Source organism: Lampetra planeri, chromosome 5 (assembly GCF_965212315.1).
Source record: "Lampetra planeri chromosome 5, kcLamPlan1.2.h2, whole genome shotgun sequence".
Lineage (NCBI taxonomy): Eukaryota > Metazoa > Chordata > Hyperoartia > Petromyzontiformes > Petromyzontidae > Lampetra > Lampetra planeri.
The window spans coordinates 17,456,528-17,520,053 of NC_136111.1; the positions used below are offsets into that span (position 1 = coordinate 17,456,528).

General features: G+C 49.5%; 2 protein-coding genes across 8 annotated transcripts; one reads left to right on the forward strand and one right to left on the reverse strand.

Annotated features, from left to right (window-relative positions):
• Positions 1-203: 203 nt before the first annotated feature.
• Positions 204-8,799, forward strand: C5H22orf23 (chromosome 5 C22orf23 homolog). Its single transcript, XM_078594816.1, has 6 exons — positions 204-461; positions 2,329-2,391; positions 5,445-5,621; positions 6,105-6,242; positions 6,639-6,739; positions 6,995-8,799. Exons 1-6 carry the CDS (start codon positions 380-382, stop codon positions 7,109-7,111), a joined length of 678 nt encoding a protein of 225 aa, XP_078450942.1. The 5' UTR covers positions 204-379; the 3' UTR covers positions 7,112-8,799.
• Positions 8,800-9,214: 415 nt separating this feature from the next.
• Positions 9,215-58,397, reverse strand: MICALL1 (MICAL like 1). 7 transcript variants are annotated; one of them, XM_078594810.1, is made up of 17 exons: positions 58,257-58,381; positions 55,591-55,713; positions 51,872-52,679; positions 33,235-33,283; positions 31,642-31,783; positions 30,654-30,757; positions 29,745-29,974; positions 23,104-24,212; positions 22,164-22,443; positions 20,377-20,486; positions 16,632-16,732; positions 15,918-16,047; positions 14,734-14,824; positions 13,972-14,045; positions 13,441-13,546; positions 11,798-11,844; positions 9,215-10,566 (listed from the first exon to the last, which is right to left on the reverse strand). In XM_078594810.1, exons 3-17 carry the CDS (start codon positions 52,021-52,023, stop codon positions 10,190-10,192), a joined length of 3,102 nt encoding a protein of 1,033 aa, XP_078450936.1. In that variant the 5' UTR covers positions 52,024-52,679; positions 55,591-55,713; positions 58,257-58,381; the 3' UTR covers positions 9,215-10,189. The 7 variants fall into 7 exon arrangements, with proteins under 7 accessions (XP_078450936.1, XP_078450937.1, XP_078450934.1 ...); XM_078594811.1 differs by lacking the exon at positions 58,257-58,381 and adding an exon at positions 58,148-58,242; XM_078594808.1 differs by lacking the exon at positions 55,591-55,713 and having other exon boundaries at positions 58,257-58,397.
• Between the last annotated feature and the right edge of the window lie 5,129 nt (positions 58,398-63,526).

Genomic DNA, 63,526 nt, shown 5'->3' on the forward strand with positions numbered 1-63,526 from the left:
AGCGGGAATCGAACCCGGGCATGCCAGGTTCGTATTGTATGGCGCTAACCGCTGCACCACCGCTCCCCGTCAGCTGCACGACCCACCCACGTGGGCAGGCAGGTGTCGTGTGAATAATAATTAATTATTATGCCTCGCATCAGCCAATCACAAGCGGCGACTCGTCGTCCCGAAAATAACAGCGAACGCGATTGGTCCACGTTGTCCGTAACTCGCCGTCGTCACGGCAACGCGGTTGCTAGGAGACGAGAAGCTCAGGCCTAGTGCTCGATTGGAGCCTAAGGCCTGTGCGCCTCACTCTTTAGATGTTTTAAGAGCCATTTGTGCAAAGTAAGAAACACATTTAAAGTTAAAATTTGAAGATAATAAAGGCAGGGACATGGCCGGGAGGGGCGCCGAAGGCGGTTTATGGGCGCCGGCCGGCACGGCCTTCAGTCCGGCTACTCGAGACCTACTGAGAGGTGAGAACTTCACGTCAAAAATTTCAAATTAATTATATTAAGAACATTGTATTGCCGTAATTGGAATTAAGTATTGCGCAAGCTGCGAGGTGAAATGTTTGCACGAGACGACGCAGGAGACGTGGACCGGTTTGGTGCAATTGGCGTGTCACATCAGCAAAGTCTTTGGACATTTACGCGACTCGCCAAGCTGTGCCACCCATACGGATTAACCCCGTAATCTTTTAGAGGGAAATAGAGTTTTCAAGTCCATACGGCGTAAAGACGTTTCAATGCGGGAATATTTGTTTGTTTGTGTTTCTCCCTTGTGATGGGACTTTGTAGGATGAACGTTGATATGTATGACGGCACGGGGTGACCAATTGGGTCTGAATTGGTCTGTAATAAGATAGGGCACTGATAAGGGGTTGAGAGGTATGAGTACAAAACAACTATTAGGTAATTTTAAAAAAACTAGATTATTTTTTTGTCTATTTGTTTGTGTTTCTCCCTTGTGGTGGAACTTTGTAGGATGAACGTTGAGATTTATAAGGGCACGGGGTGACCAATAGGGTCCGAATTGGTCTGTAATAAGGTAGGGCACTAATAAGGGGTTGACAGGTATGAGTACACAAAAACTACTAGGTAATAAAAAAAACTAGATAATTTTTTTGTCTATTTGTTTGTGTTACTCCCCCGTGGTGGGACTTTGTAGAATGAACGTTGAGATTTTTAAGGGCACGGGATGACCAATAAGGTCTGAATTGGTTTGTAATAAGGGGTTGACAGGTATGCCACTGACAAACTTCGACGAAGTGATGATGGCAATGAAAATGAAGCCGGCTTTTAATTCTAGATTTGAAGTTTTCGTGACTGCAAGGATTCATACTGTTAGGTTTTTTCGGTAAAGTCACGTAGGTAAAAAAAAAGAAATCAATTAAATCAAAATAACTGTAGTTATTTGTCTGTGCCTTTTTACACCTGATGAAGGAAGCTTGTGTTGCCTCCGAAACGTCGTGATTTAATTGATTTATTTTCATTTATTATTATTATTATTTTATTTTTACCTACGTGACTTTTACCGAAAAAACCTAAGCCGCCTTTTGGCTGCTAAACCATCGAAACAAAGACGGCGGGGGTCACCGCATCGCGCGCTTTCTGCGGCCGTCTGGAACGCACCTTCCTTCCGATATTAGGGACGCCACCGGAGCTATGCACTTTCAAATCAGCTAGATTGAAAAACTAATGTCTTTAGAACTGCTCTTTTGTGTTTAGTTTGTTGTGCCCCCCCCCCCGCACCTCCGATTAGCGCGGTTGGCTACGTACGGTGCGAAAAAAATGCAACGTACATACGATTGAATCTAGATTGTACATACGATTGTGATGCCTTTAGCCAAGGTTGTGGGAGAGTTTGGTTTTCCTTACATGTGCATTTTTTACGGTGTTTAAATGGTTAAACATATGTAACTGGATTTATTAATGCAGTGGTTCAATTCGTTTCGCCCATTAAACCGAGGTTTAAACCGAGTTTGCTCGAAACCCGTTGCTGATGTGAAAGCGGCGCTTTTAACTTCAAAATTACTGTCAGAGAGCGCCTCACCGCGGCTGGAAATGGTTCTGTTTTACCGTTTTTTTTGTCAGTTTTAATATTGGATATCACCGTGATTTTGCCTAACAGTTTAATGAGGTTACTTAAACACAAACGTATTAGTACACTTGTTTAATGAAGTTATAAAAATGATTCTTATTTTGCCTCTCATTTTTTCCACTTGCTAATTGTGCCTCTTTTGTTGTTGCAAATCCGCATCTCCTTTCATAATAACTCCAGCATTTGTGATGAATATTTTTTCTCTCTCCAAATGTGCTGCTGATCCCTTTCTCTTCCCAGTGATGATGAAAGAGGCTCGCCTGACGAACCTCCAGCAGAGACACCTCACCGCCAAGATCGCGAGTAAAAGCGCACCCCATCTCTCTTCGAGCACCCTTCCTTCCCCCTTTGCCGAGTTATTGCAGTTCGATAATCGATTATCCGGCTTCCAACATTATCCAGTGGTCCGGGGCCGATCCGGTGAAACTGGCAAAACAACTGTTCCAAAGGCCAGTCCGGCGATCGGCACCATGTGCGTGACAGATAAAAAGGAGCTCTGTTATATACAGTGCATTGTACACTACATACAACTTTAACAATGAAAATACCGAACGTATATACATCACTTCATGCACAGTCTGCGAGATTGGAGCGGTAAGTACGTTACAGTAAATACAATTTTTTAAAAGTAGGATGTTTATTTTTGTCCATTTTTATGTTTAGTTATGCCAATTTCACACAGTAAACACATTTAAAACACTGAAAAAACATACAATACATAAAACACGTCATACAAGAATGTGCAAAAATAAGCTATTTTAAATGATGTGATTATCCAGCATTTTTGAAAATCCGGCACCCCCTCCCACCCCCAAAGCACGCCGGATAATCGACAAACGACTATCTCATCATTTCAGTATCTCATTCGGGTTGACTTCCCACAACCACCACGAGCGTCGCCCGGAAGGTTCCTGGAGCCTCTGGTCACAATGCCACGTGGGGCCCCTCTTGTTAAAAAAATGACAAAACAGAATACCAGCCAAGTTGTGGCACATCCTCTTTTTAAATCCTTTATATTAAGTTCGCTTGCTTGCTTACGACCGTGCAAATCTTTCGGTCGTTTTTTAACCCACTTCCCGTGATCCAATCGAGCTGACATTTTCCACACAGGCTCGTTGTGCGTGACAATTAATGTTAGTGAAATTTTTTTTCCAAAATTTTACACTTTTTAGGAAAAAAATATTATATTTCATTACCAATTGCTTAATGGTGCAATGCAATCATCTGACCCATAGGTGGCAGCCATCTCAAGCCAGAGGACGAGAGGACTCTAGCCGCCACGCATATAAAGGATTTATAGTGAAAAACTTTGTTTTTACGGGTTATACTTGTTGTGTGTCAGCTCCTCGGAAAATGTAACCTATTGACCCCCCCCCCCCCTCTGGGCTGCCCTGCGCACCACCTACAGAGTAATGTCGTCTCAAGCACAGATTATAGATTTTTCAGCATTGATTCTCATTAATTGTTTACTCTATGTGGTAAATGCCACATTTGTTTGAACGTCCCATTTGGTCTGCAGTCACCTCCTTACCGAGTAATTATCTCAAAAAACAATTTGTTCTGACGCCAAGCGATGTACTGCATGGGTGGTAAATGGCGATTATAAATATATCAGAGCTGTTCCCATTGTTTTTGGATGAACTGCCCATCCAATTCCGAATTGCCCCTATATCGAAGAAGAATGGGACCAAAGTGAAAGCGAACCAGACGATAATACGATAACTACAATACACTATACTTGTTGCTGCACCACCATGTCAGACCCTAAGGCACTCTTAGGGGTCATTATGGTCCACTGCTTATTCCCACAGCTCAGGGACCAAGACGAATGCACCCTGAGAAGTATTACAGTTCAGTGGTCATGCCTGAAGCTCGCAGAGGCATACACCTTCAGGATTACAGTATTAAGGTTTAGTGACATTTCTATAGGCTCGCAGAGCCATCTTTAGGATTACGGTTTATTGTTCCTGCCCAAGGCTTAGTGGCAGACGGAAGCACTCTTTCGACTACTATATTTGGATTTAGTGGCAATGCCAGTGCTCTTATTCATTTTCCCTCAGCTTGAACACCTGCTCTTTATTGGTTTGTCAAAAAATATAGCTATTCAATTGATCAATTGTAGAAAAACTATAGGAAAAATAAGAGGTTAATCAGTAAGTAATATTTATATTCATAATGGACACTTCTTTGTCAGCCCACTGTTGATGGCCTCTCCACTGCGTATCAGTCACGGGAGTTGATTGATCATACATAACCAATCTGGCCAGTGTGAGCTGCTGAGTGTGGGTTGAGATATCACTCACATCAACTTTTATTAATTGCTGGGAAGCGAACTTACACCGCTGAGTTAAAAGCGCAATGCGCTAGGCACGACACCACCACTGCACCCGTTTAACAATTAAATTACAATGAAAGAACATCTTAAGACAATGCACATGAGATGGGAACCCAAAGCTGTGGGGAGAAGGCGGATGAAAGGATGGATAAGAGGTATTGTACAAAGATTATGAGAGGATCTGGTGCAGTTAATGGCAGAGGAGTTAAAGCTGAGAGGCAGTCATGGATAAATGAGAAGAGGAAGGTCTAGAACAAGTACATGAAGCAACATCGCTCTGCTTAAAAAAGTTTGATTGTTCGTGTCTCCAATCACATTTCTTTATCAAATGTTGGTCCACTGATTTTAATGCATTTTGATGAGTAATTGCAAGTCGAATATGATCTGTGCCTTCGTTTATTGTGACTTGTGTTTACATAATGTTTTTTCCTCCTTTGACAGAACAGTATATTTATTGCTAATGAGCAGCCTGATCGTCTCACCTAACATATTTTAACTCTGTGTACTTAGATCTAAATTGCACTTGTTGACCTGGCTCACCTTGCAAAAGTAAAATGTCAAATCAACCCATATGGAATCATTGGAGCTCATCGTTGAATGATATTCAATCACATACTATCAAGGGAAGCACACAGTGTTTTATGGATCCCCGTTCATTTAGCTTATTGACCCGTACCCAGTTACAGATTTCATGGGGAGGCCACAGAGCTGCGTGGGTCCTCATCATCATTCGAGCTCATCAGTCAGCCATGTCAAGCTGCAGACTGCCAAGGAGAGTTCATTGTGTTATATGTATCTTTCTTTTCATCAGGTCTCATAAGTGAATCATGCCATGTATTGGGGGCCCGTGGTGGCATTTCGGATTCACCGTGGCATTGGGGGGCCATATACCGCTATGTGCATTGGGGGGCCCATTGTGTTATATGTGAGGGGGCTACAGCTTAGCCCTGGTGCCAATGTTAAGTGGCATACAGAAATATCACGGGAATACATTTAAATTGAATGCACGGGACTTGTGCAGATGGCGAGAGCCTGCCGCTGAGCAGCCATGTGCCCGCCAGCGCCAGGCGGAACAGGAAGCCACCGCCACAGGCTCGCTCCACCGCGGCCTCCAGGGGAAGGCCCCACCTACGACCGGCGAGTGACTGCATGGCCGGCGACGCCTACGAGAGGGAGCAGTACCGCCCAAAGCCCGGCAGTGAGTCCCCTTTCCTTTTCAGCACAAACCCCCACCCCGTGCTGTCAGTGACCACTCCTCATGGGCTTCAGGTTGAGGAGGCTCCAAACTCAGTAATGAGTGGAACGCAATGGCAGGGAGTGACGATGATGAGGAACTAGTTGCTGGGCTCCAGATGAGTTCTGTGATGATGTATGGACTGCATTCTCCCCTTGCAAGAAACTTTTGAATGGGTTCTCATCTTGCTTTATTTTTTTTCTGATTGCATAGGCATGCATTTGAGCGTCTGGTGCAGAAATAGCCAGTGATGAAACCACTGCCAGCGCATTTCAGTTACTCACTGAGTACCCACACACGTTGTTCTGAATCCATCTGAGATATGTTGAACCTGGGGTGGAGTTTGTATCGCCTCCTGGACCCAGAGCCGCGAGCCAACACCACACGTCATGGTTGTGGTTGCGCGGGTTTGAGCCAGCACTGTGGCGGTCATGTGCTCCGTGGCAGAGAACACCGAGGCCGAGAAGCAGCGGCTGCAGAACTTGATGGCGACGGGGCAAGCTGACGAGCAGGGCGGGACCCATCGACCCCGGCAGCCCAGGACCCCTCCGCCACCGGAGCCAGAGCTTGACAGATTCACGGAGTGTGGGTGACACCGTCACTACCAACCGCTACTGCCAACACCAACACTGCCGCCGCTGCTACTGCCAACAATATCACTGCTATCACTGCCACCACCGCCACCGCTACACCCAATACCACCTTTATCACCACTAATAGTGCCACCAATGTCACCATTCTTACTGCTGCGATTACCATCATTGCTACAAGCTACTGTTATGACCGTCATCATTGCTACCACCATGACTGCCACCATCACCATTACCACTGCAATCACCACTTACAGTCATAACTGTGATAATCACTACTCACCAATGCCTTGACTACAACCACCACCATCTGGCATTACAATATCTGCAACCATTGCCTCCACGGTCTCCTCTCATCCTTGTTCACATTCTCCTCGGTGTGTCTTGGCAGTGATGGAGGAAATTGAGGAGCGTCGAGTATTCCTGCAGGAGATGGAGGTGTTAGGTCGGAGCAAGCAGTACGCGCCTCTCATCCACTCGCAGATCTCCCAGGTGGTTCCAAGTGCAGCATGATGCACCCATCCAACTTACCCACCCAGTGGTAGTAGTGATAAAAGTGTGATAAGCAGGCAAAATGGCTTCCGGTGAGTGCCTATTAAATAAATATTTTTACGACTTGTTTTTTGGCAGCATTAGACATTTTGGAAGTTAGGTTGTTTGAACCAATTTGCTGTACTGCCTTCTACAGACATTTTGCACGTGGTGCCACCTGACCAGATATCGAATCTCTTTGTCTGTCACCAACAGAAAATCCGCGAGATGGAGGATATCGACCGCAAAAGGACGAAGGAGCTCACAGCTTTGGTGGAAAAAGATGAGGAGCGGAACTCAAATCATGTTGGCAGAGTCACAGTTGCCGAGTGACCTCGCAGTCCCTGCAGTGGCCACGGAGATGGGTCGATGTATAAACAAGAGGTTTCACTCCCAGTGAAGCCACCCAGGGAATTATCAGAGTTGTGACACGTGCTGCAGAGCAGACCTCACAGGTCCTGTAACATTGGGTGAAACTAGGCCCAGGGCTTTTTGCAGCTGGGTCTACCTCTCACTACGGCTGTGGCTACTACCAGTCACGTGCCACTTGCCAGCCTAACAGTCGAAAAATATTGAGTGAGAAAATTAAACCCCAGGTAGGGCATTGTATTCTGTTGTATCAGCCCGAATACCAAGTTGTTAAAATATAAATAAATTTGACTGTGTAACAACTGAATCTTAAATTCACACTGCGATTTCACTTACATACGTAACAGATATGGAATTATGCACCACACTCAGCAGCCAGTGATTTCCCCTTCATGCATAAGAAGGGTCCTTAGCGATTATGATAGTTACATCAGGTGGATGTTTCCGTGAGTGGGGTTTCCCATAATGTCCTGTGCCTCTCACATCTTATATCTTCACCTGTGAATTTTTATTTCGCTGACAGGAATTATCATTGGTTGAAGAGAGTGTGAGCTTAGTATGACGAGATAGAATATTATTTTACAACCTTGTCAATGCACTACTGGATGAAGGCCACTCCACATAGTGTTGTTCGTCGGGAGTTGTTTGACCATACTTCACTACACTGGTCAGTGCAGGTTGGTGAAGGAAGCACCCAAGGACCAGTTCAGACATCACTCACCAAAGGTATGAGCTGTGGCCAGGAATCAAAACTCCGGTCACCAGGTTCATAGCGCAGGGTGCTAACCACTGCACCACCGGTCGATTGACAAAGGCCTCTGAATTATGACTCGATATGTACATAAACTAATCCTCACACTCTAGTGTGAGTACCTCCCCGCTTAAATGCGCAACAGGGTGGTGCTAATCTCCACTCGCAACCCTAAGCCATCTGTCAAAATTCCACATTCGAATAGGGCCCTAGCCAGTCCCTACACAGACGACCACTGTTGACCTGTTGACTTCCGACAAAGTGGCAGCAGCTATCTGATGCACCCCACCCAACAAGTGAAATGGAGGCTGCCTCACACACACTTGAGCAGGTGAACACTTTTACTCAAACTACGAAACCAACTGATGAGTTTTGATTTAAAGCTTTCGTGACTGCAGGGATTCATATTCTTGGTTATTTCGGTAAAGTCACGTAAAAGGGAAACAATAAAATAATAAAAATATAAAACAATACAATTATCACGACGTTTCGACTGAAACACAAGCAATCATCATCAGGTGTGAAAAAGACAGTAAGAAAAACATTTTTGCTGTGTTTTTCACCACGCCCGGCCGCCTTTGTCTCCCCAGTGGCGATGTTCACACAGCACACCAGTTGCTCGTATGAGTCGACCTAGGGGAGGCCCAGGACCGGTTCAAATAATCGTCACCTATGGTGGCCGTGAGTGGGAATCGAACCCGGCCTTCATAGGTGTTCGCTAACAGCACTTGCCCCTACAGTCTGTTAAGGCTTTACGGGGGATCTTTGTCTTTGTTAGTCGATATGTGTGCGTGTGAGTTTATGTATGTATGTGTGTAGTGTGTAGTTCCATGTGTGTGTGAGAGAATCCATGTATGTGTGTGTAAGTTAAAATAAAAACATAATTGCGCGTGTAATTAGATGTGAGAGTCGATGTATGTGTCTGTGTGAGAGTCGCTGTGTGTAAGTCGATTGTGTGTGTGGGTCTTTGTATTTTTGTAGGCCCATGTATGTGTGTAAGTCAATGTGTGTGTGTACGACGCTGAGTAGTGTGTGAGTCTATGTGCGAGTCGCTGTGTGTGTATACGTCGATACGTCTGCGTGTAAGTGGATGTGTGTGTGGCTCTATGTGCGTGTGTGAGTCGATGTGTGTGTGTGTGTAAGTCCATGTGTGTTAGTCAATATGTGTGTGTAAGTGCATATGTGTGTGCGTGTAGGTTGGTGTGTGTGTGTGTGTGGGTGGATGTCTGTGTGTGTAAGTCGATGTGTGTGTGTCTTTTTTGTCCGGGCAACGCCGGGTACTTCCCGCTAGTTTATATAAAAACAGAAAATCACCATTTTTAACAAAGACTGCACAACTTTATTTCGGAAGCAACAATAGTGTTCTAGCTTAAGGCTGCAGAGCGTTGCCAAGTCCCGAAAGCAATTAATATCGCAGTGTATACATTTTACAAAAGGCAGAGAACATGTTAGAAACGGGAAATATACTGTAAAGTGTAATTGAAGCTTGCCCATGCGCTTGCCGGCCGCTGTGCAAATAGCCCAGACGGTCAGACAACTACTGCAGTCTAAAAACCCTAAAGTGCAACCACAAAATGAAACAAAAACGCAACTAAAATCAAAACGGCCGGGGTTCAAAAATGAAAACACAGCGGAGCCCCGCCGTCGGAGTCGTGGCGCCACCCCCCTTGGCGCCCAGGTGGCGAGATGTTAAGTACCTCGCCTGGTATACAGGGGTCGTGGGTTCCATCCTGACCCTAATGCCTGTATATTTGGCGTTTGCATGTTATTCCCGTGGGGATTTTCTCCGGGTCCTCTGGGTTTTTCTCTCCACATTTAGAAACATGCACTTAAGAGTATTTGGCTGCTATAAATTTCCACATAAGCCGCTTATTTGAGCTATAATTTGTTGACAGGTCGCTGCTGAAAAGAGCTGCGTAGCTCAGTGGGCCTTACCTGGTAAAGTACAAAGTTTTAGTTTAGTTTAAACCACGTCTAAGCGCCACCCTCGACCCGACGGCCCCCCAAACTCGTACTCTGGAAGAAGTGGCGGTCGCGGGATTAATTTCCGCCGGGTCCGAGCCGGAAAATATTCGCTATGGTTGTGGCTACTAGTCACGTGCCACCTCCAGTGTATCAGCGGTTCGGAAAACACTCGGTGAGAAATGAAGCTGTGAGTGGCGCTGACTGGGAAGGCATGGACGGCGATGGTGGAGGGGGGTGGGTTGCAATGGCGCCGTGACCTCACCCCCCACCGCCGTTATCGTCTTAAGTCTCGCTTGCCGATGATGCAGCCACCTTCACCACGGCGGTCACGCTTCGATCTTTCCGTTTTCCGTCTCGCTGGTGAGGGTGTCACTTTTGTTCTTTTTATTCTCAGCTTTTTCCTTGTTTTTCTTTGACTTCTCCTGCTTCTCCTTCTGCTTCTCCTTCTGCTGCTTCTCCTTCTCCTGCTTCTCCTTCTGCTGCCTCTCCTTCTCCTGCTTCTCCTTTTCCTTCTGTTCCTTCTCGGCTCGTTGCCTCTCCTGCTTTTCCTGATCCCGCCGCTCCTTTTCTGCCCTGATCTTCTCCTTCTTCTCAAGGTCCTTCTTCTCCTGCTCGGCCCTCTTCCTCTCTTTCTTCTCCTTGGGCGTCTCCTTTCCAGTGTCCTTGGGCGTCTCCTGGCCCGCCTCCTGGCTCTTGAAGATATCTGAAAGTAAGAGGAAACCGAGTTTGACGCCCGAGAAAAGACAATTCACGCAGCCTTCGATGCGAGAGTGATTGTTACGCGGCTAGCTTTGCCCCAAGTGTCGCCCATTGAAGCCAGCAATTCATTTTGATCATCCCCTGAAACTTTTCAGCGAAAGTAGGCAAGCATCGGGCATCGACAGAGCTGTTACATCACTTCCTGCGATGTCACTTCTTGCAATGCTACAGTATTCCCTCATTATTTACAAGGAATGTTCAGGAGATGCTCGTGAAGAGAACATTTTGCGGATATTGATATTGGCCTATGATAATTATCGTACGCGCAACGCCTGCATATGCTTCTAAAGCGTCGCTAAGTTTTCTTATCACTTCACTTTCTCGCATCACATTCTCTCTCATTACTTTATCTCATCACTTTCTTTCGATCTCTCTCGTTGCAGTCGTGCAGAATTCCAGATGCGATTCGCGGATAGCAAGTTCGTGAATAACGAGGGAATACTGTACGTTCTCATCGACAGGCCACGGGTTGTGGATTTGCTCTCCAATACATTTACTCGTAACGAATTGGCATGTTCTGTTTACGTGATAAACCTTACTAATTGGCTGTGTCGGATGGTGGCGGGTTTAACGACACATTTATATTTACACGATCTAACTAAAAAAACTTACATTATGGATCCTATTGGTTTGTCGACAAGACCACACCTCTTGACGCTACACTGTTTTTGCTCAAGACAGTCGATGTTAGACGCATAACGCCAGTGTCCTTCACGAATTTTCAGAGGGGGGCCTCTTTCGCCGATAAGACATCAGTGTGGGGGCCGCCACACATTTGAAATCATTGTGGTTTGGACAGCTCGATGGGGTGTTTTCACGTTTTGTGTATTTTTGGGGGCTGCACATCAGGGTCTGCACTAAAGGCCACCATGGGCTTGCCAGTGGCCCGCGGTGCAGTGTATATTTATATTTATCAGATAAACATCAATTAACCCGAGTATGTCACCTTCACATTATTTTACTCATTTTAAACTTTATACACTTGTTGCTCTGATGTTATTTGTAAGTCAACGTTGACTATGTAATTTTAGTGCCGTAATTTCCGCGGTTGCCTCCGCAGGAACGTGATGAATATGAACATCGAATTGCAGTGATTGTGAATGTCCATCTCTGCTGCATTAATCTTTGTGCTGAGGTTTTATGTAACATGAGCCAAAGTAACAGCAAATAAATACCTTTTGTAGACAGCATGTCCTCCAATGCCTTGTCTTCTTCTAATTCTCTGTTGAGAAGGAATAACAACAAAAAATAGTTCAATTAACTACAACAGGCTGGCTGTAAATACTTATTTACATGTGCTTATTTCTCCGTGTACCTTCTCGACTAACTGCATACTTGTGTAGTGACACAGCGCCGACCGCTGTCCAGCAGCAGCAACTGCGGTGGACACTTAGCGCATACGCCGTTGAGCATGTACACGGTGTGTGTGTGCCGGCAGGGCGGAGGAACTGGGGCAAGGTTCATGTAGATCTCGTGGGAAAGCCCCTGGAACCCTCTGGAGGGTTCGAGAAGGGAGGCGCGGCTAGGGCGGAGCCAAGCCGCGCCGAGAGGAATAAAAGCAGCGGAGAGCGAGAGCTCCTGGCTGCGGGTTCTGGGATTGGACTCGTCTCGTCGTCACTGTCGTCGTCACTGTCGTCGTCGTCGCCCTCGTCACTGCCGCCTTCGCCCGATCATTGCGCGGCCGGACAGCAGTTGGCTGTCTCGGTCAACACCGTCGGTGCAATGTGGACAGGGTATTGTCTGGGACGGGCTGTACGTCAGCGTGGTCGTGAGAGAGGAGGCCGGAGGTGGTGGTGTGAACAAGATAATAAAGAGAGATGGTGCCTCCTGCAACTAGTGTGTGCGCCACACACCACACGCACGCACACACCGGGAGGAAGGAGGACACTACACTTGTATGCCTTACTCCCTGCATACTTATCTGCGTACTTGTCTCTGTAACAGCCTGTGCACATGCTTGTGTAACTGCCCGTGTACCTCTCGAGTCCATCTATCCACCCACTTGCCTCTGTTTTCCCATCCGCAGGGCACCAGATCACACCGTTTCTGTACCTCTGCATCCCCCATTTAGCTGTACATACATACCTGTCTTTGCAACTGTCAGTCTACCTGTCGATGGTAACTCCCTCGCCTTGTATACGGGGAGTTGTGGGTTTCATTCTGACCCTGAGACCTGCTGTATATTTGGAGTTTGTATGTTCTCCCCGTGGTCGCGTGGATTTTTCTTTGGGTCTTCTGGTTTTTCCCTCCACATTTAGAAACGTGAGTTTAGAGTATTTGGCTGCTTTAAATTTCCACGCGATAAGCCACTTCATTGAGCTATCATTTGTACATGAGGTCGCTTCTAAAAAAGAGCTATATGGCTCAGTGGGCCTTACCTGGTAAAATAAAAACAACAGTTCTTAGTTTACCTGTCCTCTGTGTACTTCTGTTTACCAATCCAATCGCCTGTCTCCCTATCTAGGGGGTGCAGTGGTGGTGCAGTGATTTGCGTAATCCGCGACGAACCCATGCAACTCGAGTTCAAACCTCGCCACGGCTAACGTTCATGGCGAGGGATATCTGAACCGGTCCTGCACCCAGCCCTCCCTTTAGCATTCTACACTCACCAGTTTTCTGATGTATGGTCAAACAACTTCTAAATCCCATGTGGCATGCATGGGCAGTCTTTCATTCCTCAGTGAAATGACAGAGAGCTGTACACCTCCCCCTGTTTGTCAGTATCTGTGTCTACCTGTGTACCAGACTTTATACCAGTCTATCAGTCTGTATGCCAATATGCCAGTCTGCAAGCCTGTGTTCCCACAAGCCCTCTCACCGCAGACGGTCCCTGTCGAGGTTCTCCACGATGAGGTTACGATCGTGCACGATCTTCATCAGCTCCTTCAGCAGCTCCTGCTCGTGTGCTGGATCCTTCTCCGCCTCTACTCACACACACGAATACACACACAAAGACAAAGATCCCCCTGTATGGCCTTAACAGACTGTAGGAGCAAGTTCTGTTAGCGAGCACCTATGAAGACGGGAACGGCACACGAGGAGGTGGGTGGCCAGTAACCATGCCCGGCCGCCTTTGTCTCCATAGTGGCGATGTTTACACACTGCACCAGGAACTCATTTGAGGCTGAGTCGACCTAGGGGAGGCCCAGGACCGGTGCAGATAATCGTCACTGGTGTTGGCCACGAGCGGGAATCGAACCCGGGTCGCTGGGTAAGTAGCGCAGCGTGCTAACCGCTACACGACCGCTCCCCGAGTGCACACGACCACACATACACAAGCACACGCACGCCCGCGCATGCACACATTCCACGTGCACTGCACGTGCTGCGTGAACCGTGCGCATCTCACCGGGCCGCCCCATAATCCGCCGGATCTGGTCCTCCACCTCGGCATGGCGCTCCTCCAGGATCTGCTGCTTGGAGCTGCACACGAGACATCATCACCATCGGCATTCACCAATATTGTCGGCATAAATGAGATCATCAGTATCAGTATCTTCACTATCGGCATTGGTGCCATCATTAATGTCAACATCTCCATCCTTTCCAACAACTTGGCCACCAACGTCATTATCATCGTCGGTACTATCACAGTCATCGTTGCCACCATCATTGTCATTATCACTATAAACTGCTTTTTGTGTTTTTTTTTTGTCCTTTCCCCGCACCTCCGATTAGCACGGTTGGCTACATACAGTGCTAAAGAAGGTCAACATACGTACATACAATCGCACTCTAATTTTGATTATCTTCACTGTTTTATCACCCCCATCATTGTGATCACCATAATAATTGTCATTGGCAACATCAATGTATCTCCTTTTTATCTTTCACCAATGCCTATTTATCATCATCATCATCATCACCAACTGTGGAACCATCATCGTTTCTACGTCATCATCATCTGTCCCAGTAACCAACCGGAAGTAAAACATTTCAAATCCGGCACACCACATCCATGACTGTGACTCCTGCCAGTCACGTGCCACTAAATCCAGTCTACCAGCGACCTGGAAATCATTATTTTAGAAATCAAGCCTCTAATTTCAATCATCAATCATCATCGTCGTTGTCATCGTTGTCACCACCACCGTGCTGGAGGGAGCCTTACATGTATGCCAGCTCAGATTCTTTTCGCACAAGCAGGTTCTTTTCTTGGATGAGTCGGAACCAATTGACGAGCAGCTCATCTTCGCCATCTCCTGCACGCGAGCACGCAGCGCCCATCAGCACACGTACACACATCTGTGTGTGTGCATGTAGTGTGTGGATGTGATGTGTGTGTGTGTGCAGAGCGGTAGTGCAGTGGCTAGCGCAGTGTGCTAAGAACCCAGCGACGCGAGTGAGAATCCCGCTCACGGCCAACACCAGTGACGGTCATCTGAGCCTCCTCTAAGTCGACTCAGCCTCAAATGAGTACCCAGTGCAGTGAGTAAACATCGCCACTGGGGGAGACAAAGGGGGTCGCGCGTGGTGCTGCCCACCCACCCCCTCGTATGCCGTGTTGGTCTCCATAGGTGTTCGCTTATAGCGCTTGCCTCAACAGTCTGTGAAAGGCTATAGGGGGATCTTTGTCTTTATCTTCGTGTAAATAAGAGGCTGGAGCAGTGATGCAGTGGTTAGCACCCAGTGCTACAAACCCAGCGACCTGAGTTTGATTCCAGTCCATGACTATCATCACAGGACAGTGATATCTGAACATGTTCCTGGGCATCTCCTCGGCCTACTCAGCCCCAAGTGAGCATTTGGTTTAGAGTGTTAACACCAGCACTGGGGAGACAAAGGTGGTTGGAAATGGTGCTGGCCACGCAACCATCTCGTTCACCATGCCGGCTGTAGTAAGTGCTTCGCTGCGAACAGGCCCCAACAGCCTGTGTAGGCTTCGTCTCGTGTGCATACGCACGTGCATCTGTATGCATGTGTATGTATGTGTGTATGTGTGTGGGGAGCGGTAGTGTAGCGGTTAGCGCGCTGCGCTATGAACCCGGCGACCCGAGTTCGATTCCCGCTCACGGCTAACACCAGTGACGATTATCTGAACCGGTCCCGGGCCTCCCCTAGGTCGACTCAGCCTCAAATGAGTACCTGGTGTGGTGTGTAAACATCGCCACTAGGGAGACAAAGGCGGTCGGGCGTGGTGCTGGCCACCCACTCCCTCGTGTACCGTTGCGGCCTTCATAGGTGCTCGCTAACAGCACTTGCCTCTACAGTCTGTTAAGGCTATATGGGGGATCTTTGATCTTTGATGCACGTGTATGCGTGTGCGTGCGTGTACGTGTGCACGTGCGTTCGCACCTCCCTCGCAGCTCCTCAGCTCTGCCTCCAGCAGCACTCCCCTCTGCTGCATCTCATCCAGGCTCAAGCAAATGGAGTTCAACTCCGCCTGGATTTGCTCCGGGGGCATGTACGTGTCCGGCTTGCGTCGCTGATGTCACCAAGGGAATGTAGAGGGTGGGGGGTGGGGGTTAGTGTGGGGGGGTGGGGGTTAGTGTGGGGGGGGGGGGCATGTGTTTGCATATAGAAGCACGTTTACCCCTGCTGCTGCAAACGTCAAGTCGTTTCTTGAGAACCAAGCTTATTCGAGACCCTGGCTTCATTTGCAGCACACAGCACAGACGAGATATTGGTTGCTCATTGTCACGTGACCATGTTTATTCTACGTTCAATTGAATATTGAATTTAAGTCAGATTCTATTTTAGTAACGGATCTTCCTTGATTAGCTGTCTCTGCAGTGTGTGTCTACAGCTGTCTGATCTGTCTGCTGTTTGGACAGCTGTCTGATCTATCTGCTGTGTGAACAGCTATCTGATCTGTCTGCTGTGTGGACAGCTCTCTGGTCCGTGTGCTGTGTGTCCAGCTGCCTGGTTCGTCTGTTGAGTGTACAGCTGCTATAGCCACATGTCCTGCTTATTGCAGGTTTCTGCAGAAAATGTGTTTCCATTCACTATCGCAACCTGGGACACTGTAGTACCGTGTGTTGGGTGGGTGGGGGCATGGGGATAGTTTACCGGAGTGCGATTTGGGGGGTATCCATATCCCGGAGCCGGATTCTTCTTCCAGAACGTTTTTTTGGGGGTCTCGGCGGTCTTGGAGGGAGAGCCGCCACGACCTGAGTGGAGCGGAGGTTGGGGTCAGAAACGGGGTCGTTGGCAGTGGACGCATCGGCATGCACTCATCTCGTGTCTTGATACAACTACATGTCAAGACGCTGTATAGAAACAGTGTGACATGCACACACGTGTAGATGATATGTTCTAGAGAAGAGATATGGTCATGGGTAGAAGATAAGCAGATGGTCTCGAGCCTCCACGTAAATAGGGGCAGGGACTCTTCTCTCGTGAAACTCCCAAAGCTGCTGGGGTCCACGGTGGCCATGAGATGGCAGTACAGCAAGTTGATTCGTGATTTGTCCGTGGCAGATTCTTCAATGAGCAAAACACTCATTGAAGAATTGGCCCGACTTCCCAAAGTAGGACTGTGCTGCAGTTGACACTGTTGAGACATGGGAGACAAGTCTGCTCGTCAGGTGACATTGTGAGACAGTAGCAGCTGTGGTTTCCACCAATCGTGGCACACCACATCGCCACGGAAAGCATTACACGTCAGAGAAATATTTAGGACGGATAATAAATTGCGTCTCACTTCCTCTCGTCTCTCCCCGGGCAGCGATGGGAGTGTTTGCCGGACGGTTTTAGTGGGGGTGCGGGCAGAGTCCCTGAATCAGTGCACGCATTCCTTGTGTCACAGGCATGATCGGGCTTGTCTGTCCGTCCATTCGAATCGTCTGTTTATCCACATGTGCCTCTGTCCATCGGGGCTCTGTCTGTGGTTCTGTCGGCAAGATCTGCTTGTATGTCGGTCCATTCATCCGCCCATCATTTTGTTTGTTTGTCCATCTGCCTGTATGTGCATATATCTGTTCGTCCGAGCATGTCTTCATCTGCATGTCCATCTACTTGTCAGGTACAGCCTGTCTTGCTTTCCTTCGATTCATCTGTGTTTCTGTCTATTTGTTCGCATGCCCTGTCCTCTGCCCGTCGATCTGTTCGTTCGTCTGTTCCTCTATCCATCTGTCAGTCCGTTGTCTGTCCCTCTGTCATGCCTGCCTGTCTGTCTGGCTGTCTGCCCACCCCACCAACCCCACCAACCTCACTCACGACCCCACCTCTGTGGGCTTTTCATTGAGGTCACGTGTGGCACCGCGCACGTATTCTTAGAAGGCTGGGCCGGACAGTTCACGTGTTTTGGCTACCGCTTATTTATAGCCGCTGTTCACAGGGGGCAGATCAAACCCTCGAAGCGCGTGCAATCCTTTGTGATTCGCTGCTGCGCACGTCCTGGCTACGCTCCAGTGTGTGAAAAAGAGATGTCTACTGGACAAGACCTTTATACTCTTAGTTTTTTCGGTAAAGTCACGTAGGTAAAAAATGAAATAAAAATTAATGCAAAATAAAATGATAATAATAAATACAAAATCACGACGTTTCGAAGGCAACACAAGTCTCCGTCATCAGGTGGGACCGTCACAGCCAGATTTGCTGTATCAAGTGAACTGTCTGACCCTCAAGTGATACAGCAAATCTGGCTGTGACGGTCCCACCTGATGACGGAGACTTGTGTTGCCTCCGAAACGTCGTGATTTTTTATTTTTTATTATTTTATTTTTATTAATTTTAATTTCATTTTTTACCTACATGGTGACTTTACCGAAAAAACTAAGAGTATGAATCCTTGCAGTCACGAAAGCTTCAAATCTAGAATTAAGAGCTTTATAGCCCATTGGATTCCTCCACTTGTCAATCAATATTCTGATTTCCAAATCTGTGTGGGTAAGGGGAAGGCGGGTCAGACAGTCGGTTGGTTGGGTGTGTATTTATGTACGTTGGACTTCTTTCGCACCGTACGTTACCAACCGTGCTGATCGGAGGTGCGGGGGGAAGGACAAGAAACGAAACACAAAAGCAGTTTCTGAAGAAATCAGTTTTCAATCTAGATGATTAAAAAGTGCATAGCTCCAGTGGCTTGTTTATATCGGAGGGAAGAACATTCCGGATGGCCGCAGAAGCACATTCGAAAGCGCGCGAAGCGGTGAACGTCTTTGTTCGATGGGCAGCTGAAAGCCGCCGCTGTGAGGATGACGACCGGAGTTCTCGTGGTAGTTCATGTCCCTTGACGAGATCAGCGAGTTACTGTGGTTCATTTTTCGATTTAAAGCTTTCGTGACTGCAGGGATTCATCTTCTTGGTTCTTTCGGTAAAGTCACGTAGACTTTACCGAAAGAACCAAGAAGATTACTGTGGTTCATTTGTGGCAAGCACTTTGTATGCAATGAGGGCGAGGGGTACGTAAGTGGGCTAGCATATGCTGGTGAGGCATTCTAGAATCCCAACCATATGCCAGATGGTGTGTTAGATTTGTCAGGGTGCAGCAGTGTAGCGGTTAGCGCCCTGCACTATGAACCTGGCGACCTGAGTTGGATTCCCACTCATGGCTAACACTGAACTGGTGATGGGCCTCCCTTAGGTCGACTCAGCCTCAAATGAGTACCTGGGGTGGTGTGAAAACATCACCACTGGGGAGACAAAGGCAGCTGGGTGTGGTTGCTAGCCACCCACCCTCGCGTGCGCCGTACCGGCCTTCATAGGTGCTCGCTAACAGCACTTGCCTCAACAGTCTGTTCAGGCTATACGGGGGGGAACTTTTTGTCTTTGGTGTGCCAGTGAGTGCTATAGGTGAGTGGGGTGAGTGAGTGAGTTAAGTGTGAGTGTTAAGTAATTAGGCAAGCATGCTGGAAGTGTCAAGAGCTAGATGTGTGTCAGTGCGCAAGAGGTGTGTCAGGTGTGTTCAAGTTATAGAGGTGTACCAGATATGTGTGGGGTGTGTCCGGGTGAGTGTGTTGGGTAAGTCACATTAAACGAGTAGGTGAGCGAGTATGTCAGGAGTGTTCCGGGTCACTGTGAGCCGAGTGTGAGTGTCTTATGGTAAATCGAATTAAGTTGTTAGACAGGGAGGAGAAGTGGCACAGTGGTGATACCGAATGACTGACTTGACTCCCAGCCACAGTGGCGAGTGATACCTGAAACCAGCCTTGTCACCCTCCCATCACCCAGGCCTGTCTCCAGCTCCTCTCAGATGGGGGGGAGGGGAGCAGCAGAGCTATCGTGTGGCTGGTCACCATCACAGGGAGAGATTCACCGCTAAAGAGTGTGAGTGAGCTTGGCCGGGCCAATTAGCACGATTGGCTATGCGCGGTGTGAATAAAGTTCAACATACACACACACACACAAAGGGACATTTGGTGGTGCAGCGCCACAAGTCGTCGCCTAAAATGATGATGGCGATGACGATGGCGATGATGAAGATGCCGGCGATGATGGAGATGCCGACGATGATGGGGCGGTGACGTGGCCTGGCGGCAGCGCGTTCGCTCACTACTTTCTGCAGAGGTTCACAGTTCAAATGGCGTGGCTGCCCTGACTAACACTGCGTGGACGTTAAAGATCCGTGACGTCGTTCGCACGAGCAGTCCATCGCGTGCCGGCGTCGTGCTCAAAGATTTAGCACATTCTAAAGATGACACGAAAATGATTCAGTTGGAGCGTACACACAGCAATCATTGACCCCCCCCCCCCACGCCTCCGCCGCCACCAAAATATTTTTTTTCGGGACCCTCCTGACTCGGTGATGCTTTTCTTGGGTAGACGCGCAAAAGAACACAACGATAGCAACAACGATGGGAAGAGGTGGTTGCACCTTTCGTGTCTCCGTGCCCAAAGAGAGCGGAGCCTGGAGATCCCGTCTGGGGTGGAGAGACGGGCACCTCCCACTGCGCCGTGCTGCGGTGGCCGCCACCATCAACCGGCCTGGCACACGCACACGACCACACGAGGTCACACACAACCACACAAAGTCACACACAACCATAAGTAACCACACAAAGACACGAGCAGGTACATAAAAGTACATACATAACAACCACTGTCGGTTGCCACCAAGTGGCGGTGCCATCACCACGGCGCTTGTGCCAGGCTAGGTGCACCTTGAGGTACATAAAAACACCTATACCTAAACACACACCCTTAAGAGGCTGTTGGGGCAAGTGCTGTTCGCGAGCACCTATGATGGCTGGCAAGGCACACGAGGGGGGTAGGTGGCCAGCACCACGCGCGACCACCATTGTCTCCATCGTGGAGATGTTTACATGCTGCACCAGGTACTCATTTCAGGCCAAGTCGACCTAGGGGAGAACCAGGACCGATATTGGCCGTGAGAAGGAATCAAACGCAGGTCGCCGGGTTTCTTAGTACATCACGCTAACCGCTGCACTACCGCTCCCTCTACACGTGCACGCACGCTCTCACACACCCACACATATTTTCACACGTACACACCCAATCGTACATTCATTCATTCACGGGCTGATGAAAGGGCCCATATATACACATACACAAGCACGCACGCATGCACATAAGCACGCACACACTGCCACGTACAAACAACAAAGACAAAGATCCTCTGTATAGCCTTAGCAGACTGTTAGGGCAAGTGCTGTTAGCGAGCACCTATGAAGGCCGGCACGATACATGAGGGGGTGGGTGGACAGCACCATGCCCGGCCGCCTTTGTCTCCCGAGTGCCGATGTTTTATACCCCGCAGCAGGCACTCATTTGAGGCCACTTAGGGGAGGCCCAGGACCAGTTCAGATAATCGTCACTGGTGTTGGCCGTGAGCGGGAATCGAACTCGGGTCGCCAGGTTCGTTGTGTGGCACGCTAACCGTTACACTACCACTCCCCCTACACATGCATGCACACACACACATATGCCCACACGCAACTCTCTCCGTTGGTAACAGGGCTGTTAAACGGTAACCGGTAACCAGTTTTGGAATCGATAACTGGTTCTGAAAGCGAGAAACCGATAATTTTTTCCAGTGGAATTTTAGGAGCTAAAACCCACACACAGTGTAACTGGTGTTAGCCAATAATCCCAATGGCGAAAAAAATTACCTGCAAATTACTTAATTGGGTGAATTACACACAGCAGTGGCAACATTGCCACCAGGGGATGGGATCAAACCGGCGACCCCTGGATTGCGAGTGCAGTGCGCTGCTAACAATTTACACCACTGTGGTGGCAGCTGCCTCCAGCTTCTCAGTACAGAAAGTAAAATGTTTTTATGATTGTGGTAAGACGTATCTATGTGTGGCAAACCGGTGATGCAAAAACAAGGAATGTACCAGCCCCAAGTGGGTAATAATGTTATTTGCAGGTGGAGCTATTCAGCCATGTCCCAGAGATCAGCTGAATTCTTCACGATTCAGTGGCAATTTGATTGAAGAATCACATCTTGAAATGTTTATTCTAACACTGCGGTGAATGTAGAGGCTGGCCTCTTGCAGAACATCCCAATAACCACCCCCATTCTACGCCGTGTGGCTTAAAACCGGTAAAAATAAATTAGCGACATCTATTTAACTTCCATTTTCGTGCCGGGCCTGACCGTACACGCGGGTGTGGGCGCCGCACGGTGGTACCAACCTCGGCTGCTCGGGGATGGTGATGGTGATGGTGACCGACTGAGCCTTGCCACTCTCCGGGACGAACGTGGTGGTGCCGGAGGCAGTGCCGCTGGGGGCCTTGGTGGCTGCCGGGGTCGTGCCACCAGCGATGGCGGTGGTGCCCGCGCCCGCAACCGGAGTGGGTGATTTGGTGGGACGTAGCTTCACACCGAACGCGCCGGCACCGCTCTTCGACGCCGAGGATTTTTCTGGGAACCCGGCCGGCTGCCCAGGTGTTGTCGCCTTCCGCAGGACGATGTCTGCAAGGGGACAAACTTAAACTCTCAGCAAGGGACAGGGGAGCAGGAAGTAAATATGGAGAGGTCATAGAACAGACAGCAAGGGGCATTGGGCACATGTCATGGGGCAGAGGACGTAAGTTGTGGGGCAGAAAATAAACTATTTAGAATTTTACCAGGTAAGGCCCACTGAGCTATGTAGCTCTTTTTCAGCAGTGACCTGGCCATCACAAATGACAGCTCAACGAAGTGGCTCATCATCACGTGGATATTTATAGCAGCAAAGTACTCAAAACGCACGTTTATAAATGTGGAGGGGAAAACCGGAGGACCCGGAGAAAAATCCACGCGACTACGGGGAGAACATGCAAACTCCAAATATACAGCAGGCGTCCAGGTTTGGATGGAACCCATGAGTTCCTGTATACCAGGCGAGGTAGTTAACATCTCGTGGGGGACGAGACTTGAGTGATGCATGCGTCTCCCCCCGGTACTCTGTAAACTTCACGAAATGTAACGGTTCAGGGGTCATAGTTTAAAAATAATTAAACAAAAGTCGCGTCCTTACAGGTTCGCTGAAGGAGAGAACATGCCTGTTCGGGAGATACAGCAGGGCATAACATTTGCGCGATTTCAAACGTCGCCGACTCGTACAAGCACAATTCGGTGCGAGCGTCTCACCCGCGTAGATGGAACCGGGAGTCTTCACGGAAGAATCGGCGAGCGAAGCCACCGGAGAGCGGCTAGTTCCGGCGCTGCTGCTGCTGCCGCCACCGCCACTGACACCGGTGGCGCCCGTGCCAAACCTCGTCCTGGTGGGAGACTTCTCCGGAGTGGCACTGGGCGTGTATTTGGGCACGGGAGACACTGACGACTCCCACTTTGACGGCACGAGCTCGGGGATGGTGCGACGTGGCAAGGGGATCGGCGTGTGGCCGGCAGGCGTCACCGTGGGGATCTCGCCCGAGGTTGTCGAGAGGTTACCGGAGGCCGGCGAGCGTTTCCTGGAAGTTGGTGAGAGTTTTCCGGAAGACGGTGGTGAGAGGTCGTTGGCTGTCGGCGCCACCGTTGACTTCTGCCCAATCGGCAGGCGCCTCGCTAGGAGCTGCCGCGCGTTCTCCATGGCCTTGTCTCTCTCCTCGTATCGCTTCTTGTCCGAGCGCGGGGAGGCGGGGGTCCCGCTCCGGCCCGAGGTGGGGGTGTCCGAGCTGCCGCCACCCGGAAGTTTCTGCTCAAACCTCTCCCAGCCCGGCGCCATCTGCCCCGACGCCGGCGTCGACAGGAAAAATGTGTCCCTGGCCTCGCTGGTGCGGCTGTTCTCCGGCACGGGCGACGCTGTGAGACGCGCGGTCGGGCTCGGGGAGGTCGCGCCGATGCCCCTGCCCTCTCTTGCCGACGGCGTGGTCGGCTGAGAGACGGTGGGGGTGGCCGTGGCGTTCAACTTGCCGATCGTCGGCACGTCTCGGCCTGGCGTGGCCCTGCTGCTGCTGGCTGTGCTTGGTGATGTCAGCCGAGAGGGCAGGAAGCTGGTACTGCTGGTGGTGAAGGTTGCGCCGGGAGTGGTGGTGGTGGCGGCTGTGCCGGTAGTGGTGGTGGTGGCTGTGCCGGTAGTGGTGGTGGTGGCTGTGCCGGGAGTGGTCGTGGTGGCGGTGGTTGTGGCTGTGCCCGTGCCGGCGTTGATGGTGGTGGCGTAGATGGATCTGGCCCGGTGGTGCTGGCACACATAGGTTCCCGGCTCTTTGCCCTCCTTGTACGTCCCCGGCATGAGGGTGTTGCTGCACTCCTTGCATCTGGTGGGGGGGGGGGGGGGGTTAAGGGATAGGGGTCGAGGGACAGAAGGGAAGGCAGCCGTGTTAGAGACAAAGAGACGCAAACAAATATAGGGGGGTAGGTAAAGAGAATTACCGAGGGTGAGAGAGACCAGGAGAGGAATTGTGACGATTCTAATAATTACATCATTGATTTAGGACCACCAATTTCTTTTTTCGAGGAGTATTTTTGTGCGTGCGGGAAAACTGGAGCACACCGAGAGAAATACATGCAGACAAGGGGTTGCAAGGGAAATCACAGCAACCCGCTTGCTGTCCTGCCAACTGCTGCCCACGTCATAGCCCGACAGGCGAACAGTATCCATAGCGTGCAAGCATCTCTATGCAACCCATCAACCCGAGCCTCTAGGGTGCTGCATCGTGGTGTGGTTCATAAGCTTTGTGTGGTGGCACTCCCGTTGTGCACGAGAGGGCGGGAGACCATGGTAGAGAGATAGAGAGGTCAAAGACCAGGAGGTCAATCGAGAGACAGACAGAGAGATAGAGAGGGGCATGGAGAGATAAAGAGAGAACGCACACACATAGATATGGGAGAGAAAAAAAGACAGAGAGAGACGTGGAGAGACAGGATATTTTGAGGTAGTAAAGCAGGGGGAGAACAATGAGAGAAAGGGGAATTGTGGGTACAGGAACAAGAGTGAATAAGCTGTTGAGCGTGTGTGTGAGAAAGACGGTATGTATTTCTGTATGATCTTGATTTGAAGTTTTCGTGACTGCAGGAATCCATACTCTTTGTTTCTTTCGGTAAAGTCACGTAGGTAGAAAATAAAATAAATCACGACGTTTCGGGCTCAACACAAGCGCTTGTGTTGCGCCCGAAAAATCGTGATTTATTTTATTTTATACCTACGTGACTTTACCAAAAGAATCAAAGAGTACCATTGGAACCTCATTTGCCAGTAAAAATTATGATAATTGTTTTTTTACCCTTTTATCTGGCAACAAAACTGACACCTTTTTTACGAGGAGTCATGTTTGCAAAAACCACAATACCTGCAGTCATAATGCAAACAAAAAAAAGGGATCATCTGGTCCAACCCATGTGAGACTCGGGTGTGGACCAATCAACTTTAAGGACAGTGCATACATTATCCGAGTTATGTTTTTGTTTGCATTATGACTGCAGGTATTGTGGTCTATGCAAACATGACTCCTCGTAAAAAAGGTGTCAGTTTTGTTGCCAGATAAAAGGGTAAAAAACCAATTATCAACCAAAGAGTATATATGTGTGTTGAACCTCTTACACACCGTACGTATCCAACCGTGATAATCGGAGGTGCAGGGGAAGGACAACAAACTAAACACACAAAGCAGTTCTAAAGAAATTCGTTTTCAATCTAGATGATTTAAAAGTGCATCGCTCCAGTGGCTTCCTAATATCGGAAGGAAGAGCGTTACAGATGGCCGCAGAAGCGCATTTAAAAGCGCGCGATGAGAGAGGGAGAGAGACAGAGAGAGAGAGCTGGGAGACACAGAGATATAGAAGGATACAAAGGTGGTGAGGGTGCAGCGGAAGCAAAGTGAAAGAGAAATTGCGGGAGGCAGAGGGGAAAGTGAACAAACGAGGGTGGAGAAAGGGCAGGGACAGTGGACGTGCCACCGTTTACGGGATTTTTCGAAGCGATTTTCATTCCCCCCGCCGCCGCTGAAGAAAACAGAACAAAAGATGAAGAGTGTGCAAAGGGGCGTGGGAGGGGACGGCGCGCACTTGGCCTCGCGCCTAGAGACGGACAGACGAAGACTCGGGTTGAAGAACGTAATGCACGTTAGAGACGTCACGTTGACTCGCGTCGCCCCACAATTTGCGCGGCCGCCACATCCGAAGCTGCATTTCCATGCCGGCGCCGCTTTGTGGATTCGCAAGAGTGAGTCTGGGCGAGGACACTGACCGTACAGCCAATGGGGACAGGAAGCACGTTTCGATTTGAAGCTTTCGCGACTGCAGGGATTCATATTCTTGGTTCTTTCGGTAAAGTCACGTAGAAGGGAAATAATAAAATAATAAAAATAAAACATCATATAATAGTATTATATTTTATAATATATTATTATATTTTGTTTTATTTGTATTATATTATGTTTTATAATATAATACTATGTTGTATTTTTATTATTTTATTATTTCCCTTGTACATGACTTTACCGAAAGAGCCAAGAATAGGAAGCATATTGTCGAGGTCACGGAGGAAAGAGTTAGGTTGTTTGGGCACGTGTTGAGAAGAGACGATGACGATGCACAAGAAGGACTTTGGAGACTTGAGACCAATTGACTCACACAGAGAACCAGAGACTCATACAGAGACTCAGAGGGACCAACAGATTAACAAAAACACCCACAAACTCACACAGAGCCTCACAGAAAAACCCACACACTCACACAGAGAGATTCACAGACTCACACAGAGACCCGCTGGAACGAGGTATGAAGGTAATGGATGCGAGGAGAGAGGAGCAACAGAATATGGAAGCACATGGAGAAATAACATCAGAGTCGCGGATCTCATGCGAGTGTGACTTACGGCTTGGAAGAAGTCTATGGGTATGCATTTCTCTATACAAGTCTAATGATCACGTAAGTGTTGATCGTGTAATAGTTGCTCTTCATTGGTCATGCAAAATCATCATAGTCATTACCGTCATGTTATTTGTGTGTGTGCGAGTCTATTGGCGTCTACGTAAGTGTACGGATCTCTGTGTAAAAATTCTGGACGTGATGAGCGCAGAGGCACAGAATGAGATGTGCAGGCAGGGAGAGAAATAATAGGGGCAGTCGACCCCCACGTAAACAGTGGGACTTTGGTTCGGAAGAATATTCTGACAGTCAGCGACATTCCTTTCTGCAGCCGTCGCTACCCCCCCCCACCGCCTTGTGGGGACCCGTGCGTCTACGCTGCCCACGGGGCTTCCAACGGGGTGGGTGGAGGAGGGCCGGGACCTGGGGACGGGCTGTGCGTCTCAGAACGAAGCTGCGAGTCGAGCACAAAGAGCTCAAATGGACAAACGAAAAGGAACAGAAGTTGAAATAAAGCCCGCGTTGTGCGGAAGATCGCGGGGGCGTCCGGTAAAAGTTGTGTGGTTTGGGACGGGCGTGGGGGCAGGGCAGGGAGTGGGGGAGATGCGGGTAAGGAGGGGGTGGTGTGGGTTTTTTTTGGAGCGCCGATGGTCCGTGCTGTGATTTTCCACGCTTTTCATCTTTTCGTCTCAAAGTACCGCGGCCACCGCTTGGCCGGTTGAACGGGCGACACGGCACCATGCCGAGGAATGTGACAGTGGAACGGTCAAATGTACACATGCACACAGACACACACAAGACAAAGATCCTCCGTGTAGCCTTAACAGGCTGTTGGGGTAAGTGCTGTTTGCGAGCACTTTTGAAGGCCGGCACGGCACACGAGGGGGTGGGTGGCCAGCACCACCCTCGGCCGCCTTTGTCTCCCTAGTAGCGATGTCTACACACCGCACCAAGGTACTCATTTGAGGCTGAGTTGACCTATATACAACAACCGTCATTCACCAGGAAGTGGCGGTGACGTTATCAAGGTGTTTGTGCCAGGCTATGTGCACATACACGCACACACACACGTACACAATTGCACTTGCACACGTGCGTCATACTTATGCGAACACACACGTACGCGCACACACGTACGCGCACACGCGCGCCCGTTGGAAAAATTCCTGTGCACACACAGTTGCACATTCAGGCGTGTGCAAGATTTCATGCACAAATCTCAGCCCTCTTCACACCCTGAACAGAGAGGTAAAGTTTGAGCAGAGAGGTTTCTGACCAAGTGCTCGCTAACAGCAATTCCCCAAACGCTCAGTTATAGCCTCTGTCTTTGTGTTGGTGTACATGGGGAGCGATTGTGGAATAATAAAATATATTTTCTGTAAGGCGTAATTCAAGCAAAACGGCAGCTCATGACGCCGTACAAGACAGAAGGGCAAAACAATAAACACAGAAAGAAGGTTGCACATCTCAAGCCACATGGCGCACCCCAACCATCGTCAACTCAATTAAAGGCCGACGTAGAGAATAAGGCTTTGAGATGGAACTTACATCGTGGAAGGGGCTACGTCTGATAAATATGAAGCGTCGGGAGTGCGTTCCACACCGTGGGAGCTGCAGATGTCAAGGCGTGCCCACCCACTCGCGGAGTGGCCAGCGGATAACGCGACCAAACCGGCGACCCGAGTTCGACTCTCTTATACGAGTACCTGATGTGGTGTGCGATCATCAGCAATGAGGAAAAAAAGGCGGCCGAGTATTATTCTTATGTGCCATGCTGGCCTTCACAGGTACTTGCTCACACCACTTGCCCCAACAGTCTGGTAAAGGCTATTCGGGGGATCGTTGAATATTTGTTTTGTCTTTATATGACAAAACAACTCAACGGATTCATCAAAAAAACACTGCCTTCAAAGGAAAAAAGCAAACAATCGGTGACGTTTCGGGCAATGGCCCTTCTTCGCAGCACATAGAGGTAGAGTCAGATGTGTGTGTGTGCTACAACAGTCTGTTAAAGGGTACAGGATAATTTTTTTAAACTTTATACAGGTACGCATGCACACGCACGTCACCCACCGCCTAGACCAGTTGGGTGAGAATGTGTGAAGTGGCAGCCTCCCTGCCCACGGTAGCCACAGGTAAACCAAGCAAACACAGCTCCCGGAGGCTTTTAAGGTGAGGGCAAGAGGGAAGAGGGAGGGCATCTAGCCCTAAGCTAAACCCTATCTATATTTGAGACTCACAACCTCGAAACCTGTCCTAGCTCCAAACCTGATCCTAATCTGATTACAAACGCGGATCCTAACCCTAACCATAACCCCTCAAACTAACCCTGATACGAACCCGAACTCTGATCCTAACCGCAACCCTGATACTAACTGATCCTAATCCTTCAACTAACCCTGATCCTAACCCCAACACGGATCCTAACCCTAATTCTGATCCTAATACTGTCTCGGATCCGAAGTCTGACACTAATGCTAACTCTAACCCTAATATTAACAGAACAGCCCTAGTACTAACCCAAAATCTACAAAGGTGTGTGCCTAAACACTGATTTGTGTAAAGGAATGTGACCCTCGGTGCATGGCCAGGTGCTCGCCCCTGTGTGATGGGCAGGTGAACCCACAGGCCAGAAGACAGGTGAACCCACAGATGTGATCACAAATGGGCTTTCCCAGATTTTAACACACAGGTGGACAGACAGGTGCATGTACAGGTTTGAGCCCAGGAGAACACACAAGTTAATACGCAGGTGAGCACACAGGTCAACACACAGATGCGTGTCCAGATACACACACAGGTTTGTGTTCGGATGCACACTCAGGTGAGCGAGTGTTACAGGTGTGAGCCCAGGTGAACACACAGGTGAGCACACAGGTGCGTGTCCAGATGCACACACAGGTGAGCGAGTGTTCCAGGTGTGAGACCACGTGAGCACACAGGTGAGCGCACAGGCGCGTGGCCCAGGTGTGACCACGCACCTGAAGCAGTTGTGGTGGTATAGGTGCCCATCCACCAGGTGCCTCTGCACCAGGTGCACGCGTAGGCCGCACATCGTACACGTGGAGCCCTGGGCTGCGGGGGGCGCCGCGGCAATGGCGACGGTGGGGGGCGCGTGGACGCCGGCGGGGGACCCCTCCCCTATCGATGCCAGAGAGCCCCCCGGCCGGACGCGCGCGGGAGAATGGCGCTGAGCTCCCGCCGCGTTACCCTGGCGACAGGAAGGAGCGCTCAGTGTGTGTGCACGCCTGTGCTCGCAAGCAGAACTCGTCCCAACAGTCTGTTAAGGCTAATGGCGGAATGTTTGTCTGTTGATGCGGGGAGTGGTAGTGTAGCGGGTAGCGTGCTGCGCTACGAACCCAACGACCTCAAATGCGTACCTGGTGCAGTGTGTCGGGCGTTGTGATTGTCAACCAACCCTTTATGTACTGTGCCGGTCTTCATAGGTGCTTGCTAACAGCACTTTCCCCAACAGTATGTTAAAGGTTATATGGGGGATCTTTGTCTTTGTGTGTGGATACATGTGTGGATACATGTGTGCATGTGTACGTGTTTTGTGTGTACATGTACATGCACTAGAAATTATATATTGCTATTATTTGTATTGTTATTGCAAGGCTTCTTTACCCAGGAGAGCCTCACCGAGTCTCATGACTCCTTTCTAAAGAAGGTCATGCCAGGCTTTCGCAGCAGCGGGTGATGCGATCGCTATGTAATTCCCAATTTGTGGGGCGAGTTTGCAAATTGGCCAAATTTGGACCACGTACATGCGCTTGCGAGTCTGTCCGTATGTGGCTGCCCGTGTGCGTGCGTGCGTGCGTACGTGCGTGCGTGCGTGCGTGCGTGCGTACGTGCATGCGTGCGTGCGTGCGTACGAGTGCTGCCCTTACCTTGAAGACGTTCTCTTTGTCCGCAGCAGACGCCGCGGGGGTCGGCTTCTTGGTGGACGGCTCGGACTCCGCAGGACCCGACGGCCTCTTGGTGGCTCCTCCAACTGAATCGGGGACAGAGGCAGAAACACGTGGAGAGACACGTGGAGAGACACAGGCACACAGAGAGACAGACATACACGCAGAGAGGCAGAGACACACGGAGAGACACAGGCAGACAGGCACACAGAGAGACAGACACACATGTAGAGACACACGGAGAGACACAGACACACAGAGAAACAGACACACATGTAGAGAGACAGAGACACGCGGAGAGACACAGGCAGACAGGCACACAGAGAAACAGACACACATGCAGAGGCAGAGACACATGGAGAGACACAGGAAGACAGACACAGTGACGCAAACAGTGAGAACGATTCTTAGGGAGTGTGCTTACAGGGCCCATGGGAACCAGTTTTAGATGATGAATCGACGCATGCCCATCATTAACTGCGCTCACTCAGCGTAGAACAATTGCGTAGGTTCTCTCGCGCTCACAAAAAGTGCCACGGACTGCGCATAGGCGAATAAATAAACTATAATTAATTCATACACACGTTATGTGAATCATTTAAAATTTCTCCCCTCTCTCTCTGTTGTGAAAAAGGGTCATTGACCGGACCATGAACGCATCGTATAGGTCTGCGGTAAGGAATTGTTCGCGACGAACGTGGCAGTTTTTATTTACTAAACGCTAACGTTACACTGCAGCCAAGGGAGCAAACGAGCAGCACAAAACGACAAAAGTTTACAAAATCAATCTTGGAATTCAAAATCAGAATATTGATTCATACTGGAGGAATCCGATGAGCTGTAAAGATATCTTTCAAAGATGTCCAGTCGGGGCGGGTCAGAACGTTACAACAATCAACGATAAACAAATCACTTTGAATTGAACCGTGACCCCCCAGATAGTAGTCTCTCGCGGCCCCGCTGTGCTTACTCGGGGCACGGCCATTGAAGTAGTTGTAGTACTGCGAGACGTAGGTGATGACGCTGAGACGGTCGGGGACCCGCATCGCCAGCATGTCCTCGGCGTCCAGCAGCGCCGGGATGCCGAGCTCCCGCTCCGCCACCGAGAACGCCTGCACACACATGCACATGCGCATGCATACATGAGCATGTTGATGATGAGAGATTCCCCCCCCCTCCCCCTCGAGGCAAGGTTGGGGGGTTCCGCGGTGGCTAGGAGATGTTAACTACCTCGCCTGGTATACAGGAGGTCGTGGGCTCGATCCCAACCCTGATGCCTGCTGTTGTATATTTGGAGTTTGCGTGTCTCTCTCTCTCATCATCATCATCACGGTGGCTATGAAATGTTCACTACCTCGCCTGGTATACAGGAGGTCGTGGGCTCGATCCCGACCCTGATGCCTGCTGTTGTATATTTGGAGTTTGCGTGTCTCTCTCTCTCATCATCATCACGGTGGCTAGGAGATGTTAACTACCTCGCCTGGTATACCGGAGGTCGTGGGTTTGATCCCGTCCCTGACGCCTGCTGTATGTTTGGAGTTTGCGTGTCTCTCCCTCTCTATCATCATCGTGGTGGCTATGAGATGTCACCATGGATGACAGGTGTTTTATTTTAATGTTAATTCAACATTGCCATGGCAGGAGCCAGTCCATCCATACTATGCAATGCATTTAGACACTGGCTGTACTTGATTCGGACACGTGTGTGTGTGTCGGGGAGTGGTGGCATAGTGGTGAGCGCACTGTGCTCTGCACTCGGTGGTACTCGAGTTCGATTCCCGCTCACAGCCAACATCAGTGACGATGAATCGCTGTACACCGCCACCAGAGGGTCAACAGGCGGCCGGGCGTGGTGCCGCCATCAACCCCCTCGTGTGCCGTGCTGGCCTTCACCGGTGCTCGCTAACAGCACTTGCCCCAACAGTCTGTTCAAGGGTATATGGGGGATCTTTGTTTTTGTCTTGTCGGCGTGTGTCCTTGGGAGCACAGGTGCATATGTAAATCTGGGTTTCCCCCCCCCCCCGCCGCTGTGATGAATGTGAACGCCTCTTGAGACCTCCCCCGGTGTCTGTAGATACGTGAGAGAATAATAAATAACCAATAAATCAACGTAACATTTAACCCCGACCGCCTGCGACTATCCGCCTTGCGGGACCGGTGTTCTAATGAGCCGGCAAAACACCGCGAGCCGGTTTTGAGTTCGCCAAGTCTCATCAGCAGGGCCGTGTCCTTGCGCGGAACGCATCCCGCCGGTCATTTCCGCCTTGTAGCGGGGCGGGTGGGAATGTCCACCCCCCTCCTCCTCCTCCTCTGTGGACCAGAGGTCGTCTCATAGGTAGCTCTGCGACATCCGCATCCTCGGGCCGTTCTTTTACACGTTGGGTTCTTACATTGCGCTCTGAGAGTTGCCGCCGGGTACTTCGGTCTCCCGACACGATGCCGATAGAACAAATCGGGATGAAATTGGTGGTGGTGGGGGGGGGGGAGGGGAAAACGATCAAATAATATATATAATTTAAATGCCGCTGGGGCACGAGAGAAGCCGAGAGGTGAACTCACGCACCAGGTGGTTGTTTTTCAAGACGTCTTCCTGCTTGAGGGAGTGGAAATCTCTGCAGGGGTGTGGGGAGGGAGGGGGCCAAGATGAAGAAATCAAGATCAAAAAGTCGTCATGGCCAAAGCCGTTGATGCCACCAACCACCACCACCTCATTTCATTGCCAACGCGTTTTGCCCTCCGCCACATCCCGCAGCTGCTTCAGGGCAGACACGCATACGCGACCACCGAGATCAGCCCTAACGGCACCCACCCTCCCCTCTCCCATCTGCTCTTAGGTCTTCTCTCCCCCTTGTGTGACCGGATTTGTGGAGACCACTCCCGATGCCTTTCTTGGTAACCAGCCCACACCCCATTATGCACATGTGTCTCACGCACAGCAACTGTTTAAGACGAACTATATGAAGATATACAGGATAGGTAGATGTCATAGTATGCCCTGATACGTGAGCGGACACGTGTGTACGTGTACAGCACATAACACAAAGACGAAGGTCGGATGTGCGCATAGACTGTCGAGTTAAATTCTGTCGGTGAGCACCTTTAAGAGCTGGTGTGGTGCACGATTGGGTGATGCGATATGCAATTTTTGACACACAGACACATGCACATCCCCGCACATGCACCTGCACAGACACACACTCTCATACACGCTCCCCCGTATTGCCTGAACAGACCTTTGGGACAAGTTCGGTTAGCGATCATCTATCAAGACTGGACAGGGTACACGAGGGGGTGGGTGCACAGCGCCACGCCCGACCGGGTGGTACATTGCAGGGCCGGTCCTGATGCACGACACCCAGAAAAACGCACATTTACAAACCTGCATGCAATCAGGCGTGACATGTGGCAAGGCACGCACCTTCACACGCATGCACGCATGTATGCACACAACCCCGATGAATGTCGGGCCAAAATAGCTCACTTAAACCAAAACATGTCGATGATGACAGCTGATACCTGGGCAGTGCCAACAGGATTGAGAGGGTGTAAGAAGGAACCTTCATGAGCACTGAGCCATTGTCCACCCACAGTCAACCGCCTGTCAACCCTGCTCGCTTCTAATAACCATGGTTCCAATGTTTCAGCCATGAGAGTTAAAGGGAACTTCCGGTCCACGACCAAACGGCACTGAATGTGTCCGATCTCGTTGGCTCTTGGAAGCTAAGCAGGCTTCCAGCCTGCGTAGTAACTGGATGAGTGACCACCAGGGGCTTGCCAGGTGTTGTAGGTGTGGGGCTGCGAGGTGTGGCCAGGAGGTGGTTAGTGCCGAGTGTTGCTCCCTTGTTACGAGTTGTGAGTATTATCCGGGGGTTTCCGGCTTCCTCCTACACGAAGCCACACTCTCATTAACTGAAATCGGTCAACCTTTGCAATGTCGTAGACTAAGTGATACTGTCATGGGTAAATGATTGACAATATTATTGTGATGTAATCGAGCCTTCGAAGCCTCGAGAATAGGCCTAAAAATCAGCAGCCACCCTCATTTAACCCGGCCAATTTGTCACTGCGGTCGGAGTGTCAACTCGCACACGGAATGTCATGGGTTCACATCAAGTCCAGGGTTTAACTCAGACCATCATCATCATCATTATTAGTATCACTCTGGGGTCAATAGTACTACTTTGAGAATTCAACAGCGATCGTCCTGCGTATATACACAGGCCACTTCCATGGCAAGTTGGAATGTCAGCCACTGGTTCAGGGCAGCACAGATATGCTGCCCCATATCTGCTTGAGCTGGAAAGATTCTGCGTCTATAATAAACAACGTCTTTCTGGTGGCTTATCTATCAAGGCAAGTCACTTGCACTGAACAGCTGTTTTTTTCGACCAAGTCACAAGGTCTGTTTCCCCGTGTTCAACTTCGCATCGGTGTGTGCGTGTGCAATTGTAAACCAACTGAATGGCTGGGGCCATGTAGCCCCGCATGCCCAGCTACGGCATGTCCAATAATGTTCTGTTTGGCCGGATAGAGGGTGCCAAACATGCTAATTGGAGGTTCCACGGAAGGAAAACAAAATAAACACAAAAAGCAGTTCTAAAATAAATTAGTTTTCTATCTGTATTTAAAATTGCATAGCTACAGTGGCTTTCTAATATCAGAAGGAACATCGTTCCAGACGGGCGCAGAAGCACATCACAATGAAAGCGCATCTTAGTTCATTAGAGTTTGCGTGGTTTATGCTCCTTGATGAGATGAACAAGGTATTGTGGTTAATTTGCGGCAAGCACTTTCTGTGTAATGAGCACGACCTTCAAATGTTATCGTTCGGCAACCGGAAGCCAATGCAGCTCAGCGAGCGCCGATGATGATGATAACGACGATAGACTCAAATGATCCCATGACCTAGATTCAAACTCGTGACCTTCCGATTGCGAGTCAAACACCCGGAACTTCGGGATCATGAGCTTCAGTTTCATGCAATGGTAGTAAAATGCACATCGGTTAACTCAAGGGTTGCAAATAATCTAATTCGAGTAAAATACAGAAAAGTCCTTGCCCATCACGGTGGGTGTTATGTTCCTGAAAATAGCTGCAATCGGCAGATCTGCGATCCGCAAACTCCAGAGCAAATGGGAATGCTAGAGTATGGTTCACGGTTCAAAATACCCCCTCCTTTTGCTTTATGTTACCTGACATTAACCTAAACATGAAACGGGAAGTAGTTTTAAAATAAAAATATGATATTTTCTATAGTATAAAACTTAACTTGCACGGTAAAATGTATAGAATGAAAAATTGTAATTTAGCGCACATTAATGTACTTCTACAGGAAGAAAAATCGCTGGTGGCTGAACCTCACTGCCTCACTGCATGCTGGGAGCAACACGTGAACTTGGACCCACGATGGGCTGCACGGGAGACGAGAGGAGACGGTGCCGTGTGTACTTCCGCCGCGGCGTAATCGCGAGTGGCGCAGTCACAACGCGTGCAGGAATCATCTTCTTGGTTCTTTCGGTAAAGTCACGTAGAAGAGAAATGATAAAATAATAAAAATAATACATAATAAAATAATTCTCACGACGTTTCAGCCACAACGCAAGCAGCCGTCCTAAGGTGAAGACCAGGTCAGGTGAAGACCAAGTCTGTCGGGGAGACAGCGTCATTCAGACGCTGTCCCCGACAGACCTGGTCTTCACCTGAGGACGGCTGCTTGCGTTGTGGCCAAAACGTCGTGAGAATTATTTTATTATGTTTTATTTTTATTAGTTTATTATTTCTCTTCTACGTGACTTTACCGAAAGAACCAAGAAGATGAATCCCTGCAGTCACGAAAGCTTTAAATCGAAGCGTACAGGAATCTCGCGGTCAACCGCGAATGGTCGAGCCACAGGGGCACGCGGTCAACCAACTACGTCAATATATGATACAAATGGTCAAATCTGCGACGGGCAAGGTGTTGGTGCACTTGAGTAGGCGTTGTAGCGGCAATAGTGGCAGACTTGAGACCGACTTCGACAAAGAGTCATCGGCAAAGCAGGTTCTCATGAACCGATACCACACGGTGCCCTGTCAAAATGGTATTAATTAAAAAAAACTATCACAGGATGAGCTGAAAACGTCAACACACGACGACGAGACGCAAAGTATGTTGGCCGCGAGGCATCACGGGGGGGAGAGAGAGCAAACAAGCCCATGAGCGGCCCGAAAAAAGTTGGCAGAATGAATAAAGCTAAACTGCAACTTCTTAAAAAAAAACAACTCGGTGCCAGGGCTCGAATGGCTTTGGTTAAATAAGGAGGTGGATCATTTTGAGCGGCGGCGGTCGAGGTTTCGCGGCGGGGGGGGGGGGGAACTGTAGATGGGCCCCCCGTAACAAAGAGGGGTGGCTCTGGCAGCAGCTGCAAGCGGCAGGCGATTGTTGGCAGTGGCGAGGCCGTATCCAGGGTTTCGGATGCCTGCCGAGGTCACGATGGGAGCCCCGGGGGGGGGGGGGGGGGACCGGGGTGGAGTGGGGGAAACGGGGGTCTGCAAAAGGATCAAGGCGCAGCGCCGAAGATTCGGGGGGGGAGAGACACGGGAAGCTCCGTCCATCCTAATGTCAAACAAACCAAATCCCGTGATGGTCATAAATGCCGGAAAAATTTAAGGAAAGGAAATTTGAACAACAATAGCTGTCGAAAGGTCAAGGTGTCTGTAAGATCAGCGAGCAAGGGGCGGTCCTGGTATCGCCCGGTAGCAATCGGACAGTTGCGGAAACTACACATTCCTATGGTAGGGGGCCAGTCTCTCCGACGGACTACCGTTGCAGTCTTGACAAAGAGACTTTCAGTTTCAAATTTCTGGTTCAAAAAGCTTCAGGTCTAAAATGTCACTAACTACTGTATTTATTTACGTAATCTCAGTGGACTCTGACATGGTTACCAAATAGAAGTCAGTGAATTAAATTCACCAAATTTTTAAGGAAATGCATATGTGCATTAAAAGTGCACCTAGTCTGGCACAGACACTGTGGTGACATCACCGCCACGTAGTGGCAAATGGCGAGTGCTGTTTCACAATCAGAATCTTCATTTATCCTGGAGAAATCCGATGAACTATGAAACTCGTTTTCACAGATATCCAGTTTCTTCTCGTGTATCTGAATGGAGCGATGGTGCAGTGATTCACACATTGCTCTATGAACCTAGCGAGCTGGGTTCACCAGAGGCAAGTCATATCTGAGCCTCTACTGCGCTTCCACTTGGGACAACTCGGACTTAAATGAGCATCTGATGTGGCATGTGAACATCAGCGCTGGGAAGGCAAACATGGCAAATCATGGCAGTGGTGTAGCCATGCAGGCCTTAATAGGGACTCGCTAACAGCACTTGACCCAGGAGCTGGGATTTTAAGGTTGACGAATTGGCTACATTTTACAATCGACTACGTTTTCTACAGTCAATTACTCAGGCCCCTTTAAAAGCGGTGGCCGCCCCACATCTCGCCTCCTGAAGGCAGGAAACCCCCTTCAAGCGGCAACCGGCAGATGATTCTGATGACATCACCTCCGATCCAGCGGCACACATGGTAAGAGAGGCGAGCCTTTCTCCCCCCCCCCCCCAAAAAAAATATTTTCCTGGTATCCAATTAGTTGCGTAATCAAAGTGACAATCGGTAGAGTAATGGATTACTTAAATAATTTGATGGTAGCCGGGCTCTAATCTTTATTCTTATACCGGTGTGTTTTTTGTATGTGTACAAGTCCGTGTGTACGTGTCTTTTGGTGCCCTAGTCTTTGTATACATGTCTGCACTTGTACCAACTGGCTGCAAGGCTACAAACCAAAACCGTGGGATCTTGCGCGCGTGTGTGCATATGTGCACTGTATATATATAAAAAATGTGCGAGCCGTGTAGAAAAGTGAATTCAGAAAATAATAATTTAGACTTCAGAGTACGCATTGCCTCTGTCAAACACGTGGGATATATTTGGAGGGTCTGGGTCTGTCAGTCGAGACTCGTAAAAAACACAGGTGTGGCAGTAAAAAACACAACATACAATGGGGATTATTGATCATCTTTAAGAAGCTGCACAAAAACGGTGGGAAAATGTATTTCGCAGTGCTGTTATTGAGCACCGATAATTCCGGCCCAGCAGAGTCCACGAGGCGATGGTGTGGGCAGCACCACGGCTGCCCCACCTCTGCTTCCCCCGAGTGCAAATGTAGACATACTTTACCATTATTATTTTACTCAATTAGGGCTGGATGAATTTAAGAGGGCCACCCGGAACCAGTTCGGATATCACCGAAGATAGCCATGGCCGGGTAACAAACTTCGGTTTATAATGCGGAACGTTAACTATTACAACACAAAGACAAACACACGGGCTAGGATGGGATGCGGGAGGTGGGGGGGGGTGGCTTCATTTTATAATCTACATTTACGCGAACGCCATCTCCTTGGTCATTGCTGCCAAACTTTAGTCTCCCGGTAACGGATGGTGACAGTAGTAAAACACACAGCGCGATCACAAGCGCCTCTCAAACCGAGCGCCCAGTTCTCGTCGACGTGGACGGCTGCCGGTATTTGCTCAATGCCCCCCCCCCTCCCCGCCCCCCTTCCCCCGATAATAAATATGAAAACGACTTTATATTGCGCCGCTGACAATATTGACGAGCGGCGCATCGCACGATTAATTCTGAATCTTTGAGAATTAAAAGGCCAGATTGATAGGGATGAGATGGTTGAATTTCTCTCGGCAAGCAGTTTGCTGGACATTGAGTTCCGAGCGTCAGGAACGACGTACCAGAAGGCGCGGTCCTCGTGTCACCAATGATGGAGCCAGGATTTTCAGGTAGGGGGGGCAACCCCTCCAGCAATGAAAAATGATAGAGGAGTTGTTAGTAAGTAAGGACTTTGATTTTTATTCGACGCGTGTGCGGCGATGGTGCAGCCATTGATCGAGGGTCGAATTCGAACCGCGTTGTGTGATCGGCATCGCGCTCGCTGAAGGTTTGCGCACAATTCTGTGAGTCACTTATAACTGCTTTGCCGTTACTTATTGCCAATTATGGACTCAGACTATTGTCCTCTCATCTCATAGAGTCCCTGGCACGTAATAATATGCTACACAGTGGCAGTGGGGGTTGCAAAATGCCGATTTATTACTAATAAACCCCAATGATTCGATTTCGATTTAAAGCTTTTGTGACTGCAGGGATTCATCTTCTTGGTTCTTTCGGTAAAGTCACTTTACCGAAAGAACCAAGAAGACCCAATGATTCGATCGGAATTAGGGATTTCTATCGGATCATTGGGGGGGCACGTGCCACCCCACCCCCTCCCCCCCACTGACTCCGCCAGTGCGTGCCACCACCATGCCCTCACTCTCAGTTCCCTCCGACCTGTGCCACCATGCCCTGCTCTCAATGCCCCATAGACCGGCGTCCCATGCCGCATGTTAGGGTTGCTACCTCATCCACTGGAGACCACACCCGGACATAATTCTCAGTCAGTCTTGGTCTATTATCAACACCGTGCAGCATACTGGCCATCAGGGCACCTGCGGCTGTTTATTTCTTCCACCTGAGCGCAGGTGCCAATTCCCAGACTGTGTGAATCGTACTTGGACAGGTGGCAACCCTAGCGCATGCCCATTATCCAATGTTTTATTTCCAGAACCCCCTTGCCCATTGTTCCACGGTTGCTGCCCACAGTTCTACATGTTTCCACGTACCCTGTTATAACAACAGCTGCACACAAGCCGGAGCGCCTGCCTGCTCAAACGAGCGATGGATGGCACTCATCTCCAGTGGCGGCACCTGAGCCAGTGGTGGAAATTCCACATTCATGTGGCGAGGGGGAGGGGGTGGTTAGTCAACCCATGAAATGACCTCTGATTATTTCCCACGTGACTGCCATCGTTTGTCCATCCGCGAGGGATGAAGACATCAAGGATGATGACGGGCTGAGTCGAGCGCTCCGTGGAGAGTGGGAGCCAGCGACCGCACCCCATCGCTCAATGCCCCCGTGCCCATGCCCCATGCCCCATGCTGTTTATTTACACCCCAAAAAAGGAAGGCAAAGAAGACGTTGAACTGATTTGGCATGGCGATGGTGATGACGATGATGATGTTTATAGAAAAAAAGAGGGGTGGGGGGGGGGCTGTCTGTGAACAACGTCACTCCGAGTGTCGGGAAAACGAAGCGCGCACACACACGCTTGTGATCGCGAGGAGTCAACGTGACAGGCAGCAGGAAACTGGGCATCCTGTCACAGCAGGAGAGCGAGGCTCTAGGCGCCTCACTAAACACTACAGCCCAGTTTATAGCCCACAGCACAAGCCCACAGTAATAGCTCACAATTCAAGCCCACAGCATTAGCCCGCCATGCTAATGCTGGCACAAAGTGTTAGTCTACAGTGTTAGTGCTGGCCCAGTGATGGCCCACAATGCTGGAGCTCGCCAACAATGCTATAACACAACGCAATCACACGACATTAAGATACAATTTCGATTTAAAGCTTTCGTGACTGCAGGGATTCATCTTCTTGGTTCTTTCGGTAAAGTCACGTAGAAGGGAAGTAATAAAATAATAAAAATAAAACATAATATAATAAAAACGCAAGCAGCCGTCGGGACGGCTGCTTGCGTTGTGGCCGAAACGTCGTGAGAATTATTTTATGTTTTATTTTTATTATTTTATTACTTCCCTTCTACGTGACTTTACCGAAAGAACCAAGAAGATTAAGATACAATGTTACAAATCCTAAGACTCCGCCTTTGGACAACCACAATCTCACAACCACCTACATGATGTATTGCAAGGCCCCCCTCTCCTACCAAGACAAACGTCAGCAAGGGACAGGGGGGCAGGAAGCAAATAGGGAGAGGTCATCGAACAGACAACAAGGGGCATTGGGTGCAGGTCATGGGACAGAGGACGTAAGTTGTGGGGCAGAAAATAAACTTTCGAATTTTACCAGGTAAGGCCCACTGAGCTATATAGCTCTTTTTCAGAAGCGACCTGGCCACAAATGATAGGTCGACAAAGTGGCTTGGCATGTGGAAATCTAAAGCAGCCACAAATACTCTAAATGAATGTTTCTAAATGTGGAGGGAAAAACTGAAGAGCCCGGGATAAAAATCCACATGACCACGGGGAGAGAGAACATGCAAACTCCAAATGTACAGCAGGCGTCAGGGTCGGGATCGAACTCACAACCTCCTGTATACAAGGCGAGGTAATTAACATCTCACCACAGGGCAGATGTGTAGAGGGCACAGGGCTGAGTGCACAGGGCAGAGTGCACAGGGCACAGGTCAGAGGGCACAGAGCTGAGGACAAGGGGCACAATGCTGGTGGGGGAAGGGCAAAGTTGCAAGAGGCAAGAGACCTGGGATTGGGGCACTCTCAGGATGTGGTCGTGTGGAGACACCAATTCTCCATAGACCATCTGCATCCCTTCAGCTCCTCCCACCGTAATTAAACCACTGCCGGCAATTTTGCGCGAACTGTTATTGTTACGTTTCCTCTGTTTACAAGATGAAATAGCTTGCACAAAAAATGTCTAAATGGGATTCCGCGCACACCCGGGAGAGCACGGGGAAACAAACGGCCGGGTGGCCGGGCGACGGGCACTCTCGCCGTGAATGTGGATTACACTTTGCCAATCCGCGTCAGTCGTGGGGGTTTTCTGCGTGTTGGTGAAGTGGGGAAGAGGGTAGGGGGGTTGGGGGCGCTGTGTGGGACCAGGAACGCTTCAGATACCGCTCGTGACTGGACATCTGTGAAAATGAGCTTCATAGCTCATCGGATTCTACCAGTCTAAATCAAGATTCTGATTCTGTTCAACGTGGGGACGGGAGTCGATTGCAGGTCGCCGGGTTCCTAGAGCCGCACTGCGAACCGCCACGCCACTGTGTTATGCTATGCTCCATAGTCTATGCATTGTGTGGCATGGGAAGGCCGTCTCATCCAGCAGTGGATTGAAGGGCTGTCCATGTACATGGGCGTCACAGTGGCGAGAGGTTATCTCCCGCGCCTGGTATGCAGCAGGTCGTGGGTTCGACCCCGACCCAACCGCTCGCTGTATATATGGAACTTGTGTGTTCTCCCCGCGGTCGCGTGGATTTTCCCCTCCACATTTAAAAACACATTTCAAGTATTTGGCTGCTACTATAAATCCCCACATATGATAAGGCACTTCCATTGGGCTTTCATTTGTGGCCAGGTCAGCTTTTGAAAAAGAGCTAATAGCTCAGTGGGCTTTACCTGGTAAATTAAATAGTTTTAAATCGTTTAGTTTTACACTGTATAGGTCGCACACTGCTGACGGCAAAAAAGCGAGGGCGGGGGAAGGGCTTCTTGGGAGGCGGGGAGAGTGGATTGGTTCCAGCAAAGTTGAGACATCATTAAATGTTTACAGATAAGTGAATGGAAAAGTCATCATCAACACCAGCACTGTCATCGTCGTCAGCCCCATCACGAGACAAGCAATGATATACAGACCCTGCACAAACAACAACATCATCACCACCACCACCACCGCCAGCATTATCATCACTAACGGAACACAAGCAGTCATGTGCTGTTTTACAAGGCAATAACTGAGCATAAAAAGTAACTTTGAGGAACTGAATCTGGAAAGAAATCCATCCTTGCTCAATCCCAAAAAGCTGCACAAGCGCGTGCCCATTTACAGTTCATTTTTTTCCGACGGAAATGCAAGTTCAGTCGAAATCTCCAGGAGAACTTTAACAGAATGCTCGAACAAATACGCGAGCAGTGTCGATGAGATGTTCACTTTGGGGATTTCTTGGCGATAAAAACCAGGAGGAGAAAAGTCCGCGCGCATCTCCGCTCAAGGCACAACGAGGCCGCCGTACTCATCACAACACGCGGCTCTGAGTCAGAGGTGGAAATTCCACATTCCTAGGGTGGGCCACTCTGCCCAATAAATATGTATGATTATTTTCATTAATTTTGATGTTTTACCTACGTGACTTTACCGAAAAGACCTAAGAATATATTACATTACGCGCAATTATTAAGTATGTTAAAACTGACAAGATTGCAATGTGTCGTGGGTCACCGAGTGTGGAATATTGAGGATGGTGCGATTGGCGAGTGGAGTGCTGTTGTGTGAGCGTGCTCGTGATGTGAGTGTGAGTCGTGTGTGGTGAGTGGCGTGTGGGTGAGTGTGTGGTTGTGGTGTGAGTGTGAGTAGTGTGTGGCGAGTGGAGTGCTGTTGTGTGAGCGTGCTCGTGATGTGAGTGTGAGTCGTGTGTGCTGAGTGGCGTGTGGGTGAGTGTGTGCTTGTGGTGTGAGTGTGAGTAGTGTGTGGTGAGTGGCGTGTGGGTGAGTGCGAGTGAGTGGTTGTGGTGTGAGTGTGAGTAGTGTGTGGTGAGTGGCGTGTGGGTGAGTGTGTGCTTGTGGTGTGAGTGTGAGTCGTGTGTGGTGAGTGGCGGGTGGGGGAGTGCGAGTGTGTGGTTGTGGTGTGAGTGTGAGTAGTGTGTGGTGAGTGGCGGGTGGGGGAGTGCGAGTGTGTGGTTGTGGTGTGAGTGTGAGTCGTGTGTGGTGAGCGGTGTGTGGGTGAGTGTGAGTGCGTGCTCGTGATGTGAGTGTGAGTCGTGTGTGGTGAGTGGCGTGTGGGTGAGTGTGTGCTCGTGGTGTGAGTGTGAGTCGTGTGTGGCGAGTGGCGTGTGGGTGAGTGCGAGTGTGTGGTTGTGGTGTGAGTGTGAGTCGTGTGTGGTGAGTGGCGGGTGGGTGAGTGCGAGTGCGTGCTCGTGATGTGAGTGTGAGTCGTGTGTGGTGAGTGGCGTGTGGGTGAGTGTGTGGTTGTGGTGTGAGTGTGAGTAGTGTGTGGTGAGTGGCGGGTGGGGGAGTGCGAGTGTGTGGTTGTGGTGTGAGTGTGAGTAGTGTGTGGTGAGTGGCGTGTGGGTGAGTGTGTGGTTGTGGTGTGAGTGTGAGTAGTGTGTGGTGAGTGGTGTCTGGGTGAGAGCGAGTGTGTGGTTGTGGTGTGAGTGTGAGTAGTGTGTGGTGAGTGGCGGGTGGGGGAGTGCGAGTGTGTGGTTGTGGTGTGAGTGTGAGTCGTGTGTGGTGAGTGGCGTGTGGGTGAGTGTGTGGTTGTGGTGTGAGTGTGAGTAGTGTGTGGTGAGTGGCGTGTGGGTGAGTGCGAGTGTGTGGTTGTGGTGTGAGTGTGAGGAGTGTGTGGTGAGTGGCGTGTGGGTGAGTGTGTGGTGTGAGTGTGAGGAGTGTGTGGTGAGTGGCGTGTGGGTGAGTGCGAGTGTGTAGTTGTGGTGTGAGTGTGAGGAGTGTGTGGTGAGTGATGTGTGGGTGAGTGTGTGGTTGTGGTGTGAGTGTGAGTAGTGTGTGGTGAGTGGCGTGTGGGTGAGTGCGAGTGTGTGGTTGTGGTGTGAGTGTGAGTCGTGTGTGGTGAGTGGCGTGTGGGTGAGTGTGTGGTTGTGGTGTGAGTGTGAGTAGTGTGTGGTGAGTGGTGTCTGGGTGAGAGCGAGTGTGTGGTTGTGGTGTGAGTGTGAGGAGTGTGTGGTGAGTGGCGTGTGGGTGAGTGCGAGTGTGTGGTTGTGGTGTGAGTGTGAGGAGTGTGTGGTGAGTGGCGTGTGGGTGAGTGCGAGTGAGTGGTTGTGGTGTGAGTGTGAGTAGTGTGTGGTGAGTGGCGTGTGGGTGAGTGTGTGGTTGTGGTGTGAGTGTGAGTAGTGTGTGGTGAGTGGTGTGTGGGGGAGTGCGAGTGTGTGGTTGTGGTGCGAGTGTGAGTAGTGTGTGGTGAGTGGCGTGTGGGTGAGTGTGTGCTTGTGGTGTGAGTGTGAGTCGTGTGTGGTGAGTGGCGTGTGGGTGAGTGCGAGTGTGTGGTTGTGGTGTGAGTGTGAGTAGTGTGTGGTGAGTGGCGGGTGGGGGAGTGCGAGTGTGTGGTTGTGGTGTGAGTGTGAGTAGTGTGTGGTGAGTGGCGTGTGGGTGAGTGTGTGGTTGTGGTGTGAGTGTGAGTAGTGTGTGGCGAGTGGAGTGCTGTTGTGTGAGCGTGCTCGTGATGTGAGTGTGAGTCGTGTGTGGTGAGTGGCGTGTGGGTGAGTGTGTGGTTGTGGTGTGAGTGTGAGTAGTGTGTGGTGAGTGGCGGGTGGGGGAGTGCGAGTGTGTGGTTGTGGTGTGAGTGTGAGTAGTGTGTGGTGAGTGGCGTGTGGGTGAGTGTGTGGTTGTGGTGTGAGTGTGAGTAGTGTGTGGTGAGTGGTGTCTGGGTGAGAGCGAGTGTGTGGTTGTGGTGTGAGTGTGAGTAGTGTGTGGTGAGTGGCGGGTGGGGGAGTGCGAGTGTGTGGTTGTGGTGTGAGTGTGAGTCGTGTGTGGTGAGTGGCGTGTGGGTGAGTGTGTGGTTGTGGTGTGAGTGTGAGTAGTGTGTGGTGAGTGGCGTGTGGGTGAGTGCGAGTGTGTGGTTGTGGTGTGAGTGTGAGGAGTGTGTGGTGAGTGGCGTGTGGGTGAGTGTGTGGTTGTGGTGTGAGTGTGAGGAGTGTGTGGTGAGTGGCGTGTGGGTGAGTGCGAGTGTGTGGTTGTGGTGTGAGTGTGAGGAGTGTGTGGTGAGTGGTGTGTGGGTGAGTGTGTGGTTGTGGTGTGAGTGTGAGTAGTGTGTGGTGAGTGGCGTGTGGGTGAGTGCGAGTGTGTGGTTGTGGTGTGAGTGTGAGTCGTGTGTGGTGAGTGGCGTGTGGGTGAGTGTGTGGTTGTGGTGTGAGTGTGAGTAGTGTGTGGTGAGTGGTGTCTGGGTGAGAGCGAGTGTGTGGTTGTGGTGTGAGTGTGAGGAGTGTGTGGTGAGTGGCGTGTGGGTGAGTGCGAGTGTGTGGTTGTGGTGTGAGTGTGAGGAGTGTGTGGTGAGTGGCGTGTGGGTGAGTGCGAGTGTGTGGTTGTGGTGCGAGTGTGAGTAGTGTGTGGTGAGTGGCGTGTGGGTGAGTGTGTGGTTGTGGTGTGAGTAGTGTGTGGTGAGTGGTGTGTGGGGGAGTGCGAGTGTGTGGTTGTGGTGCGAGTGTGAGTAGTGTGTGGTGAGTGGCGTGTGGGTGAGTGTGTGCTTGTGGTGTGAGTGTGAGTCGTGTGTGGTGAGTGGCGTGTGGGTGAGTGCGAGTGTGTGGTTGTGGTGTGAGTGTGAGTAGTGTGTGGTGAGTGGCGGGTGGGGGAGTGCGAGTGTGTGGTTGTGGTGTGAGTGTGAGTAGTGTGTGGTGAGTGGCGTGTGGGTGAGTGTGTGGTTGTGGTGTGAGTGTGAGTAGTGTGTGGTGAGTGGTGTCTGGGTGAGAGCGAGTGTGTGGTTGTGGTGTGAGTGTGAGTAGTGTGTGGTGAGTGGCGTGTGGGTGAGTGCGAGTGAGTGGTTGTGGTGTGAGTGTGAGTAGTGTGTGGTGAGTGGCGTGTGGCGTGTGGGTGAGTGTGTGGTTGTGGTGTGAGTGTGAGTAGTGTGTGGTGAGTGGCGTGTGGGTGAGTGCGAGTGTGTGGTTGTGGTGTGAGTGTGAGTAGTGTGTGGTGAGTGGCGTGTGGGTGAGTGCGAGTGTGTGGTTGTGGTGTGAGTGTGAGTAGTGTGTGGTGAGTGGCGTGTGGGTGAGTGTGTGGTTGTGGTGTGAGTGTGAGTAGTGTGTGGTGAGTGGTGTCTGGGTGAGAGCGAGTGTGTGGTTGTGGTGTGAGTGTGAGTAGTGTGTGGTGAGTGGCGTGTGGGTGAGTGCGAGTGAGTGGTTGTGGTGTGAGTGTGAGTAGTGTGTGGTGAGTGGTGTGTGGGTGAGTGCGAGTGAGTGGTTGTGGTGTGAGTGTGAGTAGTGTGTGGTGAGTGGCGTGTGGGTGAGTGCGAGTGTGTGGTTGTGGTGTGAGTGTGAGTAGTGTGTGGTGAGTGGCGTGTGGGTGAGTGCGAGTGTGTGGTTGTGGTGTGAGTGTGAGGAGTGTGTGGTGAGTGGTGTGTGGGTGAGTGTGTGGTTGTGGTGTGAGTGTGAGTAGTGTGTGGTGAGTGGCGTGTGGGTGAGTGTGTGGTTGTGGTGTGAGTGTGAGTAGTGTGTGGTGAGTGGCGTGTGGGTGAGTGCGAGTGTGTGGTTGTGGTGTGAGTGTGAGTAGTGTGTGGTGAGTGGCGTGTGGGTGAGTGTGTGGTTGTGGTGTGAGTGTGAGTAGTGTGTGGTGAGTGGTGTCTGGGTGAGAGCGAGTGTGTGGTTGTGGTGTGAGTGTGAGGAGTGTGTGGTGAGTGGCGTGTGGGTGAGTGCGAGTGAGTGGTTGTGGTGTGAGTGTGAGTAGTGTGTGGTGAGTGGCGTGTGGGTGAGTGTGTGGTTGTGGTGTGAGTGTGAGTAGTGTGTGGTGAGTGGTGTGTGGGGGAGTGCGAGTGTGTGGTTGTGGTGCGAGTGTGAGTAGTGTGTGGTGAGTGGCGTGTGGGTGAGTGTGTGCTTGTGGTGTGAGTGTGAGTCGTGTGTGGTGAGTGGCGTGTGGGTGAGTGCGAGTGTGTGGTTGTGGTGTGAGTGTGAGTAGTGTGTGGTGAGTGGCGGGTGGGGGAGTGCGAGTGTGTGGTTGTGGTGTGAGTGTGAGTAGTGTGTGGTGAGTGGCGTGTGGGTGAGTGTGTGGTTGTGGTGTGAGTGTGAGTAGTGTGTGGTGAGTGGTGTCTGGGTGAGAGCGAGTGTGTGGTTGTGGTGTGAGTGTGAGTAGTGTGTGGTGAGTGGTGTGTGGGTGAGTGCGAGTGAGTGGTTGTGGTGTGAGTGTGAGTAGTGTGTGGTGAGTGGCGTGTGGGTGAGTGCGAGTGTGTGGTTGTGGTGTGAGTGTGAGTAGTGTGTGGTGAGTGGCGTGTGGGTGAGTGCGAGTGTGTGGTTGTGGTGTGAGTGTGAGTAGTGTGTGGTGAGTGGCGTGTGGGTGAGTGCGAGTGTGTGGTTGTGGTGTGAGTGTGAGTAGTGTGTGGTGAGTGGCGTGTGGGTGAGTGTGTGGTTGTGGTGTGAGTGTGAGTAGTGTGTGGTGAGTGGTGTCTGGGTGAGAGCGAGTGTGTGGTTGTGGTGTGAGTGTGAGGAGTGTGTGGTGAGTGGCGTGTGGGTGAGTGCGAGTGAGTGGTTGTGGTGTGAGTGTGAGTAGTGTGTGGTGAGTGGCGTGTGGGTGAGTGTGTGGTTGTGGTGTGAGTGTGAGTAGTGTGTGGTGAGTGGTGTGTGGGGGAGTGCGAGTGTGTGGTTGTGGTGCGAGTGTGAGTAGTGTGTGGTGAGTGGCGTGTGGGTGAGTGTGTGCTTGTGGTGTGAGTGTGAGTCGTGTGTGGTGAGTGGCGTGTGGGTGAGTGCGAGTGTGTGGTTGTGGTGTGAGTGTGAGTAGTGTGTGGTGAGTGGCGGGTGGGGGAGTGCGAGTGTGTGGTTGTGGTGTGAGTGTGAGTAGTGTGTGGTGAGTGGCGTGTGGGTGAGTGTGTGGTTGTGGTGTGAGTGTGAGGAGTGTGTGGTGAGTGGCGTGTGGGTGAGTGCGAGTGAGTGGTTGTGGTGTGAGTGTGAGTAGTGTGTGGTGAGTGGCGTGTGGGTGAGTGCGAGTGTGTGGTTGTGGTGTGAGTGTGAGTAGTGTGTGGTGAGTGGCGTGTGGGTGAGTGCGAGTGTGTGGTTGTGGTGTGAGTGTGAGTAGTGTGTGGTGAGTGGCGTGCGGGTGAGTGCGAATGTGTGATTGTGGTTTGAGTGTGAGTGTGAGTAGTGAGTGGCGTGTGGGTGAGTGTGTGCTTGTGGTGTGAGTGTGAGTAGTGTGTGGTGAGTGGCGTGCGGGTGAGTGTGTGGTTGTGGTGTGAGTGTGAGTAGTGAGTGGTGAGTGGCGTGTGGGTGAGTGCGAGTGAGTAGTTGTGGTGTGAGTGTGAGTAGTGTGTGGTGAGTGGCGTGCGGGTGAGTGTGTGGTTGTGGTGTGAGTGTGAGTAGTGTGTGGTGAGTGGTGTGTGGGTGAGTGCGAGTGTGTGGTTGTTGTGTGAGTAGTGTGTGGTTAGTGGCGTGCGGGTGAGTGCGAGTGTGTGGTTGTGGTGTGAGTAGTGTGTGGTTAGTGTCGTGTGGGTGAGTGCGAGTGTGTGGTTGTGGTGTGAGTAGTGTGTGGTTAGTGTCGTGTGGGTGAGTGCGAGTGTGTGGTTGTTGTGTGAGTAGTGTGTGGTTAGTGGCGTGTGGGTGAGTGCGAGTGTGTGGTTGTTGTGTGAGTAGTGTGTGGTTAGTGTCGTGTGGGTGAGTGCGAGTGTGTGGTTGTGGTGCGAGTGTGAGTAGTGTGTGGTGAGTGGCATGCGGCTGAAAGTGACTGTTGGCTTGAAGTGTCAGCATGAGTAGTGTCCCATGAGTGGTGTGTGGGTGATAGCGAGTGTGTGCTTGTGGTGTGAGTGTGAGTGGTGTGTGGTGAGTGGCGTGTGGGTGAGTGCGAGTGTGTGCTTGTGGTGTGAGTGTGAGTAGCGTCTCGTGAGCGGTGTGTGGGTGAGTGTGAGTGTGTGCTCGTGATGTGAGTGTGAGTAGTGTGTGGTGAGTGGCGTGTGGGTGAGTGTGTGGTTGTGGTGTGAGTGTGAGTAGCGTGTGGTGGGCAGTGTGCGTGAGTCTGTGTTCATAATGTGCGTGTACTGCGTGAGTGGCACGACTATAACAGCACTGTGTTTGCTTGTGGTGCGAGTGGTGAGGATTGACTGACTGGGTGAGTGGGCGTGCAGGTCAGAGTCTGTGTGTGTGTACGCAATGAGACTTGGTCGTGTGAGAGCGTGCATTCACGATGTGTGCGTTGAGCGCACTGTGTGTCTGACACAAGCTGCGTGTGTTGCAATTCTGCCTGTTGTCTAGGGTGAGTGATACTGTGGTTTGACTGGTCACCGACACTCCGCGATGTGGTTAACACATCCGCCGCATGTGTAACGACTGTGCGTCAGCATCACGCGTCAATGGATCGGTCTGTTAATATCGATGTGTATGTGCGCACGTATCGAGCGTACATCAATAGAATTTCCACAACTCTGTGTCCGAGCAAGTGGTTGAATTTGCGTTCGCGCGAGCGTGAGAGTGTTGGGATAAGTGGTGTTGGTTGGCCAATGCGTTGCGAGTGTCGTCGGTGTCGTGTTAAGTGTGTTCCGGCAGACACACGCCACAACAATATTCCCACGATCACCCCCGCCGACCCAGACAAAACTGTCACTCACGAACAGAGGGAACTGGTCTTTCCCCAACTGGTTAAGCGCACATGCAAATCATCTCAGCCGACAGCTTTTTTAGTGCACCCATTATGGATATCATCCTTCACGTCATTATTTAGATGATCCGTCACGTCGGTAAAGTGACCTACGTGACTTTACCGAAAAAACCAAAGAGTATGGACCCTTGCAGTCACGAGAACTTCAAACCTAGAATTGCTCCGTACTAGTTGTGTGTGGCTACTGCACTGCGGGGAGTGGCAGCCTTCACTGCGCTAACAACCCCGCCAACTCGAGTTCAATTCCTGCTCAAGGCCAACATCGATGACGAATATCCGAACCGGTTCTGGGGCTCCCCCAGCGGTTTGTGTATAAACATCAGCATTGGGGAGACAAACGCGGACAGGCGTGCTGCCTGTCACTCACCGCCTTGTGTGTGTGCCGTGCCGGTCTCAAGAGATGCTTACACTAACAGCACTTGCCCAAACAGCCTGTTAAGGCTATACAGGGTATCTCTATCTTTATTTGTACTGCAATACACCTTGAATAGTAATAATGCATTGTACGGTTGGCTAGCTGGCAACGCTACTGCATGAATAGCTGTAGCTTAGTAACCTATAAAGAGGATTTGCATCATCAGCAACATGCGCCGTAGCTTAGTTTGTAACCAAATGGTATTGCGTTCTGAGTAACACCAGGTGTGTCAAGTTTATGGGACTTTGTATACATGTGTAGTGTAGCACAAGTTGCAGACCAGGTCGTTGTGGATGCTATCCCAGTACTGTTGTATACACATGCGTGCGCATGCAATACTGCATTACAACTGAAAATAAACAAAAACCGTGTGTCAAGCCACTGCTGGATGAAGGCGACCATACTTCGCCACACTGGTAAGTGCAGGTTGGTGAATGGGGGAAACCCGGCCCAAAATTGGGATACTCGCCGCTGAGGTTAACCGGTGGCTGGAAATATCGAATTCACGTCATCGGGTTCACAGTGCAGCGAATTAACGGCTATGCTATCACTCCCCCCCACCCAATACACACACACAAACAAAGAGCCGCGCACACACACACACACGAACGCACGTGCACGCCTATTCACGTACATGAGGTCCGGCCGGTGGTGGTGGATGAGAGCGCAGAAGGCGAGGCCATCACGGAAGGACGAGGTCATGTTGGTGATGCTCACACCGGGGTATCCGTCCGTCCGACGGCGACACCATTCTTGCAGGCCCCGGAGTGCCGCGCCGGCCGCCATCGTCACAGCACCAGGAGGACCTGTCAAGATCGCTGCCACCAACCAGGCCCAGAGTCCAACCCGCACCCCGTCACTGTCTCACTGTCACGAAACCCGAGCCTAACCTGAGCAGGAGCCGAGCTCCCGTCGCTGTCGCTACCACTAAGCCAAACCTAGTTCTGGGGCTCAACTGGAACACGCTGCTGCGGTCAACCACGTCAAAAATAAATTCACTCCAATTTCAATCTTGGCCCTCCTCTTAACTCAACCCCGAATTCAACCCTAACATCGCAACTCTTGTGACTCTATTCGTAGAACCTGACAGCGACTGAAACTCTAACTATCCTCCTCTTTACAGCCGACCCGTAACACTTAAGCTTACCCTCAGTCCGAACACCGACTCTTACTGATGCTAACGAAAAACCTAAGCTCCTGTCTCGACTTTAGCCCTCGATCCAAGACACTAACCCCACCTCCGCCACGAGCCCTACCCCGTGCCACCCTTTCCTCTTCTGAACCCCTCCCACGTTCTGGCTGTTGTCCAAACTCAGCTGGGGTTTCCCCAAGTCTCAGATCTCTCCTATTTCCTCCCAGGTTCAAGATCCCAGATCGCAGGTTCTTGGTTCCAGGTCTCAGGGTTATCTTGTTCCAGGTCTCTTTTCCACCGGCTCTGTGAACTTTTGTCATAAAGAGAGACACAGAGAGACTTGGGGTGAACAGGTGCAGATAGAAACCCTCTGATCTGTGCGAGTCTGGGTTCATGCCCTGGGTTCACTTATCTTTGGCTCTAATTTGGGTAATTTGAGCTGCATGCTGTGTGAGTTTAGGAGTTAAAGTTAGGGGGATTTTTTAACGTCCTTACCATCCAGCCCCACCTATACAATCATTCATACTATCACTATCACCACCACACCATCATTACACATCCATTCATGCCCCATCACTACACACCCCACATCACTAACGATCCATCTACTCACCTACCCACCCACCCCTTTCCATCGCAATCATCCTCCCACACACATCATCCCAATGAGTGAAACCCCTGTCATTTGAAACTAGCCAGATAAATGATCTTTCCACATGAACAGATAAGAACCATTCATACAAGACTCCTCTTTGCCAACCAAGACTGTAATTTAAATGGAGTGAAACAATAAATGGCAATGTGTAAGGGATCTGCTTTAAATTTTAAATTATTATTTTGAGTTGCGTCCTATATAATTTTGCGTCCCAACTAGAACCCTATAGCGTAGAGAAAGGATCCCTTTGCCTGTAACATTGGTAGTTCACCAGAATTGATTTAAGCAAGCCTGATTGCTGATGAGACACTGTGTCAAAAACCGGTCCGCCCGTCTTGAAACAACGCTACAGAAATGATGCACTCCCAAAAGGCTGTGCGGCTGATGCGTTGTTTAAATAAATGTTATAAAATTTTATGTTAAGATGGATATGTGAAGGACACAGTCAGCTTCATTTTTCTTCATTTTTAAAGTTCATTGAATAAAAAAAAGTGTTCCATATATATGGAACGTACACACACTAAAACACATCAACAATAAGCATAGACATGCAGACTGCTGTACACACACATGTATACACCAAAGGAAAAGTACAATACAGTACTGTGCAAATGTTTAAGTAACACATACACTGGCATATACTGGAGTCACATATATGTACGTAAACATTCAAACGCATGCGCAACACACATACATTAAAATTGTATAGCGTATTGTGCAGGTGCAATGACTGTAGGTACATTCACATAGCACACACAGTATACGCCCAGAAATGTACATTCACATGTACACACTCTTACCACCACATGCACCAACACACAACACACATTCACAGAGGCACAGCACCGACGCAAACACTCATCTCATTTCGATTTAAAGCTTTCGTGATTGCATCTTCTTGGTTCTTTCGGTAAAGTCACGTAGAAGGGACGCTGTCTTTCCGACAGACCTGTTCTCCACCTGAGGACGGCTGCTTGCGTTGTGGCCAAAACGTCGTGAGAATTATTTTTATTATGTTTTATTATTATTATTTTATTATTTCCATTCTACGTGACTTTACCGAAAGAACCAAGAAGATGAATCCCTGCAGTCACGAAAGCTTTACATCGAAATTTAAGTGAATAGGATGTCACGAATTTGCATTTGTTCTCTGAACCACGTGTTCCTCCTGTTTCTGTCTCTGAATGTAATGCCAAGAATGAACATTGCCATGCTTCATTAGAGGTGTTTGGGTTAGATCGCGTAAATATAAATGCGTCGTTAAACCCGCCACCACCTACGTGTTGAACTAAATTGCCATGCTTCTTCGCACACTTTCTGAGTTCCCTTCCTTGGCAGCGTCCATCTGTGCAAATAAACACTTGAGCCTTGTCAAAGAAAGGATACAATTGTATATACAGGCTGAAACCAGACCGTTAGCATGAGAAAAATCGAGATCGGTAGCCAGCATAACTGCGACTTACTGTAAGCAAGATGACGAATTCAAATGATTAGTGGAGCCAAATGATGAAATGGATGTCACCGGTTTGTGATTGTTATTTTGTGATCAGTCAAGGGGTTATCTGCGGTGAGCAGTTTGTTGTTTTGCACGGGGGGGGGGGGGGTATTTAAAATTCATGGCGTTTTAAATTTCTATCCGTGGCACCGGTTGTTTCTGTTCTGACTGTTTTTGTTCCCTTTGTGAGCGAGACTTTATCCTGGTCTCGCGTTTACAATCGGTTTAAACAAAAAATAAACGGACTGAGCATTGAAAATTGGAGAGAGGGGGGGGGGGCAATATAAAAAGAAAAGGATTGGAAAAAAAAGTACATAAAAGCTATTGAAGATAGACCCAAAGAGTATTGAAGAAGAGACAAAGCAGTTGATATGATCAACAAAAATAGTATACGGGGAACTCCGTCGAACATTAATGAAAGGAATGAGAAATAAAGGGGAGAACACTCAAACGGCGATTGCTGGATACGTCAGAGGAAGCAACGGGAGCGTGTGCCAGTGATCGATACCCTGAGAGGTGCGACGACTAGTATCGAAACGACGTCAATCAAAGCGATTGACAGGGTTTTTTGGGTTCAAGTTTTAAGTTCATCTATTAGGTATAGCCCTGTGAGCAATTCGGCTCTTGAATCGGGTGCAACCGCAACAAACAAAAATCAAAAACATGATCAAGAAAACATCTTAAAGTGAATATGTGACTGAGTGCAAACAGAAAATTAAAGAAAAGACAGCAAAATATTGCAGACAAATCACCGTACACACCAACGCTGTGTGCAAAAATCCCAGTGGGATGCAAGTCAAACAACAACAACAACCACAAGACAACTTAGATTAAGGCCATCAGTCTAACTCCGTACTACAACAACACAAACATGGCCAAACCAAAACAACTTTTCGAAATCACCAAAATAAAGCAATGAAACAGTGATCATAGGAACTGTGACGGAATTTTCACAATAAACGACAAACAACATGTACTACCAAAACCCTGCAGCCATAGCTTGCTGCATGAGTCACTCCAAAACAGCAGCAGCAGCATCATCAATCGGAGTATTATACTTTTGCAATGCACCTTTAAGATCAGGCTAGATGGAGATGGAGGCGACGGAGACCGAGAAAGGGCGGACGACGATGCCGTTCTGCGACGTGGGCCCAGGCGACGCGAATCGATTAGCCGAGTTCATAAGGCGACGACCTATTTGCGAGACGTCGTAAAAGGGTGGAAGACGTACATCGGGGTATGACTGTATCGTAGCAAAAACGGAGATTGGCATTCTGCACGTTGGGTTCCATCGGGAGAACGATGGAACCACGACGGATGATTATTTAGTTGCGCCCTCGCATCTCCGATGAGCGTGGTTGGCTACGTACGGTGCGAAAGAAGTTCAACGTATTGTGCAGCTTACATTTTGTGGATTCATTGTTGTAGAGCTCTATAGATAAATTGCAAATATCCGAGGAATACATTAATTTTCGGATGAAGAGAAAGTTTCAGATGTCACACTTTAGCTAAGGAGCCGTTCATAAATGACGTCACGCACCTGGGGGGGAGGGGGGGGGTCAGACATTTGTGACGATGTGTGACGATGGGGGGGGGGGGAGAAACGTGACGTCCCATCAAAAACTTTAAATAAATATACACAATACGTTCTACTTAATTAAATATAATTTTTAATAAATGTTTTCTCCTACAACATCAGAGTGCAGCGCCACATTAAATACGCACTACAATGACAATAGTTTAAAGCGATTTGAAGCATGTTTCATTTTTTTTTTGGGGGGGGGGGGCAGAGCTTTGTGACGTCATATTTGAGGGGGGGGGGGTTTGACTTTTTGTGACGCTGTGTGACGAAGGGGGGGGGGTTCAAAAATCGTCCAAAATCGCGTGACGTCATTTATGGACGACCCCTAACCCTAATATATTTCACGTATTTGTGTTTAGTGATTTGCTTATCTTTCAAAAACTTTTGCACTCCGATCGTTATTTTATTGTTTTGTTGTTGTGAGTTATCTGACCCACCCCAACTGTGAAAAAGAGCCGAATGGCTCATCGGATTTCTCCAGGAATAAAAAAAATATTCTAATTCTGAAGAAGTAATCTCTGCCACACTATGAACAAATTGAAAGCTCCTGGGACCATGTATGGATGTTGAACTTTTTTCGCACCGTACGTTGCCAACCGTGTTATACAAAGACGCCGTGTAGCCCTGTAACACTGTTTGCGAGCAGCACCTATGAAGGCCACTGGCACTGTGGCACACGAGGGGGACTGGTGGCCAGCACCACGCCCGGCCGCCTTTGTCTCCCCCAAATGTTTCCTACACACCGCACCAGCTACTCATTTGAGGCCGAGTCGACCTAGGGGAGACCCAGGACCGGGGTCAGATCATCGTTACCCATCGGTGCTGGTTTGGCGTGAGCGGGAATCGAATTCGGATGTCTGCCGTGTTCGTGGCACGGCGTAGCGCTAACCGTTGCACCACCGCTCCCCATTGGTGAACACCACACAGACACACACACGCTCTCTCTCATAAAAGAGAAAGATCCCCCGTATAGCCTTAACATACTGTAGGGGCAAGTGCTGTTAGCGAGCACCTATGAAGGCCGGCACGGCACACGAGGGGGTGGGTGGCCAACACCACGCCCGGCCGCCTTTGTCTCCCTAGTGGCAAAGTTTACACATCGCACCAGGTACTCATTTCAGGCCGAGTCGACCTAGGGGAGGCCCGGTACCGGTTCAGATAATCGTCTCCGGTGTTGGCTGTGAGCGGGAATCGAACCCGGATCGCCAGGTTCGTAGCGCAGCACAGCGCTAACCGCTGCACCACCGCTCCCCATTGGTGACTAACACACAGACACACATCCACAAACACTCTTTAACACAACGCACACGACTACACACAACGCGCACACACACAGTCCTGTTATGTAACACATTATACAGGAGTTGTGTACTGCATGCAGACACTGTACGTCCATCCAGTCGAGTGTACACGCACGTACACATTCACTTAGTGGCAATTGCACAAGCCTGTTGGTTTAGCCCAAATGCAAACCAAAAGTCGTTCAAGAGTTTATCATCCACGAGCAAGGACTTTCATTCCATTGTACGACAGTCCCGCATTTACAATGGGCAACGATTCTGTCTATAACGTGTGTATAGTTGTACGGACTGCAGAGAAAAAAACACGTGGCGAGCAAACAGAGACAAAGATCCCCCGTGTAGCCTGTAACGGACTGTTGGGGCAAGTGCTGTCAGCGTGTAACATCGATGAAGGTCACCGGTACTGTGGCACACGAGGGGGTGGGTGGCTAGCACCACGCCCGGCCGCCTTTGTCTCCCCCAGTAGCGATGTTTCCTACGCACCGCTACACCGGGGTACTCATTTGAGGCTGAGTCGACCTAGGCGAGGCCCACGGACCGGGGTCCGATAATCGCTATCCAACCGGTGTTGGTGGCCGTGAGCGGGAATCGAACTCGGGTCGCCGGGTTCGTAGTTCGGCGTAGCGCTAACCGCTGCACCACCGCTCCCCCCACCACCACCACCACACACACAGAGACACGCAAGAGAGGGCAGGCAGGTAGCAACAACACGTACACAGTGGAGCAGCGGAACAACACGACCGACCGTATGAAGTTGGTAGGCAAGTAGTAGGTCGATGAGGATGGAGGATATTGATGGAGGAGGATGATGAAGGATGATGATGATGGAGGAAGGAGAGGTCGTCTCTGCCCACCTGATTTGCTTTCCGCCGAGTTCTCTCTCTCGCCAGCGGCGTGATGAGGGCGCGGGTGGAGCGAAAAAAAAACTTAAGAGCAGACACACATTGCAACATACACACGCACGCACGCACGGACGACACACTGACTCACACACACACAGAGACAGACGCGGGCGTTGCTTAACAGCGCCTCCACGTGGACGGACAAAGGCAATAAAGACAAAGATCCCCCGTGTAGCCTTCACAGACTGGTTGGGGCAAGTGCTGTTAGCGAGGCAGCACCTATGAAGGTTGGCACTGTGGCACACGAGGGGGGGTGGCTAGCAACCACGCCCGCCCGCCTTTGTCTCCCCAGTGCTGATGTTGTTACACACCGCGACGCCAGGTACTCATTTGAGGCTGAGTCGACCTAGGGGGAGGTCCGGGACCCGGTTCGGATAATCGTCACTTGGCGTTGGTGGCCGTGAGCGGGAATCGCGCTAACCATTGCGCCACCGCTCCCCCGCACGTTGATGGACAAAGGCAATAAAGACAAAGATCCCCCGTGTAGCCTTCACAGACTGGTTGGGGCAAGTGCTGTTAGCGAGCAGCACCTATGAAGGCCACTAGCACTGTGGCACACATGGAGGGGGTGGGTGGCTAGCACCACGCCCGGTCGCCTTTGTCTTCCCCTAGTGGCGATGTTGACTACACACCGCGACACCAGGTACTCGTTTGAGGCTGAGTCGACCTAGGGGAGGCCGGTTTAGAAAACACTGTGTAATAAAAACTAATTTTGTTCCTAGGTAGTAAGTGTTATTTCCTAATTGCTTATGCCTCAAAAGTACAAAAAATTGATATTATTCCCCACAAACTTTGCTTTTGTGACCAGGACAGTGATATTTTGAAATTTACCTATTTTCAATGAGAAAACGTGTGCATTTGTGTCATTCTTTCATATAAAGTCCTGGTCACAAAAGCAAAGTTTAGGCGTAAGCAATAAAAAAAATAACTCTTAGTACCCAGGAACAAAAATTGTGTTACATAGTGTTATCGTCACTTGGTGTTGGCCGTGAACGGGAATCGCGCTAACCATTGCGCCACCGCTCCCCCACACGTGGAAGGACACACACCACGTTACGCACGCAGGCACGATGCGAATACTTTATTGTATGGTGACAATGCGAACACCGCCCGCACTACCTCCAAAGTTAACTGATTATTGTTTTTCCTGTTGGCTAAGTGTGTTTCATTGTTTTACGATGTTCATGAGTCGTATGGGGTATAATCAATCCCATTCATTTATAAAGGTGAACCAATTATTCGGCAGTGGTGGCACAAGCGCTAAAACAACAAAAACTCCACGCATTCGTCGATAATACGGTTCGATAGTGCTATGAAGAAGGGTCATTGCCCGAAACGTCACCTGTCCAATCACCCGCGCTGCTCCCTCCTCCCTTAGAAGAATTCGTCTGGCGGAGAATTAATGAAAAACACAGCTGTCAACTCCTTTCCAGTGCCCGACCTTATCACAGACCAATTCAGACTTTATTGGTCACCCCGTGCCACTTATACATCTCAACGTTCACCCTACAAAGTCCAATCACAAGGGAGAAACACACACAAATAGCCAAACAAGTGTTTGAAACGACTGTACACCGCATGGACCTGAAAACTAAATTTCCCTGCACAAGAATACTGGGTAAACCATATGGGTTGACAGCTATGGAATAATGTCGAATGATTAATTCGTCATTTATGGAATGAATAACGAATATCCGTAACTCAGCCACGATGTATATTGTGTACACATTTACCTATACACTACCTCCATAATACAGGTTTTTTTAGGTTAGATCGCGTAAATATATAAATGCGTCGTTAAAATCGCCAGCACCCGACACAGCCCATTTATAAGTTTTGTCATGTAAACCGAACATGCCAATTCGTCACTAGTACAGCACACCGATGTGTTGGAGAGCCAAGCCACAACATTTACAATCTGAGTACGACGTTTCGCCAGTAATTACAACTGGCGAAACGTAGTACTTATTGACACGCGAGTTTGATAATGTTTAAGTTGTTTGCAAAACTGAATACTACTGGCCAAGACTAAATCTTGACTTAAAGCTTTCGTGACTGCAGGAATTCATTCTCGTTGGGTCTTTTGGTAAAGTCACGTAGAGAATGTATCGAAATTCAGAGAAATAAAAATAATTGTAACCCTTCGGATAGTTAGACTTAGTACTGCTTGGAAGCGAATCATGAAGTACTACATTGTTTAAATGCATGCCTATAGAGGCCACCACACTTCAATAGGGATTACCGTTGAACAATAAAGGGTACGGCTATTTCAGTGCACACAATCGACAGGAGGTACAAGAACAATAGGCTTGCATAATGCGCATGCATAATATAAATAACTCAACCGGCAATGGATACCCATAGTAATTTATATGCCTTCATTACCCCCCCCCCCACCGACTTCGCGCAAGAAGGGCTCACAAGTGATGTCATCACATCTACTCCACTATTTAAGGAACGAAACAGGAGGATTTCTCCACAAATCTGTCTGTCGCCTGATGAAGCTGGTTAGAATTACTGGCGAAACTTCGTACTTAGATTGTAAATGTCGTGGCTTTGCTCTCAAAACACACCGGCGTGCTGTACTAGTAACGAATTGGCATGTTCTGTTTACGTGACAAACCTTACTAGTTGGCTGTGTCGGGTGGTGGCGGGTTAAACGGCACATTTATATATTTACACGATCTAACCCACAAAACCTGTGTTATGGATATTGGTCGCGAAAGTCTACGTGTTAAATTACACACTACCTATTAAGTTCTACATGTATTATTTACATTTAAATGATACATTACCATATAGACTCACTATATATTTTATTAATGAAGAGAGGAGACTGGGTGTCTTAGAAGGCAATGCTGAGCCGGCACCCTCGAGGTCCTTGGATTAGAATCCAGCTCCACAAGTGTAGTGAATTCATAGTCTCAGTGGCTGCACAAAAAAAAACCCCATTAAATATAATCAGGTTCTGCGCTTAATTTGGCTAAATTCCAGCCCTTATAATTTAAAAAAACACACTCGTTGCTCAATATTGGTCTCAGTCGAAGTGCGTGGGAAAGCGCTGCCCTCTGTTGAGCGCATGTAAGGATCTAGCTCAGAGGTAGCTCTGGGATATCTTACAGTGTATTATCCGTTCTTTTTCCATTAAAAACGATAGTCCCATATAAGTGTTAACATTCTTTTGAAGCACTCTGTATTTATATAATTTTTATGCCGAGTGTCTGCTACTGCCGCTGCTGCGTCCTGTACAGCGCTTTGAGATCCTTAATGAAAAGCCGCTATATAAACGTAATTATTATTACACAGCATACACACTCTCTCGTAATCTCTCTTAACTTGATTAAAAAGACGCGAATAGCCTGCGGGGATAGCGGACAAACGCGAGCGACACGCGCCAAAGGAAACCCATTACATGTACAGGTAAACACGCGGTGGTGACCTTTAACCTGGGGATGCGAGATGCCCTCTCTGGGTGTGCGAGGCATGGCCAGATGTTTTGTTGTTAAAAGGTAAATAATTGAAAACACAAATGAAGCCCAGGGGCACGTAGGTTACAACTTTGTTGAATCAAACCCCGAGCTATAAATGGTCTTAATAGTTGCATTGTCTATGTTACTGTTCGTCTTTTGGCGTTCTTCTTTGGTGTGACCACTGGTGATGAGACAAGACCATGAGGCTGCCTCTGGTGTAGACCAATCAGTTTCAAAGTCGTACCAATAATGATCAAAGCCACAAGTATGTGTGCGGTTAATGCAGTGATTGATTATTTGCAAAAGGTATCTATTTGGTCTTGACTTAAAAGCTTTCGTGACTGCAGAAATTCATATTTTTGGGTCTGTCGGTAAAGTCACGTAGATAGTTTCTAAGAAAATAACAAAAAAATAAAAACGACGTTTCGATCGCAACACAAGCAATCGTCTTCAGTAAAAGGGGGAAGACGACCGCTTGTGTCGCGATTGAAACGTCGTAGTTTTTTTAAAATATTTTTTTAAATTTTCTTTGAACCTATATCCGTGACTTTACCGACAGACCCAAGAATAGGTAGCTATTTGGTATTTGAAACATCTTAACACAACTCCTGTTCTATTGCCAGAAAGGCTAAAACCTACTTATATGTTTCAAACCCCCATGCATTTATTAACATTATTACACTTGTCAAACTGCATTAATTGGATTTTCTGTTTGCACTTAGTCACATATTCACTTTAAGATGTTTTTTGTTCATGTTTTTGTTTTTTGTTTGTTGCGGTTGCATCCGATTCAAGAGCCACATGGCTCACAGGGCTATACCTAATCAATGAACTTGAACTTAAGAGCCGAATGGCTCACAGGGCTATACCCAATCAATGAACTTGAACTTAAGAGCCACATGGCTCACAGGGCTACACCTAATAAATGAACTTGAACTTAAGAGCCGAATGGCTCACAGGGCTACACCTAATCAATGAACTTGAACTTAAGAGCCACATGGCTCACAGGGCTATACCTAATAAATGAACTTGAACTTAAGAGCCGAATGGCTCACAGGGCTATACCTAATCAATGAACTTGAACTTAAGAGCCACATGGCTCACAGGGCTATACCCAATCAATGAACTTGAACTTAAGAGCCACATGGCTCACAGGGCTACACCTAATAAATGAACTTGAACTTAAGAGCCGCATGGCTCACAGGGCTATACCTAATCAATGAACTTGAACTTCAGAGCCGCATGGCTCACAGGGCTATACCTAATAAATGAACTTGAACTTCAGAGCCACATGGCTCACAGGGCTATACCTAATCAATGAACTTGAACTTAAGAGCCACATGGCTCACAGGGCTATACCTAATAAATGAACTTGAACTTAAGAGCCACACGGCTCACAGGGCTATACCTAATAAATGAACTTGAACTTAAGAGCCACATGGCTCACAGGACTATACCTAATAAATGAACTTGAACTTCAGAGCCGCATGGCTCACAGGACTATACCTAATAAATGAACTTGAACTTAAGAGCCGCATGGCTCACAGGGCTATACCTAATAAATGAACTTGAACTTCAGAGCCACATGGCTCACAGGGCTATACCTAATCAATGAACTTGAACTTAAGAGCCACATGGCTCACAGGGCTATACCTAATCAATGAACTTGAACTTAAGAGCCACACGGCTCACAGGGCTATACCTAATCAATGAACTTGAACTTAAGAGCCACATGGCTCACAGGGCTATACC

What these genes read in the sequence shown, in the direction of transcription:
- MICALL1 (XM_078594808.1), bottom strand. Translation starts at nt 52,023, where the DNA reads ATGGCGGCCGGCGCGGCACTCCGGGGCCTGCAAGAATGGTGTCGCCGT. An exon ending in TCTTGAAAAACAACCACCTG is followed by an intron (nt 31,784 to 33,234) that starts GTGCGTGAGTTC and finishes ATGTGTGTGCAG; the next exon opens with GCGTTCTCGGTGGCGGAGCG. An exon ending in CTCGACAGGGACCGTCTGCG is followed by an intron (nt 11,845 to 13,440) that starts GTGAGAGGGCTT and finishes CCTTCTCAACAG; the next exon opens with AGAATTAGAAGAAGACAAGG.
- C5H22orf23 (XM_078594816.1), top strand. Translation starts at nt 380, where the DNA reads ATGGCCGGGAGGGGCGCCGAAGGCGGTTTATGGGCGCCGGCCGGCACG. An exon ending in CCTCACCGCCAAGATCGCGA is followed by an intron (nt 2,392 to 5,444) that starts GTAAAAGCGCAC and finishes GGACTTGTGCAG; the next exon opens with ATGGCGAGAGCCTGCCGCTG. An exon ending in GTACCGCCCAAAGCCCGGCA is followed by an intron (nt 5,622 to 6,104) that starts GTGAGTCCCCTT and finishes GCTCCGTGGCAG; the next exon opens with AGAACACCGAGGCCGAGAAG.